This window comes from Mytilus californianus, unplaced genomic scaffold (assembly GCF_021869535.1).
Source record: "Mytilus californianus isolate M0D057914Y unplaced genomic scaffold, xbMytCali1.0.p SCAF_6, whole genome shotgun sequence".
Classification (NCBI taxonomy): Eukaryota; Metazoa; Mollusca; class Bivalvia; order Mytilida; family Mytilidae; genus Mytilus; species Mytilus californianus.
Window position 1 is genome coordinate 105,153,734 of NW_026262712.1, and position 72,089 is coordinate 105,225,822.

At 32.0% G+C, this 72,089-nt stretch overlaps 2 protein-coding genes and 2 long non-coding RNA genes across 12 annotated transcripts; all 4 read right to left on the reverse strand.

The window, feature by feature from the left end:
- Nucleotides 1-3,406: 3,406 nt before the first annotated feature.
- Nucleotides 3,407-5,733, reverse strand: LOC127705352 (uncharacterized). Of its 4 annotated transcripts, none has more exons than XR_007983850.1 (4): nucleotides 4,978-5,733; nucleotides 4,763-4,805; nucleotides 4,549-4,634; nucleotides 3,407-4,333 (listed from the first exon to the last, which is right to left on the reverse strand). It is a non-coding gene; the product is annotated as an uncharacterized LOC127705352 (long non-coding RNA). The 4 variants fall into 4 exon arrangements; XR_007983848.1 differs by lacking the exon at nucleotides 4,978-5,733 and adding an exon at nucleotides 4,849-4,919; XR_007983849.1 differs by lacking the exons at nucleotides 4,763-4,805; nucleotides 4,978-5,733 and adding an exon at nucleotides 4,386-4,419 and having other exon boundaries at nucleotides 3,407-4,342; nucleotides 4,549-4,749.
- A 682-nt stretch (nucleotides 5,734-6,415) lies between these two features.
- Nucleotides 6,416-26,791, reverse strand: LOC127706709 (uncharacterized). Its single transcript, XM_052211365.1, has 3 exons — nucleotides 26,673-26,791; nucleotides 9,133-9,801; nucleotides 6,416-6,443 (listed from the first exon to the last, which is right to left on the reverse strand). The coding sequence occupies exons 1-3, from the start codon at nucleotides 26,732-26,734 to the stop codon at nucleotides 6,416-6,418; spliced, it is 759 nt and encodes a 252-aa protein (XP_052067325.1). The 5' UTR covers nucleotides 26,735-26,791.
- A 13,177-nt stretch (nucleotides 26,792-39,968) lies between these two features.
- LOC127705103 (uncharacterized) lies at nucleotides 39,969-44,862 on the reverse strand. Of its 6 annotated transcripts, none has more exons than XR_007983651.1 (4): nucleotides 44,817-44,862; nucleotides 43,524-43,626; nucleotides 42,389-42,559; nucleotides 39,969-41,461 (listed from the first exon to the last, which is right to left on the reverse strand). It is a non-coding gene; the product is annotated as an uncharacterized LOC127705103 (long non-coding RNA). The 6 variants fall into 6 exon arrangements; XR_007983652.1 differs by lacking the exon at nucleotides 44,817-44,862 and adding an exon at nucleotides 44,689-44,748; XR_007983650.1 differs by lacking the exon at nucleotides 44,817-44,862 and adding an exon at nucleotides 44,625-44,678.
- A 10-nt stretch (nucleotides 44,863-44,872) lies between these two features.
- LOC127706710 (sodium- and chloride-dependent neutral and basic amino acid transporter B(0+)-like) lies at nucleotides 44,873-55,624 on the reverse strand. The gene is made up of 10 exons (XM_052211366.1): nucleotides 55,564-55,624; nucleotides 54,768-54,904; nucleotides 53,401-53,606; nucleotides 52,409-52,548; nucleotides 51,686-51,819; nucleotides 49,490-49,593; nucleotides 48,925-49,053; nucleotides 47,860-47,971; nucleotides 47,000-47,128; nucleotides 44,873-44,980 (listed from the first exon to the last, which is right to left on the reverse strand). The coding sequence occupies exons 1-10, from the start codon at nucleotides 55,622-55,624 to the stop codon at nucleotides 44,873-44,875; spliced, it is 1,260 nt and encodes a 419-aa protein (XP_052067326.1).
- Between the last annotated feature and the right edge of the window lie 16,465 nt (nucleotides 55,625-72,089).

Genomic DNA, 72,089 nt, shown 5'->3' on the forward strand with positions numbered 1-72,089 from the left:
AAATAAAATAAATATGAATATTTTAAAAAGAATACTTTTCACTACCAATTATAACCTCCTCAATGGTCCTATGCTTGCCTGATGTGTTGGAGGTAAAGGGCTCTATCCCATGTATGGACAAACCAAAGTCTTTAAAAGGGGTATTTGCTGCTTCTCCCTTAAGCAAGTAGTGTTTAAAAGTAAGAGCAAAGTCTAGTTGACTCTAGAGTCAGAATAATGTATCCCGGAAGGGTTGGAGATCTTTCTCAAACATCCTTTACTTTGGGAAATTCCCAAAATTATACTGATAAACCTTGCATTACGAAATTGGTATCTTAAATGTTCTGTTCTGAAAGTTCCTTTAAAAATCTGTAAAATGGTTTAGGAATAGCTGATACATATATGTTCTACGTCTGATTTTTAAGGGCAATTTGATCTAAAATTTGAAAATTTGAAAAATTATTTCACCATTTTTTAACATTATCTTTAACATCAGACATGAATTATGGTTTTATTAAAATTTAAAGGGAATATATCATTATTCCTTTTATTTATAAATTTCCATATTATTATATCTTGAAATTTCCAAATGAAGGACAAAAGGTATTAACATTATTTATCTTTATTTAAAATGTATTAACTAATCTTTTGACGTTTTTTTGTTTGTGTTGTTGGTTGCTGTTCACTTACATATATCAAAACAATCCTCAGAAATCAAAATGTATACTCTTAATTATATTTAATTCCAGTTAAAAGAATGTATCCATTCCGTATCATGATGTAATTAAATCCAAAATTCCAGTTAAAAGAATGTATCAATTCCGTATCATGATATAATTAATCCTCCAAATTCCAGTTAAAAGAATGTATCCATTCCGTATCATGATATAATTAAATCCAAAATTCCAGTTAAAAGAATGTATCCATTCCGTATCATGATATAATTAAATCCTCCAAATTCCAGTTAAAAGAATGTATCCATTCCGTATCATGATATAATTAAATCCAAAATTCAAGTTAAAAGAATGTATCCATTCCGTATCATGGTAAAACAAGTGAAACTGTGAGCTACTGCCCACTGAGGATACCCCCAACATATACTTCAGTACGCAGGAAGTTGTTGAGTTGCGAATCCAAAAACTCCTCACACAGTATAGCTGACTTTTATCAGCCCTGAAACCAAATTTCAGAAATCCTTGTATTGAAGTTCCTGATAAAAAGGTGATGAAAATTTCCACCTTAGCTATCATGTGTAAATGATACAAGTGTTTGGTTAACAGGAAGTTGTTGAGTGATGAATCTGAAAATGCATCGCACAGTATAGCTGCATTTTATCAACACTGAACCAAATTTCAGAAATCCTTGTATTGTTGATGCTGACAGACTAAATGATGGACAGACAGACAGAGGTAAAACAGTATACCCCCACTTTTTTAAAGGGTTTATTTTAATCCCCCAAATTCCAGTTAAAAGAATGTATCCATTCCGTATCATGATATAATTAAATCCCAAATTCAAATAAAAAGAATGTATCCATTCTGTTTCATGATATGATTAAATCCCCCAAATTCAAATTAAAAGAATGTATCCATTCCGTATCATGATATAATTAAATCCCAAATTCTAGTTAAAAGAATGTATCCATTCCGTATCATGATATAATTAAATCCCAAATTCAAGAAAAAAGAATGTATCCATTCTGTTTCATGATATGATTAAATCCCCCAAATTCAAGTTAAAAGAATGTATCCATTCCGTATCATGATATAATTAAATCCAAATTCCAGTTAAAAGAATGTATCCATTCCGTATCATGATATAATTAAATCCCAAATTCAGTTTAAAGAATGTATCCATTCCGTATCATGATAAAATTAGATCCCAAATTCAAGTAAAAAGAATGTATCCATTCCGTATCATGATATAATTAAATCCCAAATTCAGTTTAAAGAATGTATCCATTCCGTATCATGATATAATTAAATCCCAAATTCAGTTTAAAGAATGTATCCATTCCGCATCATGATATAATTAAATCCCAAATTCCAGTTAAAAGAATGTATCCATTCCGTATCATGATATAATTAAATCCCAAATTCAGTTTAAAGAATGTATCCATTCCGTATCATGATATAATTAAATCCCAAATTCCAGTTAAATGAATGTATCCATTCCGTATCATGATATAATTAAATCCCAAATTCAAGTTAAAAGAATGTATCCATTCCGTATCATGATATAATTAAATCCCAAATTCAAGTAAAAAGAATGTATCCATTCTGTTTCATGATATGATTAAATCCCCCAAATTCAAATTAAAAGAATGTATCCATTCTGTATCATGATATAATTAAATCCCAAATTCCAGTTAAAAGAATGTATCCATTCTGTATCATGATATAATTAAATCCAAAATTCCAGTTAGAATGTATCCATTCTGTATCATGATATAATTAAATCCCAAATTCCAGTTAAAAGAATGTCTCCATTCTGTATCATGATATAATTAAATCCCAAATTCTAATTAAAAGAATGTATCCATTCCGTATCATGATATAATTAAATCCCAAATTCCAGTTAGAATGTATCCATTCTGTATCATGATATAATTAAATCCCAAATTCCAGTTAAAAGAATGTCTCCATTCTGTATCATGATATAATTAAATCCCAAATTCTAATTAAAAGAATGTATCCATTCCGTATCATGATATAATTAAATCCCAAATTCCAGTTAAAAGAATGTATCCATTCCGTATCATGATATAATTAAATCCCAAATTCCAGTTAAAAGAATGTCTCCATTCTGTATCATGATATATATAAATCCCAAATTCTAGTTAAAAGAATGTATCCATTCCGTATCATGATATAATTAAATCCCAAATTCAAGTAAAAAGAATGTATCCATTCTGTTTCATATGATTAAATCCCCCAAATTCAAATTAAAAGAATGTATCCATTCCATATCATGATATAATTAAATCCCAAATTCCAGTTAAAAGAATGTATCCATTCTGTATCATGATATAATTAAATCCCAAATTCAAGTAAAAAGAATGTATCCATTCTGTTTCATGATATGATTAAATCCCCCATATTCAAATTAAAAGAATGTATCCATTCCGTATCATGATATAATTAAATCCCAAATTCAAGTTAAAAGAATGTATCCATTCTGTATCATGATATTATTAAATCCCCCAAATTCCAGTTAACAGAATGTATCCATTCCGTATCATGATATAATTAAATCCCAAATTCAAGATAAAATAATGGACCCATTTCTGCATCACGATATAATTAAACCCCAAGCCTTTTTTTTTTCTATTTTTCTTAAAATCATTAAAAACCATCACCCATGCATATTTTTTTTTTTTTTTTTTTTTCTATTTTTCTTAAAATCATTAAAAACCATCACCCATGCATTTTTTTTTTTTTTTTTTTTTTTTTTTTTTACTATTTTTCTTAAAATCATTAAAAACCATCACCCATGCATTTTTTTTTTTTTTTTTTTGTCTATTTTTCTTAAAATCATTAAAAACCATCACCCATGCATTTTTTTGTTTTTTTTTATTTTTCTTAAAACTATATACACATTTGACACTATCCACATTTTTATAAATAATTTTTCTGTTTCCTTCTGAAAATCTTTAACAAAAATATTGAAAAACAGTTTTGAAATGGTCATTCCCCTTTTTACACAAAAATTTGACAACTTAAATATGTTACATTTACAATAAAATTTACAAATTATTTAAAAACAACAAAAGTGTGAAAAGAGATATAGGTACCAAACTTACTTTTCTGAAACATGTGTATCCATTTCTTTGAGTTCAAAGTTCATTGTAAAGCCAATTCTGTCATCAATACAAACTGAACAACTAAATTTGGATTCCAATGGATATCAGATACCAGTAAATTTGGAGCATGCAGTGCACCTATGGATTTGAATTTGATTTTTTGGTGTTTTAACGCCACTTTTAAGCACTACTTTGGCTATTTCATGGCGGCCAGTTTGTATTGGTGGAGGAAGCCAGAGTGCCTGGAGAAAACCACTGACCTTCAATAGGAAAACTGACAACCCTAAGTCAATTAAGATTGGAGTTATGTGCACCCGCACGAGCGGGGTTTGAATTCACAACCTCAGTGTTGACTGGCTAGTGATTACAGTAGTAACTACTTAGACCACTTGGCCACCGAGGCTCCCATGTTCCTATGGATACCTTATTTACATTGGTAAGACACATGGGATGTTACTGTGGATACCTTTATTACTTTGGAGTGGAACATGTGATGTTCCTATGGATACCTTTATTACTTTGGAGAGGAACATGTGATGTTCCTATGGATACCTTCATTACCTTGGAGGGGAACATGTGATGTTCCAATGGATACCTCCATTACTTTGGAGAGGAACATGTGATGTTCCTATGGATACCTTTATTACTTTGGAGGGGAACATGTGATGTTCCTATGGATACCTTCATTACTTTGGAGCAGAACATGTGATGTTCCTATGGATACCTTCATTACTTTGGAGAGGAACGTGTGATGTTCCTATGGATACCTTCATTACTTTGGAGAGGAACATGTGATGTTCCTATGGATACCTTTATTACTTTGGAGAGGAACATGTGATGTTCCTATGGATACCTTCATTACTTTGGAGAGAAACATGTGATGTTCCTATGGATACCTTGATTACTTTGGTGAGGAACATGTGATGTTCCTATGGATACCTTGATTACTTTGGAGAGAACATGTGATGTTCCTATGGATACCTTTATTACTTTGGAGAGGAACATGTGATGTTCCAATGGATACCTTCATTACTTTGGAGGGGAACATGTGATGTTCCTACGGATACCTTCATTACTTTGGAGAGGAACATGTGATGTTCCAATGGATACTTTCATTACTTTTGAGCGGAACATGTGATGTTCCTATGGATACCTTCATTACTTTGGAGAGGAGCATGTGATGTTCCAATGGATACCTTTATTACTTTGGAGAGGAACATGTACCGTAATGTTCCTATGGGTATATTAATTTCTAGTAAAAATGGGACATGTTCCCATGGATACTCTTAATTCAGGGAACATCTAATTTACCAAATTTAAAACTTTAAAAAGAAGTTTAGAAAAGGACGGAGGATCTTTTTATCACTTTTATTTTAATTCTGTATCTTTAGGTTTCCGTCCCCCTTTTTTCTGTTAAAATTTGTTCTATATTTTTTTTTAAGAGGGGAGGCTATTTCAATTAATCTAAATTTTAAATATTTGGCTTCCATTCTCTGTTTCACTTTAAAATTTATCTAAACGAAGGAGATGTGTGAAACATATATTTAATTTGAAGGAAAATTTAACAGTTATTATAAGTTAATATGAAGGATTTGGTTATTCTGGGTTTTTTATAATTTGTCCTTTGTCTATGATTAATTGAAAATGACTTTAGGGATTATGTTATTGAGACAGCAACTAAACAACACAAAAAACCTGGACCCCAGAGGTCAATATAGTCTCCAACAAAAACAAGTTTCTATACTATAGGTCAAGTACTTAATTGTATGTTTTTGTGTTTTTTTACAACACAAAATTGCTTAAATAGAGTGAGATTTTATTTACTCAATTTTAATGAAAGGAATTCAGAAACACGCATAAATGTTTAAACCAAAGGTTTCTAATTAAATGTTCAATTGATATTTTAAAGTTTAAAAGGTACACTTTGGTTCTTGTTTGACAACTTTAAGAAAGACCACTTAAATGGTTAATTTGAACACTGGAATATCTTGATTAAAAACTGAAAGTTTAAACAGGAATATTTTTTTCAATATGATTTTTATCCAAAAGTACTGGGGTATTTGTGCTCCACAAACTTCAAAGCAACAATAAAATCATCACAACAATGTGAATACAACATTAACACATAACTTACTTCATTCAATGGACAGCAACTCTTTCCCCATTCCCTCTTTTATCTCCCCCAGTTCACCAGGCCGTGGATGTAACCGTCTCCCTTTTTTTATCTCCCCAAATACACCAGGCCCTGGGTTTCCCCTCCCCTTTCTTTAAGCCCTAAAATCCCAGGCCAAGGTATTTCCCTTATTCCTCCCTACCTGCCCAAAATCCAAGTCCCAGGTCAATTTTAAATAGATGTTGCTATATTGGGCTAGGGGTTAATTAAATAGAACAATGAAAGAAAACATCAGCAAGCCAGCATAAGCTTTACATGTTAATTTATATATGCAATGCTAATTATCCTATGCAGGTATGCAGGTTTATGCAGATTGTGCAGTGTTAGATACATTGTTATACTTGACTTGCCAGTGTTAACTTTGGATATACTTTATATTTTTGTAAAAAAAGAAATTTTAACCCAGCAAGATATGTAATAATGTTGTACTCAGACACTATAATAATGCAATATCATTCACATCAAGTTGTTGAAAGCCCAAATCTTTTGCTGAATTAAAAACTTTAAACTTATTTAATTGCAAGAAAAAAGAATTTTTAATTATTTTGCTTTATTATTATTTTTAAGATATTTAGCTAATTTTGTCTACTCTTTTCTTTATAGATATTTAGTTAATTTAGCGGACTTTTTTCTTTATAGATATTTAGTAAATTTTGTGGACTTTTTTCTTTAAAGATATTTAGTAAATTTTGTCGTCTTTTTTCTTTATAGATATTTAGTAAATTTTGTGGACTTTTTTCTTTATAGATATTTAGTAAATTTTGTGGACTTTTTTCTTTAAAAATATTTAGTAAATTTTGTGGACTTTTTTCTTTATAGATATTTAGTAAATTTTGTGGACTTTTTTCTTTAAAGATATTTAGTAAATTTTGTCGTCTTTTTTCTTTATAGATATTTAGTAAATTTTGTGGACTTTTTTCTTTATAGATATTTAGTAAATTTTGTGGACTTTTTTCTTTAAAGATATTTAGTAAATTTTGTGGACTTTTTTCTTTATAGATATTTAGTAAATTTTGTGGACTTTTTTCTTTATATTTAGTAAATTTTGTGGACTTTTTTCTTTATAGATATTTAGTAAACTTTGTGGACTTTTTTCTTTATAGATATTTAGTAAAATTTTGTGGACTTTTTTCTTTACAGATATTTAGTAAATTTTGTGGACTTTTTTCTTTAAAGATATTTAGTAAATTTTGTGGACTTTTTTTCTTTAAAGATATTTAGTAAATTTTGTGGACTTTTTTCTTTATAGATATTTAGTAAATTTTGTTGACTTTTTTCTTTATAGATATTTAGTAAAATTTAGTCGACTTTTTCTTTATAGATATTTAGTAAATTTTGTCGACTTTTTTCTTTAAAGATATTTAGTAAATTTTGTCGACTTTTTTCTTTAAAAATATTTAGTAAATTTGTCGACTTTTTTCTTTATAGATATTTAGTAAATTTTGTCGACTAATTTTGAACTATAAACACTAAACATATTGTATAGATGCCTATCTTTGTTGAAGACTATGTTGACCTAAAGACGCCTTGTTTTTGTTGTTTGTTAAGTATCCCTCATTGATGTATACCAAATATATTCTATTATTTATCAGAAGCTGCCAAATTAAGATACAGAAACCTTTTTTAATATTTTTTTAAATTTTAAAAGAGTGGTCAAGGTTAAAATGAACAAATGCGAAATTTTTGGTATGTTTAATAGGAAATTAGTGATATTTTCTTTTTTTGTTTTACTTCTGATCTGCTACTTTCTATAAATGCTCTCAATGAATTATAAAACAGAAGTGGTAATTTTATCTTTTCATCCAGAAGTGAAAATTACTGAAAAAATTCCTTTATTTAAACTATGAAATTTATGTAGGGGACTTTAATGTTCATTTTCTTTCTAAAGGGTGGTGACAATTTAATGTTTTAAATGAGTCAAAGGAAATATTTTGTATTTTTCATCAAAATTTCAAAAGCTAAATGGAATGTTGCACTGTTATGCTGGATTTTTATGCCCCATACATGGACATTATGTTTTCTGGTCTTACCCGGTCGTCTGTTTGTTGGTCCGTTCTTTTGTTTGTCTGTTCGTTCGTCTGTCACACTTCAGGTTAAAAGTTACTCTGGTATCAATCATGCAACTTTTAAATTTTAAATTTTAACAGGATGTGGCTATGTATTAACTTAACGGTGGCTAATCTTTTGCAAGCGTTTTACTGCCGGTCAGAAGAAGACCAAGGGATGACCATATTTTTATACCCCAGTCAACCCTTGGGGAAGGGAGCTATTTTTGTGAAAATAGGTACACATATATTTAAAGCTGTTTAGCAGGAATATGCTTCTTACATGTGCTTGTTGCTTTTAAGCAATTAATCATATCTGTGATCCTGCTAACAGATTTAATCATTCTGTAGAAGTAAACATTGACCTTGACCTGACACTGCATGTCTTTGACCTTACAAATAACCATTCTTACAAATAGTTTGATCTTAAATCTATGAGACCTCTACCCTTTAAAGGAGTAATGAAGATTTTATTCTTGTCAATGTTGACCTGAACTTTTAACCTCTAACCTATGACCAACCTTTAAAAGAAAATGTTGACCTGAAATGATTGGATATCTATACTGATTGACCTTGACCTGACGATAATTATGGAGATCCATTTTGACAGTTGTCCAGCCTGAAAGTTTAACATGTGTTGGATAAAAAGAACAGTGGTTACAAAAAGACAGACACACTCTTTATAAATTTCCAAGTTAAGTAAATTAAACATTAAAAATTCATTTAAATTAAAACAAAATATTTTCATAAAACTTTAATGATTAAATAGCCAAAATTATTAAAACACTCATTTTGAAGTTTTGAAGAAATTGTGTTACTTAGCAAAGAATGAAAATCTTTCAAAAATAAACTGAATGACCATAAATCAAAACAAAAATTTCAAGTTTCAAAAATTAGCTTTTCCAAACATTTTTTTTTAAACTAAAACAAAAATTTATACTTTTCCAAACTTTTTTTTTAAACTAAAGCAAAAGTTTATACTTTTCCAATTTCTTTTTTAAAGAAAATATACAAAATGTATATGTATTTATCAAAAATTAACCAAAAAATTAGACAGCTGAGACAGTTTGGTATGAAGTAACAAGGCAGCCTAGCACTCTAGCACTCTAGCCACCTGTCTCCACCCAGCAAACCTCCCAGCTGCCTCAGGGACAGGAGCAACCTCAACCACTGGAGCAGGGATCACCTCCCAGTCCAAAGGAACACCTACATCATTACCTATAACAACATACGGTGTGACTGGAGTGGCTGGAACCTCAACCTCTTCAGGACCATACCAGACAGTCTCTTCAGCGTGGTTGGTTGTTGCATCCTCATCCACTACCTCCTCGAACACAACAGTCTCCTCCTCTGTTGGCAAGAAAGACACAGTCTCCTCCAGGAACCAGTAGGCTGGGTCCTCCACCGTTGTGTCCATACCACACAGCACAGAGGCCTCCACAGACAGCTCCATGACCTCTTCCTCCTCCAGAGTTGACTCCAGAACCGAGAGCTCCTCGCCAGCTAACTCCACCTCGACCATATCATCCTCGTCAATGATAACTTCAGCAGCAATTTGAATAGCTGCTTCAGGAACCATGACGGAGAATAATCGTGCACGAGGTACGACTGCTTCGAAATGTTCAGGTTGATCATTTCTTGGCAGCTCAAGAGAGGCAACTGGGACAAGTACTGGTTCAGGCTCCAACCCTAAAAGACGACGAGAGCATCGTGGTGCCTCTACTCGTGGAGCCACATAGCCGTATGGCATACCAACTCGTCGGAGACGCCTGTTCATCTGGTTGTCCACGTAGGTCCTCACACTGAAGTATAATAAATTGAATATAATACATATTCTGCTTTCCCACTTTTTTTTAACATAACATTCACATGTCAAACTATACAAACTTTGATTATGAATTTAAATCATTGAGATACTGTAAATTCAGAAATTATTACATCAATTAATAATTGTGATTTTTAAAGAAAGTACTAAATTATTCATTTTAAAAAAATATTAACAATTTCTAAATTTACAGTAACAAAGAAAATAAATAGAAATAATTCACTGTTTCAGCTATTATAGCCAAATAAGAAGCAAGTTAAAAACAGGCTTTTTTCAAGTTTATATGCATGTTTTCTTAAGTGTGGATATTTACAAAACACGCAAAAACAAGAATGTGTCCATAATACACAAGTGCCCCAATCGCACTATCATTTTCAATATTCAGTGGACCTTGAAATTGGAGTAAAAACTCTAATTCAGCATTAAAATTAAAAAGATCATATCATAAGGAACATGTGTACTAAGTTTCTAGTTGATAGGACTTCAACTTCATCAAAAACTACCTTGACCAAAAACTTGAACCTGAAGCGGGACAGACAGAGGAACGGATGAACAGATCAGAAAAAATAAATGGGGCATAAAAATAAGTTGAGAAATCGTCCGGGTTTCCACAAGATTAATACAATTGAAAACAGAGCTTAGGGTTCAACATATACTTAATATCAAAGTCAGAAAGGTCAATTTGATGTTTAAAGTTCTCTATTGTCAACATACAAGTTGTATTGTCTCCTATCTAATATTGACAAGTTTTCAATCAAGTTTGTTGAAAGTCTGAATTTTTGTTATTTGTGATGTCATGAAAACACTTATACATAAAGTTTTACGAAATTGACATATTTCATTAATCTGGTCATTGATTTAGCTATAATTATAAATCATTGAGTGTGATATGATATTTATCCACTCGAGACAGTTAAATTTTCAAATTTAAAATGCAAGGCTTGCCCGAGCGTTTTTAATATTCAAAATTTAACTGTCAAGAGTGGATAAATATCGTATTACACCAGATTTGTTGGTGGAATCAGTTTCTCTAGGGATTTTTATGCTAAAATGAAGCAAACTTATTCCTTTTTCTCGATTTATCTGAAAAAGATGTGTTCTTTCTATACAACGTCATCAGACATGGTCCCCTTTTTTTTCTAGATTTATCTGAAAAAGATGTGTTCTTTCTATACAACGTCATCAGACATGGTCCCCTTTTTTAATGACGTCACAATAAGAGATTCAGAGGAAAGCAAGAAAATGTGACGTCATAATCTAAAATTGACCAATGAATGATCTGAGATCAAATGAACCACACGTTGATTAAATAAAAATAATCAACCGGTTTGGAAAACAATAAATCGGCTTAGAATTAGAGAAATATAAATATATATAATAATTGTGTGCTTCATAGTGACAATATATTGTAGTTTAAAATTTTAGTCGCTTTGAAATCTCATCAAACCTCATGCTTTCCCCTGTCTGTACCCAAAATGAAAATACCTCATATAAGTGATTTAGTTTTCAATTGTTTTAAGCTTTATAAGTAGTCGTAATAAATTAATTTGGTGTAAGCCTTTGAAAATATTACCATGAATGCTTTAGATTCCAGTTTAGAAGGCATGAAATTTTGTAAGTTTAATGGTAATTATTTGACCATCTAAAACTTGAAATTAAAGGATTAAACTGTCAAGTGTTGTTTTTCAACAAAAAAATCAAGGGGAGATAATTGTATTAAAAGGAGAAGGGGCAATAAGGCACATATTTGGCCCAAAAATTACTGCAAATTTAAAAGTTGTCATACATATTCTAAACTTACTGAAAACTTGACTACAGTACAAGGAATTCAGAAAAACAAAATAAGTAAGACATTTAACAAGTTTCCATGGCAACAAATCATGACTCAATTTGCATGTTTTGTAAAATTTCGTGATTTTTCTTATTTTTCATCAAACTAAGCATATTTAAGATTGAAAAAATATGTGCACACCCAAGAAACAACTTTATATTTGGTGAGATTATGTCAATAGTTATAATAAAGCTTCTGTTAATTTTTTTTGTTATTTCTTGGCTGCACACGATTTTTCCACAATGGAAATAAAGATAGAAAACTGCAAAAATTCTGTATTTTTCATTGTTTTTGTGAAAACAGTACATATTATGACGTAATTGTGACGTCATCAGATAAAAATCTTTATGTTTTTCATTTATATTTCTTGACCCTATGCATTTCTAAACATTATGCGCCAATTTGAAATAGTTATCTAACATTTTATTTTCTGCGGCCAAAACCAGGCCTTAATGCACCGCCCACACTCCTTTACAGGACAAATTGAATTCTTCAAAAAAGTAAGGCATGTGACCCCCTTTCGTCTTTTTATTTGATATTTTTCTGTGCAATTTATAAAATAAAATAGTCTCATTGAATCATTACCAATTCTATTGTTTAATGTTTCCTCTTCTTCACTGAGAACACCTAGGTACGCCTGCAGACAGTTGGGGCAAAAATGGAAATAATATTCAAGCATGATACAGGTCTGAATTTAGATTGTAATTGAATATTTGACATATTATAGGTTTCTGAATAAATGTAGTCAAAGAAGTTGAAATTGGTTATATGAATTGAATTTATATTCAATTAAAGATTCCTTGCTGTTGTGCAATACACTGTTGCTCAATACTTAGTAAATCTGTTGTCAGACTCAACAAATAAAGTTAAATTTATTCTCAATATCATATTAGAAATTTATAACTAGAGGCTCTAAAGAGCCTGTGTCGCTCACCTTGGTCTATGTGCATATTAAACAAAGGACACGGATGGATTCATGACAAAATTGTGTTTTGGTGATGGTGATGTGTTTGTAGATCTTACTTTACTGAACATTCTTGCTGCTTACAATTATCTCTATCTATAATGAACTTGGCCCAGTACCCTTGCAGAAATAAATCCTGACAAATTTTATAATCAGGATATCCTGAAAATATCCTGTTAGGCATTAAGCCCTGTTTTAAGGAAAAAACTTAATGGGAGAATTCCAGGAAATGTCAGGACTTTCAAATCAAGCAGCTTAAAACGGGGAATTCTCAGGATATCTCAAGACTTTTAAAAATCATATTATATAAACCAGGATATATCAGGACTTTTCCATCAACATTCATCCTACTTTCAGGACTTTTACAAATTCTATCTGAATGAAAAAAAAACCCAATAAAGTCCTGGATGATTCCTGGTATTGGGATTTAAGAAAAAATATAATCTGTATTACAAATTCAACCAAATAAAAAAGAAAATCTTTGGGACTGACATTAACTATTGTTATATATATATATATATATTTACATTCACATGAATATACACTGTTCTAGTCAGGATTTGAAAAGGGAAGGGTGCTTTAGTCAGAAAAAGGACAATGTTATGTGTAAATGTCGTTGAAAAAAGGGCAATTATTTAAGCCTCATGAAATATTAGCATATATAACTCAGGCACTAAGGTAAAATCAAGTTTCAGTTAAAGAGGAGTAGTAAAATTCAATACTTATGACACAATTTTTTATGTTTAACTATAAAAATCTCGGGTCATTAGAAGTAACCAATTACATATAAACACTGCAGCTGATTTGATAACCTTAGTGGCTAATGAGTTACATGTGAGTTTAACAGTTGGTTCCATCACTTGTTATAATATTACTATGTTATCTAAATTGTGTTAATTTTTTTAAATTGAATTATTATTTGAATGCACTTGATAGATCAATTAATGGAGGTAAAGATGAAAAAAAAAAGTTTCAAAATATTTATATTTTAAGTGTTTTCAGGTGAAAATTAATTAAAAGTAATATTCTAATATGCATTTTCATTCAATTTGTTATACTATTATTTTTGTTTACAGAAAAAAAAACATATATTAACGGAATATATTGTGAAAAGGTGATAAAAAAGGGGAAGTAACTTATTATTTTTGTCAAACATTTTTATTTAATGACATAAAGCAAAGATTATTGGTGTTAATTAACATTGTGTTTGACACCAAAGCTGTCAGGTGAAGCCATGCACTTAATTTGACATTTTACACAGCTAGCTGAACTTCCTTTTCATGGAAGATTTACGAATTTCAGTTTGACAGTATTTCAAAGTCAGAAAAATGCCGAGATTTTCGCGATATAAATGGCAGGGAACCAGAGAAACGCCAAAGGCTGTTTTGCCAGACAAGCTGGTCCGTTTCTGATTTTCTGCAAGATCACATAAGAGCGTCTATCACGGCACTTAGAAAATTATCAGATCAATTATAGGCCATTGATCGACATTGGAAAACGTTGGTTTCTCAACTTATGTAAAATGTAAACCAGTCATGACCACGTGTTTTTTTTGGGTAATTGTACTGAACAGTCCGACCCTAGAAAATACCGTCCTAGATAATGCGGCCACTAGTTCATCCGCACGCACCCTGTGCCGATTAAATTAAAAGTTGTTCTTTCTTGTATTTAAAAACTGGCCAGTAATAAATATTTTTATGCGACACCCTTGATCTATTTTTATAATACTGTTACGGGGACGGATCAACTTCTGGCCGATATAATATTGGGCGAGATTGTCACTGCGACGTTAGCGCACTTGAGAAATACCTCATCAAAATGTGATTACGCTGACATGGAGGATCAAACTAGAAAATCCGATGCAGATGTTTTCAGATAAGTGCATTAAAAATTTAATTTCACATGTGAATATTATGATTAAATATAATTTATTGAGGAACTGTGATTTTTTTATGGTTTTTATTTGAGCAAATCAACATCAGAAAGCCTGAAATCATAAACTGAAAATATATTATTTTTAAGACTTTTAACTGAACAATGAATAATCTTTTTGTTGCATAACAGGCATAACTGGTAGATATGTAAACAATTATTGAGTTGTGTGAATGGTTTATATTTGGTGAAAATAATAAGTCACTGGGTTTTTTTATCTTCAGGGGATAAAAAAGGGGGAGGGTAATTAATTTGATTCTAAATGGCTTTCAATGTACTGTATAAACATGCAATAATATTTCTAAAGAATTTATAATTCTATTGCTTCAAAATGTCTTGAACAATTGATTCTTTGTGGACTTTTTTTTTATACTTTTAGGGAATTTAATGATTAAATGGAGCTGCCAATTTTGATAGTAAACAGATTACATGCAGATTCCAGTTACCTTTACTCAGCATTCAGCAATACAAGTTTGAAGTACAGAGACAGCCATTTCAATTACAGAAAGGAGGAGAACATGTATCCTTTATATCTGACACACAATTTTAATATTATACTGAATATTATAATATTTGAAACTGAACAGCTAGCATCATAAGCCATTGTGAACAATGCGTATCTAAATACAATTAAGACAATGAAATGCTTTACAGCTTAAAGGTATTAGTGAACATGGGGAGGAGGGGGTGGGGTGGGGTGGGGTGGGAACCATTTTAATTGCTAATTTAACAATATAATCAGCCATTAAAAATGGCCAACAAGTTTGCTTGTAGTACATTGTGTACTAGTATCTAATTTTGATGGAAGTTTAACATTGTTTAAGGATCTGACATTAAAATAAATATGAGTCATTTTTTTTTAATGGGAACTTGACAGCCATTGGCATTGAAATAAGCTATTTAACATGGCCAATACAAATACTCATTACTTATTAGAGGGTGGTAAAGTGTTATTTTCGTGCTTCATGTTTTGCCATTTTTATTTCACGTGCAGCTGTGAAAAAGGTTTGTTATTCACAGTGTTTCGTGAAATTGGTAAAAAGATCAACGTGCAAGAAATTTTTAATTGTTCTTTCATCGTGAAATGGCAATTTTATTTCGCGTTCTTCCCTGCAGATACCCCCCCTTTTACGCCCCTCTTATTACAATACATCTTGCTGTAATAAAATAATTAGTCAATGTAATTCATACCGCAATGTTTATATATACTTCACAGATTTGATACAAAGGCAACCATCTACCTTATGAGGAATATGGATTTAAACTAATAAAAGAAAATATTTGCAAAAGAACAAATTTGTGCATTAAAAATAGATTTTACTCAAATTTTGTAATTCCTTATAGAATACATACAAGGCATTATTGGTCCTGAACTAAGGACATTCTCATGATATTCACAGGATATACCAGGATTATCCCAGGGCCAACTTAATGCAAGCAAATCTGTAAATCCTGACATCTGGATAATTTCCTGAGACCAGGACCTGATGAATCCTGAGCACAGGATTATCACAGGATTCTTTACTATGGTATTTATGGTCTGGATGTCTCTGGATATCCCTGGAATATCCTTGTTCCAATACCGTCCCATGTTTAACCCTATCTCAGGATAAGGATATCTCAAGATTGCCCTGGGATTTTTCACAAGATTATCCTGAGATATCGTGGGGATATCTTGATATCCTGACCCATTTTCGCAAGGGGAGATACAGTGGAAAATATTTTGTAAAAATTTACAAAAATTATGAAAATTGTAAAAAATTGACTATAAAGGGCAATAACTCCTTAAGGGGTCAATTGACAATTTTGGTCATGTTGACTTATTTGTAGATCTTACTTTGCAGTACATTATTGCTGTTTACAGTTTATCTCTATCTATAATAATATTCAAGATAATAACCAAAAGCTGCAAAATTTTCTTAAAATTACCAATTCAAGGGCAGCAACCCAACAACGTGTTGCCTGATTGGACTGAAAGGCAGGGCAGACAGATCTTGACCTAATGAACAATTTTATTCTCGTCAGATTTGCTCTAAATGCTTTGGTTTTAGAGATATGAGCCAAAAACTGCATTTTACCCATGTCGGCCATCTTGGTGCACGGGTGGGGTCATCAGACACATTTTTTAAACTAGATACCCTAATGATGATTGTGGACATGTCTGGTTAAATTTGTCTTAGTAGTTTCAGAGGAGAAGATTTTTGTAAAAGATTACAAAAATTTACGAAAAATGGTTAAAAATTGACTATAAAGGGCAATAACTCCTTAAGGGGTCAACTGACCATTTTGGTTAAGTTGATTTATTTGTAGATCTTACTTTGTTGAACATTATTGCTGATTACAGTTTATCTCTATCTATAATATTCAAGATAATAACCAAAAATGGCAAAATTTCCTTAAAATTACCAATTCAGGGGCAGCAACCCAACAACGGATTGTCCGATTCATCTGAAAATTTCAGGGCAGATAGGTCTTGACCTGATAAACAATTTTATTCCTGTCAGATTTGCTCTAAATGCTTTGGTTTCAGAGATATAAGCCAAAATCTACATTTTACCCCTATGTTCTATTTTTAACCATGGCGGCCATCTCGGTTGGTTGGCTAGGTCACCGGACATTTTTTTTTAAACTAGATACCCAAATAATGATTGTGGCCAAGTTTGGTCAAATTTGGCCCAGTAGTTTCAGAGGAGAAGGTTTTGTAAAAGTTAACAATGACGAAGATGACTGACGCCAAGTGATGAGAAAAGCCCACTTGGCCCTTTGGGCCAGGTGAGCTAAAAATCAAAAGAGAGCTTACATGAATAGATGTAAATAATTCACTTAAGTTTCATAAGAATTGCTGAAAGCATTTTTGAGTTTTTGTGCGAAAACTGAAAAAATACCCCTTTTTTATGAATAAAACCCTGTAATCAGAAACTTAAAAAATAAAATTTATAAAAATCGAAAGGGAGCTCACGTCAATAGATATAAACAATTCACCACAATTTCTTGCAAGTTGGTGAAAGCATTCTTGAGTTATTGTATGAAAACTAGAAAATCCCCCTTTTTATAATTTATAAAACCCCATAACTCTTAAACATATAATCTAAAATTTATAAAAATATATTATATCATGTCAATAGAAATTAACAACTCACCAAAGTTTTATGCAAATTGGTTCAAGCGTATTTGAGTTAATGTCCAGCATGTTGATGAATGACGGACAGACTGACGGACAATGGTATACCATAATACGTCCTTTAAACCAGAGTTCGCGAAAACTTATTTTGACCCGTCGGTCATGGGACCGACAAAGCATGATTATTTGTCAGTCCTACAAAATTTTAGCCAGTCCTACAAAATCTGTCAATTTTATCCTGAAATAAAATTAGTAACATATTTTATCGAAAAATAACTTTATTAATATTAGTTTTATTCTTCGCACCCACAGGCAAATTAACAATGAAGGACCAGTTCAGGTCTTCTGATTGTTCTTATTTAAAGTCATCTTCACTATCCATTTCATCATCTGAATCACTTTCTCAGCTGTTACAGTATTTGTTTGCTCCATTGTAGGGTTCAATCGCCGATTGTTTGCCAGGGATGGCTCTATGAACAAATTTAGTAGGCCACGTGTAGATCGCCGCTTTGGTTTGTTTATGATAAATCCGTAAACCAGTACCGGAAATTGGCAGCGGGTACATCTGATAACCGATGTAAACACTTATTGGAAACAGTTGCGGTACATCTAATAACCGATGTAAAAAAGTGCCAAAATAAGCACTACAACGGCCGTTTTTACATCGGTCATCAGGACCGGCACTAGCCTTCAAAATACTGGTCCCAGCCTCATTTTGACTGACAGGACCGACCATTTTAGCGAACTCTGCTGTAAACGTACATATAAAAATTAAGTTTCCCCCCTATATAAATAAAATAATTGATTTCGTTAATTTCAATGTATCTTGGGGAACACTGGTCTATCTTCAGCATATCAATAAAAAAAATTCAAAGGGTGAACAACAATGAAAGTGCAGCAACCCAACAAAACAAATAAAAACAGATAAGTGTCTTTACTTTACTTGTTATTTTTGACATTCTGTTGATCCCCATGTCTGCTTACACAAGATATTTGAACACAAAAATTCTACATTAGAATGCCTAAGTAAAGTCACCTTAAGCTTGTACCCAAGACCTTGACTAAAATTAATTTGGCTCGTTTAATTTTTATAAAATTTTGACACAATATTTGATTTGATCCTTTGAAAGAAATATAAAAATTTCAAAAATCTTCAACAAATCACTTTATCGGAAAATTTCATTGGATACATAGCAGTTTGGCAAACTAATTTTGATCATTGAGAAGCTTAATATTTTCTTTAAAACAATACAATGCGATTAACGGTTTAGCTGATTTTACAGAGTTATCTCCCTGCAGTGTTGGGTATCACCTTAATGTCAGATATTTATTCAGTCTCTCTACAGGTCCCAAGTTTATCATCTTATCATAGAATGATAAAGAGGCAAATTGTTGCTGTGCTTTTTTTATTCAATTATTTTATGGGAAGGTTAGTGCATTCAAAAGACTACTTGTAAATCTTGAACTTGATGAATGCTAGAATTATTGGGCATACATTTTCTGATAGGTAAATTAAAATAAACAAAACATTTCGTCTGTATCCTGAACATGATGAAAAAGTCTTTTTGGTTGCTCATTATATTGCATTTAGAAAGAAAACAAATTTATAATAATGATATCTATATATGAATACATAAATGTTTAAGACTTTTCTCTGCCCTTCAGGAATATATCTATTTGCAACTTTGAAAACATCTAGTCTGGTTTTTTGGAGACAAAATTTATTCATTTGCATCAATCCATCTCATCTCATCTTAGTTGGTTGACAGTCAGAAACAATGCAAAAAAAACTTTATAAAATATTTTAAAGGGTTCCATGAACCCTGTGTTTTGCCTGTTATGTTTCTCTTGCTTCTTGTTAAGATTTAAAGATAATTCTTAAAAGCAAATTTGAGTTTTCCTACAATTTGTGATGACAGACAGATGCACAAACCATGCTGAACAGGTTATTTTTGTTATTTTACTTTTTATCATAGAAAAGCTTCTAAGGGCTGTTCAAAATTTGTATATATAATAATTGCACAAGTTTTGACAAAGTTATTGATGTCTTAATGAACTATTACCACAGACCGAGTCTTAAAGTTATAATATAGGGATACAGATGGATTATGTAGGATTTCTACATCTATCTTTCACAACAAAATGTTAAAGACTCAACAAAAATTACAGAAAAAATAATTTCCTTATAAATGTTCCCCAAATCATGCATGAAGTATGAAAGCTTCTGTCAACATTTTATAAAATTCTATGATGGTTATTGATGTCTAATTAATTTTAATCCAAGACTTTACCTAAATGTGAACTACAAATAAATGAAGAATGTGTCCATGAGACATAGATGATGTAACGTTATAAAGGGACATAACTCACTAATGATAAAAGTGATAAATTTGATCAGAGTTTTGTGGTTATAAGCATTGTGTATAAGTTTTATACAAATTGGTTGAGGCAAACTTAAGAGAACGGCAACCAATTTCAGGAAGTACGAACAGACTCGCAAGAATAACACTTAATGCCTACTCCATTGCAGTATTTTTATTTAAAAGCTATTATATTCCTCTAGATACACACACACAAATTCATAATGGGTTTGGCAACTGTAAGTGTAATGCTGATCACACAAGCAAATCCATTTACCACTAAAATACTTAATGTTTTCTTTGACAAATTGGATGCTTATAGATCTTGAATAACAGACTTGTTATCTCTTAATCATAAAAAAGCTGCCAAAGTTTTATAAATTTCTATGAAGGTTTGACAAAGTAATTAATGTGCAACAAACTTTAACTCCAGACTGTATCTACTTGTAAAGTGTAAAAAATAAACAAGTCCATTTATCATGATTTAATTATCAGTTAAATAAGGAAAAAAATATATTTAGAAAAGTTTGCTCTGATTACTGTATTTTGGTCATAACTAAGCTTCTGTCCTTATTTCCTTGAAGATTTGACAAAATTATTGATGATTGAAAATCTTAACCTCAGACTGTATCTACATGTTAGTTTTTAAACTAAGTCCATTTATCAGTAAATTATGGGAAAATGAAAATTATTATTTTCAAAATTTTAATTGCTCTGGATTACTGTTTTTTGGTCATAAACAAACTTCTGTCCAAATATCCTAAAATTCGATGAAGGTTTACATAGTTATTGATGAATGAAAAACTTTAACCTCAAGACTAAATCTGAATGTTAACTGTAAAAATAACTAGTCAATTTATCAGTAAAATACGAAAAAAAATCGTAAGGGTTCCGCGGAACCCAGTGTCTCGCCTACTTTTGCTGTTAATCGCACACTCAACAAAAAAGAGGAAAACAATCAATAAAAATATTCATCTGGATACTATCTTTTGATTGTAAAAAGCTTCTGTCCAAGTTTGGTAAAAATCCAGATTAGTTTATGAATCTTATCAATGTTTTAAAAACTTTAACTGCATACTGTATGTAATGTTTCCTGGCAGAAAAACTAAGTCCATTTATAAGTAAAATACGGAAAAAATGGAATTTTATTTTTACAAAATTTACTTCTGGATACTATCTTATGATCATAAACAAGCTTCTGTCCCAGTTTGGTAGAAATCCAGGATAGTTTAAGAAAGTTATTAAAATTTCAAAAGCTTTAACCACAGAGTGAATATTTGTGGACGCCACCACTAACAAAATGTAAGATCGCTATGTCTCGCTTTTTCGACTAAAGTCGAAGGCTCAACAAAAATGAACTAGAGGCTCTCAAGAGCCTGTGTCGCTCACCTGACTCTAATTGGGTTTTTGAAATCATATAAAAAAAGATAAAAATCATAACAGATACTTAAACAATGATTGAGGCCAAATTTGTTTCAATATTGCATTCCATTCAGTGGTTCTCTAGAAGAAGACTTTTGTATACATTTCCAATAGGGTCTTATGTTAAACTAAGTCCCATGCTAGCAGCCATCTTTGAAGATGGATTGGCTACAAAGTTACAACACTTGGAGAACACCTCATAAGGAACATTCATGCTATGTTTGGTTTCATTCCATTCAGTGGTTCTCTAGAAGAAGACTTTTGTATGCATTTCCCACAGACCTATGTTAAACTAAGTCCCCTGCTGGTGGCCATCTTGGATGATGGATCGGCTACAAAGTAACATCACTTGCTCAAAACCTCATAAGGAACATTCATAATATGTTTGGTTTTATTCCATTCTGTGGTTCTCTAAAAGAAGACATTTGTATGTATTTGCCATAGGGTCCTATGTTAAACTAAGTCCCCTGCTGGCGGCCATCTTGGATGATGGATCGGCTACAAAGTAACAACACTTGGTCAGCACTTCATAAGGAACATTCATGCCATGTTTGGTTCCATTCCATTCAGTGGTTCTCTTGAAGAAGTTCAGAATGTAAAAAGCGAATGACGACGACGACGGACAAAGTACGTCAAGTGATGAGAATAGCTCACTTTGCCCTTCGGGCCAGGTGAGCTAAAAAGAAATCTTTTTTAAATTTTGTTCTAGATACTTTATTTTTGGTCAATAATAAGCATCTGTCCATATTTCTAAAATTGCATGAAGCAATGAGTTATTGATGTTGAAAAAAACTTTTAACCACAGGCTGATCGAAACCTAAGTGTTGACCCTTCTCACAAAAGAATCTATGGATGCTCTCATGACATAAAAGTTGCAGGCTTGACAAAAAGTGTCAAGTTAAAGATTTGTTGTAAAGTCAATTCATGTTTCAATAAAAGAGGCTAATGTACATCACTTATGACAACAAAAAAATCTTTCGAATAAACAAGGACCTGAACAATTTGAAATTAAAATATGAACATTTTTTTTTCTCACCATTAAGTTTTTATCATTGTGAGTGTTTATAAATTGTTGCATTAGAAAGTGAATGAAAATTGTCTCCACAGGCGGATACCCAGTTGAAATTAAACAAGAATAAGTCGATAGTACACAGATGCCCCACTTGCACGATCATTAAATTCTATGTTCAGAGGACTGTGAAATTTGGGTAAAAACTTTAATTTGGCATTACAATAAGAAAGATCATATTTTAGAGAACATGTGTACTACGTTTCAAGTTGATTGGACTTCAACTTCATCAAAAACTACCTTGACCAAAAACATTAAGCAAGACAGACAGATGGGTGAAGAGAGGAATGAACGGACAGTCACAAACATTATGGACACACAGACCAGAAAACATAATGCTCCTAAATAGGGCAAAAATAGAAATGGAACTCTTTGTAAGAAAGATTAATAAACAATCTTATGTGTAAAGTTTTATTCAATAATCATAAATAATTTCTGAGATACTGCAAGACATGTGAAAACCCCCCTTTTTTACAAAAAACTCAATAACTCTAAAATAAAATTTTGAATCATCACAAAAAAGTATACAAATCTTAAGAATAATATAACTAAGAAGTGTGTAAAGTTTTAAGCAATAATCATGAATCGTTTTTGAGATACGGCACGACATGTGAACCCCCCCTCCCCCACCCTTTTATAACAAAACATTCAACAACTCTAAAATAAAATTTTGAATCATCATAAGAAACAACAATGTTTCATGAAATTTGGATAAGTGGTTATCAAGTTAGGGTGCTGCCATATGTCCACCCTGGACAGACCGACGCCGGACATTTATTTATATACCATAATACATCCTGTCAAAATTTTGACAGGTGTATAAAAAAAAAACTTGGTATATTTGAATTGTTTACATCTGTTTCTATGGGCTTTAAAAGTTTAATAAGGGTGCATAATTTAGGAGGTTAGGATGTTCTGAATTGCATATACATGTTTTTACTTAAATCATAGTATGGAGCTTCCAGATATATTGTAACCTTTTATATTATATAAAATTTTCATAAAACAGTCAATTGTTGTGGGTGCAAATACAAATCTTTTTTTGTGCAGAAACATAAATTCCACCAAAAACAATTTCACAGATGACAAACATTACAATTGGATCTTAAAAATACATAACATCAAAAACACTTCTATTTCTTGTGTGTTATCTAGGAATATTAGTGTTCAACCTCTGAAATTATACAGTCTGCCTTTTTACCAAATATTTCAAAAAAAAAATTAATGATTCTGAACTTTCTAAAATTCCACCTAACAATGGCTAAGACAAGTGTTTATTGACTAATTGCAGAAGAGTACATTAAATGATGCTAATAGATACATTTGTCTTTTGATGCCTCGTTCACACGTACATTTAATTTGAATTGATTTCAAATCGAATGCGAATATAATTCGCTAATCTGGTTCACACTCTTTTTCTTTAATTCGAATTGATTCGAATTGGCTAAATTACATTATCCAATTCGCAGTAGAAATGCGGTTTTGTTCATAAAAATTAAAAGTTAACGTCATTCGGACAGTAAAGCGAGTTTGATATCCATTGCAATTTGAATTAGAATTTTCGTTTGGAAGTAAAACATTTCGAATGCGAATTTATACTAATTCAAATTAGTTACAGCGAATCGAATTTGAATTACGTGTGATTATGCAGCATAAAATATTACTGGCATATATTAGGATCATAATGGTGCTATGTGGATAAATTTATGGGTTTTCAGGAGCTAAATTAGCTTTCCGTTTTGTCGATTGTAAAAATTAGCTGGCATAATGGGGAGATAATTTTGACTAAGTAGAATACTGACTGTCCATTTTTGTATATTTTCAGATTCCTTTTTAGAAGACAAAAGTCGTCACAATTTTATGCAGTTCTTCAACTTTTTATATACCATACAATTGGATCATGAAGTCAGCCAATTTTGGAAACTAATTATTGACTGGATTAAGTCAACATTTCCATGTCAAATATTTTTTGTTCAACATTAATTGACAAGTTATTAGGAAGACAACCCATGAAACATTCAAACTTTTATATTGGTTCACAAGTCATCAAATTAGCCAATGCTGCTAAATTATCGACTTGAATAAGTCCATACTGGCAACTTTTTTTATTTAGGTCAAATATATTTTGTTTAAAATTAAATGACTAGTTAAAGCAATATTTTGTTTAAAGGGGAGACAACAAATGAAACTTACAAATTAAGTCCCCTTATTTTCTAGTCCTAGCAAAATAACATATTTATGTCTGAAATTCCTTTAAATCTTTTAAAACATTTTGTTAAACATTTGATTTTTTTTCAACTTTTACTGTCGAATTGTAACCTATATTGCTTCTTAAACTAAATATCTACATCAAAGAAAAAGTTTGATAGTGAAAACATGTCAAAACTTTTTTCTCTCACTCAATACTGCCTACACATTAGTAATAAATGCTTTTTTTGGTGAGGCTGGGTGGATTTGTCAAATAAGTTCAGAAGTCTTAACGGTGGTAAAATAGATTTGTAAATTTTGTCTCTGTTTTGAGGTGGGGTTTTTTCATGAATGCCTAATCATGAACATATTTAAAAAACATCCAAGAGTGTCTACCTTAATTTAAAAGTGTTGGTTATAACAGTTTTTAGAAATCCAATTCAGTAGAGATTAAACCACAGGACATGCCAGTCAAGACTCAAAGTGAACAAAACGAAATATTTTTGGATTAGGTTATCTAATGTTCTTTTTTTGTGTTATTTTAAAAGGTGCTCTTTTCTAAGTTTAGTTTAAACATATTTAATTAGAGTGGATTGGGAAACAAGTTGTTGCAACTTATATTAATCCCTTTTCACTTTGCGGATGCGAGTGCTGCCATGTAGTGGCATTTCTTTTTGTAAAAAGGGGGCTGAATTAAGGATAGTAGCTTTTTAAGGGATTTTTTGAATTTGAAGCAAAATAGAAGGTCAAATAAAAAGTGTGGGCACTGCCAAGACATATAACACTGTATTACAAAGTTCACATGATTTATTTTTTTTTCATCTCAGTTTTACCAATATATTAATAAGGAGAAGTGGTATGAGTGCTCATCAGATAACTATTCACCAGAGTTTAAATGAAGTGGATATGTAAATCAATTATAGGCCATCATATGCTTTCCACAGCTAGGCTCACACCAAAAATATTGATTATTCTTTTGTTTATCAAATTATGACAAAGTTGACAATTTGAAATAGCTTCAATTCACTTTTTGGACCTCAGGCCCCACTGACTTAGGTTGGGGCCACATAGAGTTATCCTCATCTGTCATACTGTTATTCCCCAAATGAACAATTAGACATTTTTTTTTATTCTTAATGCTTTCACATATTGATCTGATTTTTAGTATGCGAGTCTACTATGAAAAGTTACAGATCATGAATTTGCTATAGAAATTACTGATGTCACATTACACATGACAACATTTTTTGGAAGATCCGGCATCTTAAAAGTGGACATGCTTTGGTAGAAAACAATTATTAGACTGGTTTGGGCAAAGAAAAAATCTGACAAAGTTGAGTGAAGATAATTGTAGGACACATTTGGGGAAAAGAAATTGTACATGTTTGGTCTAGATACCATTTTGTGGACACATTGCAGGGAAATGAACAAGTTTGAGACTGTTACATGTATATATGGATAACTTTTAATCCAGGAACATGTGAAGCTATTTTTTTTCTGGCAAAATACAACAATAAACCAAATACAAAGGTCTCCTTTTCTTGTAGAACTTAACCTGAGAATGACCATGGTCCAAACTTCCAGTACAGGGTAACCTGTGTTTATCTGACAAACTGGGGGACCAGAAAAAAATGTCAGATTAAGTAGTGTGTTGGAATACTCCGGTTTTTTCTGCTAGGATCGGACCAAGACAATATGTCAGTTAAAGGCAGGATGTAGTAATACTCAGGTGTGGGATGTCTGGTTACACTGTATATATTTTGTGTGTTCCTCTAAGGAGGTTATTTTGCACCCTTGAACTATGTATCAAGAGACCTTACATACAATGTAGCACTCATTTCAGCTTGTCATAATAAATGTGCAATAATCTATTGGTCAGTACCACTTTTTACTTGTTTACTAATTCATTGAGACATTTTTCTATGTTTCTATGAAAAGAGATTGTAAAATAATATAACTTACCGTGGAGCAACTGGAGGTAGGCGGTTTCCTACTGCTACTACGTCTAATGCGTTGATTGCCATGTCTTTATGTTATTTGCTTTGTATTCTCTATGTGGGCTGAAAACAAAAATTGAAACCAATGGTGAAAATTTGTTTACGAAAAAATACAATCTTAAAAAAAATATGAAACAATCCTTAAATGTTACCACTTATTGTTAAGTTTTTACTTTTTTATAACCAATTTATTGACTGTTCACCCCAACTAAAAAATAATTTTCCCACCATTCACCATGCATGCACCCTTAAAAATTGATAAAAATACTAATTTTCTCAAACCCAAAAAGATAATTAATTAATCTTCCCAACCAAAATAAAATATTAAAAAAATGAATGTGACAAGAGCAAAACTGAAAAGAAACAAAAAATGATTTAGATTCAAGGATTGTTTCTTAAGATTTGACCACCTGACCACTGCATTCAACCAATCATATGGCAGTCCATCCTGTTTTGTTACCCAAAACCATAGTAACTGAAGAATTAAGGAGGAGAGGAATTCTGTTTACACAAAAAAAAAAAAAAATTTCCTCAAAAAAAAGATACCAATAAAAATATGTCTTCCAATAATTCTATTGACCAAAGTCTACATATTTACTGAAACAATTGTTAAATAAAATTTAGAAACTATTTTATTACCAATTCAATGACCACAAAATTAGAAAATTAAGAATTCATTGTTTTTGAAAACAATTGCAGATTGTTATAAATATCAAAATTATCAATTTTCCTATAGATTTAATTTTTACAATTTCTGTTTTTATTTTCAAGCATAAAATAAAGGATTTAAATGATACCAAATGATTTATAAAAGAAGTTTTTAAATGAGATATTCCTCCTCCTAAAACTGATGAATATGTAGGCCATGGACAGCAACTACCATTCACATAGCTTGTCAGTGGCCTCCAAACTTTCTACAACAGCTGGAAACATCTCCAGCCAGTGGTAGTTGTACATGTACATGTTATTCTGCTAATATGCATTATACAAAAAATTATAAAGACAGCGAAAAATAAATATATTAAACACAGTAAAATAGAATTATTTTGCTTGTGTGTATATTTCATTTAACTGTGTGTTTTAAAGACTGAGGTTTCTTTTGCATAGATTTAAGTTTGTTATGTATTGATTTAATATTTCTGTGAATTTGCCATTATTTTGTCTGCCCATCTTCGACTTGTGGTCAGTGATTTAATCATTTTGCATATAATTTGTCAAGTCTCTCTTGGCTAGTGGTTGGTGATTTTGACATTATTTTGTCCGTTCCTCTTTGACTTGTTGAGTTTTAATTCTCCCTTTATCTTCAACCTTTTTTGTTTTACCATAACAGTTATCTCATATATATCTCTCAACAACATTACACATGTATATTTCATTTTTTTTATGAATTTTGTGTACAAAATCTGAATATGCTCAATATTTGATCAGTCTTAAAGAAAAACTTATCAAATAATATATTTTTAATCATTGTTGAGGGTTGTGAAGCCAGAAATTAAAGAAAAATATTTATGTCCAAATTGCACAAAACAAATTAAAAGTAAACTAACTGTTCATTAAAATTTGAAAATTAATAATAAAAAATTGCATAAAAATAAGTTTCACAACTCTCAATGAAATTTTAAATACCACAGAGAAGGGAAACAAAAAGACGGGTCTTAAAGAGTAAAATAATTTCCGTTATTACTGACAAAGAACTGTTCTGTGTTTATAATTAAAATATTTCTTTAATTAAGCAACAATAATATGAAAAAGTGTTGCTTGAGATAAAATTTTTGCAAATTTGTGCCAAGTATTATTAAGCATCAGAAATATTAAAACTGCATAATTTGCTTTTCCATGTCACCCCCCCCCCCCCCAAATAAAAAAAATATATACACATCCCCAATTAAATTATTTTTTATATACAATGTACTTTCAAATAAATGTGTATACTAAAATATTTTAATTTACAGATACAGAAATAAGGAGATTACAGTGGTAAAAATATGATTGCCAATGAGACAACTATCCACCAAAGTTAATATAAAAAAGATGTGGTATGCAATGAGACAACTCCCCACATAAGACCAAATAAGATAGATTTGATATTTTTTTTATTTTCAAGTGTATTATATTTTTCCATTTATTTTAATTTTAACACACAAAAAAAACCCTCCTCTGTATGGCATTTAAAACAATATAGAGCTATACTCATGAAATGGATCAAGTAGTCAGCAGTCTAAAATCATGAAGATGTCCACATCTTTGTAGTTTCATCTCTTTACAACACATGTACACATCAACCATATTAATGTTCATTTTTGCATCTACATCAGTTTTACGAAATCGCAAGCATAAAATCAACAACAAAAAAAAAGAACATCTGACCACTTCAACTAACCTATTTTAATTTGCAATAATTTCCGGGCGCGAAATCTCTTTTATACCATGAGATCACATGACCAAAACATTCAGTTTTGGACCGTAAAGTGTATACTTAACAATATACGCAATTAACAGAGTTCAAATTCCACTAAAAAAATCAACAAACAATCATGATAAATAGAAATACTAATCAAAATGTTAATTTCAACCTGTTTGCAAACAACTTAAAAGAAATGGGTTGCCTCAATCGCAATTGACCTTGAACTTTGTTTGATAACTCAGAAACTGCATATACTCCGATTTTCTAGTTCCCTGCTTTAAAAGGATCGGTGTAACCATAAGAAATTGACTGACTCTTATTTCTTTTTTCTTTTTTTTAAATGCTTGAAAGATGCAAGAACGATAATCATAATCTAATCAGTATAGTAAAGAGCAGAACATCAGGAAGACCCCCCCTACCCCCCCCCCAAAAAAAACAACAACAACAAAACTACTTTAGTTTTGACAGGAAAGAGAATACCAGTGAGGTCTGTCTATAGAACTCATTTTTCAAGTTAGCGGTTTCGTTTGTTATAATGGTAAAATTGAGAATGGAAATAGGGAATGTGTCAAAGAGACAACAACCCGACCATAGAACAGACAACAGCAGAAGGTCACCAACAGGTCTTCAATGCAGCGAGAAATTCCCGCACCCGGAGGCGCCCTTCAGCTGTCCCCTAAACAAATATATATACTAGTTCAGTGATAATGAACGCCATACTAAACTCCAAATTGTACACAAGAAACTAAAATTAAAAATAATACAAGACTAACAAAGGCTAGAGGCTCCTGACTTGGGACAGGCCCAAAAATGCGGCGGGGTTAAACATGTTTATGAGATCTCAACCCTCCCCCTTTAACTCTAGCCAATGTAGAAAAGTAAACGCATAACAATACGCACATTAAAATTCAGTTCAAGAGAAGTCCGAGTCTGATGTCAGAAGATGTAACCAAAGAAAATAAACAAAATGACAATAATACATAAATAACAACAGACTACTAGCAGTTAACTGACATGCCAGCTCCAGACTTCAATTAAACTGATTGAAAGATTATGTCTTCATCATATGAATATCAGGCACAATCCTTCCCGTTAGGGGTTTAGTATCATACCATCATAACATATATGAGAAGAACATAACCCGTGTCATGCCAACAACTGGTTTTTAAATAAATGTGTTTAGTGCCGATGCAAAGACCCTATAAGTGAATCAATATTAACGCCAAAATATGCAATCTTTAATGACCTGACAACAGTATCGTAACTATATCCTTTCTTAATAAGTCTATTTATAGGTTTTGTTAGCTTCAGAGGTGAATACTGACATTTTTGTGCTTTATAAAGAATATTTCCATGTGAAATACCTGAACGTATAAGAAGTCTGCATGTTGAGCTATATTTACGAATGATGTCCTTATACCGATGATAAAATTTAGTAAATGTTTTGACTAGTTTGTGATATCGAAAACCCTGGTGTAATAATTTTTCAGTAATACATAAATTTCTCTCGTTAAAATCTAAAACATTGTTACATACACGAGCGAATCGTACAAGTTGAGATATATAAACACCGTAAGATGGTGACAAGGGAACGTACCATCTAAAAATGGATAATTAACGATAGGAAATGAAAAATCATCTCTTTTATCATATTTTTTAGTATTAAGCTTTCCGTTAATGATATAGATATCAAGATCGAGGAAAGGGCAGTGGTCATTGTTAGTATTAGCATTATTTAAAGTAAGTTCAACAGGATAAGTGCACATTTTTGTTTTGTTTGGAATTTCTTTTGGTGTTTTGAGGGGGGCTTGGTAATGTTGCTGTCTCTTTCAATTTTGTAAGTTAAGTATGTCTGGCATTTTGTGCGCGGAGGTATCCATCTTGCAACAAGAGAATCGAAGTTTCAAACAAAAGATGAAATCGCCATTGCAAATAGGAAAAACGACCAAAAGTCAAACAACAGCCCAAAAAAAACAAGACACTGAGCAACATGAACCATACAAAAACACTCGAGGAGATCTCAGGTGATACTTAATTTGAATTATATGAACACAAACTGCAAGTACAATTGGACTATGTTATCTAGTCGGTTGATGCAGAGACATACAAATTGTGTTATATATCTCTGGTTGATGTAACCGGCAGTAGTGTCCTTATCAAAAAGCCTTAATTATCATCTAGTTATATTAAAAATATTTGAACTTCAACATCATCGTCATGTTAGGTCAAAGTGTATTGTTATTTTGAATGGACTTTCTCAGGCACACAAAGTGACAAATAACACTTTCAAGAATTACTCTCGTGTTCCGTTTAACGATTCCACTTGTTTTACATCAGTATCATACAAATTAAAATCAAGCAATTAAGATCAGAATCATATGTTTTGTCTTTACTCTTGGCTAAAACCGCTGGATTTGATTTTCCCCTTAATTTTATAGACGTGTATTTAAACAGATGAGATTGAAGTGGTACTGATTGCTTCGGTATATACAGATCTGGCTCAATATTGTTTGTTATAGTTTAATCTGTCTTTTCAAGCGGCGAAGGCATTTCAGGAGATTATCATCTAGTTTTGTCTTTTCAATGATCTGTTATCCCTAAATGTGGGAATCTTTTGCATACAGTTAGCAATCCTGGAATGCGCGTAAAGTATATAGGATTTCTTAAGGTATGGGCATCACTAAGGTTGCGAGTTCGAAATCAGCAGTGCCAGGTGCGCTCGACTCTAATAATCAGTGGCGTAAAGGGCGTATACCCCCTCTTCGATCACCGAAAAGTTATTTCATAATGTTTTTTACGATTTATATGATGTTTTAGCTTAAATCGTCCAATATTTTTCGTATCGATTCGATCGGCGGTAAATAATCTGTTTTATGGAATTACGAACTCTTTCAAAAATCCTTGATTCGCCCCTGATGTCTGTTGTAGGCTATTCTAGGAATATGTCGTTATCACGAACATCCGTATCCGACGTTTTTATCGTTGAGTCGGAATTTACTCTCCTCCACCAGACACAACCTGGGAGTAGAAGCTCTCTATTTGGGTTTAACCAGGAACTGAATTTTAAAGGTGAAACCAGTCCTTTTTTTTTTATCGTTATCTATCTATCTATCTATCTATCTATCTATCTATCTATCTATCTATCTATACTTCTGCGTCAGTATCAAATAAATTGTTAATATAATAAAATCAATTCCACCGCAGTGGAGTGATACTTGTTTACACCATAAGAATAAAAGAATGTTGACCATAGATTTAAATGATTGGCGATATCAAACGATTCCATGTCACCACAAAAGGATCAGTTCGGTAAAACCGAAGGACGTTACTCCTACAGAGGCATACATGAAGACTAAAAGGTGTGTGGAGTAGGAGGCAAAATTCTGAAAGTGTCAAGCAAAACTAATGTTTCCCAAAGTCTTGTAGTGACATTTTAGATTTTGAATACTAGTTTAACAGATACAAGTAAGGGATTTTTCTTGTCCCAAATCACTTTAATAGTTACAAAGATGTAGGAAGTGTGGCTGTACTTGTGGAAATCTGATAAAAGATAGAATAACATATAATTTTGGATTATGTCGGTAAACACTAAAAAGCAGTGTTGAATTATATAGCACTGGTCAGGAGAGTTTATTTTCTCTATACTATCTATTTTGTGAAAGTCATCTTCGCTGGCCAAGGATTATGAGGAAGGGACTGTTGGCTAGCGAATATGCTGAAAGTTAAAGATCTTTGTTTTTTTCTTCATCAGTTTTAGGGTTTTTATAGTTACAACTACACAATGTAATTATGTTTTGTATCTAGTCATACATCTTGTTTATACATAGCTTTGGCATTGCACAAGCTAATGGCTTTCCTGTCATTTCAAGTTAAATATATCCGATTGGTTTTTACCAAATTTACGAATAGACTTTTTAGTCTGGGTGAACATGTTGATTGCAGAGTCTGTTGTTCGTGCTGTATGAATGCCGTAGAATGTGTCCTCATGCTTATAGTGTATGGACTTATATTTAACATATGAGTTTTATACGGTATGGGTTTTTCTCATTGTTGAAGGCTTTACGGTTGCCTGTAATTACTTACATCCCCTTATGAATAGTTGTCTCATTGACAATCATATCACATCTTCTTGTTCTTACAATCTAATTAAAATTAAATCTCGCCACTCTCGGCGCTTATTTTTTATGCTTGGTCGCTCCCACGCAGCGACCAAGCATAACAAATTAGCGAGTGAGGAGATTTAATTTTGATGAGATTGTTATTCTTATATATATGGTGTATCTATTACTAGTAGTTGAAATTTGGCTTTGAGCTACTTCTTAGTAACCAAGTACCGTGACAGTTCAGTTGGCCAAAGCTTTGAATCTTGTATTTTTGTGATCTGCTTGTTGGCTTAGTAAGTTAGCACAAATCTAATGAAAAAGCAAGCTCTGTCAAACAGATATTTACAGTTTGTACTTGTGTTGATACACCATTGCCCTAGTAGGCTAAGGGAGGGTTGAGTGCTCATCAACATGAACCCCGTAACATTCTATACGTGCCTGTCCCAACTCAGAAACCTGCAATCCAGTGGTTGTGTTTCGTGGCTATCAGACGTATTTGTTTGGTGTACATTGTTGTAATATAATCAGGCAGGTGGTTTAGTTTTGGAACAATTGATATTTTGCATACCTGAGCCTTTTATAACTCGCATACGGTGTGGTTTTGGTGGAGATGGTAAATTGACCTGTATTTGTTCACATCTTTCTTCTTTGACCATTTTGGATAGTTGTCTCATTGGTAATCATCTCTCTTCTTTGACCATTTTGGATAGTTGTCTCATTGGTAATCATCTCTCTTCTTTGACTTTTTTTGGATAGTTGTCTCATTGGTAATCACGCCTCATCTCCTTATTTTCATACTTAATATTTACTAGTGGATCAAGGTCAGATGAACCCTATAAGACGGACTAGTATACCGTATCATAATTCTATAAACCAAATATAGATGATCAATTATCTACAGTTTTTGAAAAACTGGCCTCATAAAAAGATTAAGCCATGAAACTGAAGTCAAGGTAAGATCCTAGTTAAAAATGTACAATGTACAAGGAAAAATGAACCCAGTATATAGGAAGTGAGCCCTGTTTGGCAGAGATATATCAGGCATCATTTTGCTAACAGAAAAAAGTGCGGACTTAGTCAAACCAAAAGTCAAATTACTAGAACAAAATACAGTATGAAGTATTAATTAAGTCTAGATTTATTCATCCGCTATTGTTGAAAAGTACAAACAAGATCATGCCTACCTGGAGAAAAATGGAAATAAAACCTCTAATTACTGTGTAACACATATTACATGTACTTATCTTTTGCTGTTCACACTCAACCTAGTTCCTTAAGTTTACGAGATAACCACAAAAAACTGTTAAAATTTACATTTCAGGGGCTGCAACTCCAAAACAGTATTCAGCTTTTTACTCGTTTAAATGAGCCCTAATCCTTTCTAGAAAAAAAGCACACAAAATTGGAAAATTGGTATTTCAGGGATAATAATTTCAACAGGTTAACTGATTTTTCTGAAACTCTCAAACCAAATCCTTAAGTTTACGAGATAACCACAAAAAAAACTGTTAAAATTTACATCTTAGGGGCAGCAACTCCAAAACAGTTGGACAAATTTATGCAATTTTTAAAGAAGATAAATTCAGTTTTTTACTCGTTTAAATGAGCCCCTAGTTTAAATGAGCCCCTATCCTGAGCACACAAAAAAATAAAAATTAGAAAATTGGTATTTCAGGGACAATAACTTCAACAGGTTAACTAATTTTTCAACAGTCTGAAACTCTCAAATTAGATAAATATTGTTTTCCTAAAACAAACTTTTACTATTAAGTCCTACAACATTGATTCATGACAACTTTCAAAACTGGGGTGTGTCGATCAAAATAGATTTTTCAGGGGCAATAACTCCAAAACAAGTTGATTATTTTTTTCCCTGTTTCTGAGTAGATATATCTGGTCATGTGGATCATTAATGCAATCTTCACTTTTAATCTATGTTGCTTTGGTTTTAATAAAGATAAGTTAATACATTGTTGCTTTAACAAGGAAACTATGCAAACCAGTCAAGGCTCATGTACTATAACTAAAGTTGTAGGGCAAAATTACTTCGGGAAATAACACATGGCAATGTTACCTTTAAATATACCTGAACACAAACTATGTGAAAGTTTAAATGAACAATAACGTGGAGGCTGAACCATATACCTGTAACCGCCATGGAAGTGGGATGTGCATATTGAAATTTGATGCGACTGTCGTACAAGTGAGAGCTTTAGCTAGCTATAAAATCAGGTTCAATCCACTATTTTCTACATAAGAAAATGCCTGTACTAAGTCAGGAATATGACAGTTGTTGTCCATTCGTTTGATGTGATTGAGCTTTTGATTTTGCCATTTGATAGGGGACTTTCCGTTTTGAATTTTCCTCGGAGTTCAGTATTTTTGTGATTTTTACCTTTTACTACTGTAAATTCAGAAATTATTGCGATGTTTTTATTATTGCGAAAAATGTGACAGGGTTATAACAAGGATTTGTATAGTAAGAAATCAGATGATCCCGTTCTTATACAATTACATATTAACAAGCATTCTGTGAGTATTGCCCGCCCTGAAAACACATAGTCCCTTACCCGTTAAAAAATCATTGTACAAGAGCAAAGTGCTATACCTTGTCATGGTGTAAACTATATAACAAGTATCCATTCAGTATCTTCAAGCATGATGATTAAAAATGTCGAAAATTGATTAATGGGGTAAATTTTTTAAGTCATAGGAGCATAACTATGCACTAAATCATTATACTGGACTAAAATTCGAACTTGATTTGTAACTTGTCCTAACAAGAGTGCACACGCTGAAATGTCTCGCCTTCTTTACTTACCATTGATATTATGTTGATAGTCCTAAATAGAAAGCTTTACTACAACTATTACATAGACTTAAAGGGGCACTAGCTACGAGATATATTAAAAATCTAATATATTATTGTGTTTGCTCAATCATTAATGAAATGCAAATTGTGAAATCATATTTCGCTTTTACTTTTAGCAGCCAGTATGGTTTAATTTTGTCAAAATAAGCTAAAATACATTGATTATGAATTATTCACTTGCAAGTGAATTATTCGACCTCATTGAATCCGTATTCATGTGAACTTCAATTTAACCCCTTAGCTTGAGATGGATAACACGTGAATTGTATGTGTAAAGTTATTTAAAGGAAAAGAATGTCAACATTGAAAGTTAAACAAAGGTAAATCATTAAGATTTGATTGACTGATTCAATCCACAGAAAATCATTCTTAAATGTACACAGGTAAAAACGATGATAAACACTTATTTTTCATCTATAATATGAAATTAAATAGACCTAGAATAATCCAAGAGCACGAGTTTGCTTAATCTATTTATATCTATATTTATGTTTACATCGCTTATATGGTCATCGGATGACTTTAGAGGTCAACTCGATAATTAATAAGATGGCGGTCTAGACTAAAACACACGAAACGAAGCTACGTATTTTCATACCTGTGCCCTGTTAATCGTTTATTTTAGACTTTTAATAGTTTGGATAAATGTTTTACATTGTTATAAATCAAATATTAGAATTTGATTAAAATCGGTGAATATGAATTTGACAGCTAGTACCCCTTTAATATGACCCAAGAAAATGAGGTCAAGGTCATATATACCAAGCATGAAATACATTTACAACTTACAATCATTCAATACACTAAATATAGCTAACTTATTGCTTAAAGTTTTTTAGAAACAAACTTAACCAGGAAAACTAAAAATTGACTAATGAACCATGAAAATGAGGTCAAGGTCAGATGATATATGCCAGACAGACACAAACACGTTAAAATCCTTCAATCTAACAAATATAGGTGATCTATTGCTTATAGTTAAAGAAAAACAGACCAAAACACAAAAAACTCAACACTGAGAAATGAACCGTGAAAATGAGGTCAAGGTTAAATAAAACATTTGAGACTGACATGTACATCATAAAATATTTCTTTACAACAAATATAGTTGACCAAACTCAAAAACTGAACTTTGACCACTGAACCATGAAAATGAGTTCAAGGTCGGATGACCCTTACCAGTTAGTCGTGTACACCTTACCACTTACAATCATTCCATATACCAAATATAGTAAACCTACTGCTTATAGTATCTGATATATGGACTTGACCAATATCTTCAAGCACAAAGAAAAAAAAGTGTGGGAAATTGATTTGTGGACTGACAGATGAACAGACAGACGGAGTGCAAACCTAAAGACTCACTGAAGGGAATGTGGCCAAAGAACCTCCATGGAAATGAGATGTGCCATAGTTCATACCTATAACGCAGGTTCTTCATCAAGTAAGCTAATCACAAAAATAACATTGTTGATGCCACTGCTCCCGCCAACTCTGGAAACAGCATGCCCTTGTCTTGGTTCCCCCCCCCTCCCAAGTTAATTTCAGGGGCAATAATTCCAAACAAATCAACATGTTTTTCTAATGTATCCAGGTTTGAACAGTTTGTGTAATGAACAGTTTTACCTTGTTAATTTTTTCTCTCCTTGCTCTATTTATCTATATTTCATTTTCACCATTATATTCTATTTTAAGCCATATTGGCCATGTTTGTTGATGAGTCTAAAAACTTCAAAGACATCCTATAAATGAAGCAGAAAACTTTACTTCTATCCACATACTAGTGTCAGGCATTAGGTTTTAAACAAAATTTCAAAGACAACAAACAACAAGAAATGATTGTAACAGGATGCTGTTACGAAGTCTCCCAAACGAAGCTCCCATAATTTGTAATTCCCAGGGTCGCCTGACATTGGGCAAAGTCCAGTGAAAATTGGTTTGGTCCAGCAAAGTTATATGCATTAGTGATGCCTGGGGACTAACCCTGTATATCATTCAAATCATCTTGGCATGACAAACCAGAATATATATGGTTTAGGGGTGGGGATCTCGACCACATACAAGATACTAGAACATTGGGGGTGGGGGGAACCCCTGGGGACTGACCCTATATGTCATTCAAATGTTAGAAACATGACGAACAGGAATATATATGGTTTAGGGGTGGGGATCTCGACCATGTACAAGATATTGGGATTTTCTCAAATGGCAGGGGGTCGGGATGACCCCTGAGGACTAACCCTGTATATCATTCAAACCATCTTGGCATGACAAACCAGAATATATATGGTTTAGGGGTGGGGATCTTGACCACTTACAAGATATTAGAACTTTCTTAAATGGCAGGGGGTGGGGGTGACCCCTGGGGACTAACCCTGTATTTCATTTGATGTGCTTTCTCATGACAAACCAGAATATATATGGTTTAGGGGTGGGGATCTCGACCATTTACAAGATATTAGAATTTTCTCAAATGGCAGGGGGTCGGGATGACCCCTGGGGACTAACCCTGTATATCATTCAAACAATCTTAGCATGACAAACCAGAATATATATGGTTTAGGGGTGGGGATCTTGACCACTTACAAGATATTAGAACTTTCTTAAATGGCATGGGGTGGGGGTGACCCCTGGGGACTAACCCTGTATTTCATTTAATGTGCTTTATCATGACAAACCAGAATATATATGGTTTAGGGGTGGGGATCTCGACCATTTACAAGCTATTAGAACTTTCTCAAATGGCAGGGAGTCGGGATGACCCCTGGGGACTAACCCTGTATATCATTCAAACCATCTTAGCATGACAAACCAGAATATATATGGTTTAGGGGTGGGGATCTTGACCACTTACAAGATATTAGAACTTTCTTAAATGGCATGGGGTGGGGGTGACCCCTGGGGACTAACCCTGTATTTCATTTAATGGGCTTTATCATTTAGAACATTTTCAGTTAAAAAGATTGTGTCTATCACAAAAGGTTTTCAATTTCTAATCATTTGAAAATTTTAAAATATAAAATCCCATAGGGTTCTATAGTAAAACCCTCTTTTCTTTTTGCCCCTCAAAGTACCCCTTTATAAACCCCATTGCACAAACAAAACCCTGATTGCACCACTAGACATGTTAGTCTAACATATTGTGAAACCCTAAGTTAATCTGACAAGTGGTTTTGGAGAATGGGTGCGGACAAGTTCAAATTTAAAAGCGGCAGAAGAAGAAGAAGAAGAATAAGAACTGAGCAAAAACAATAAGTCTTCCCAAACTTCGTTTGGGAGACTTAATAACCTGTTGGTCAGACAATGGAGGCAAAGTGGTGGCATTGAAGGCTCACAAGGCCTTTTGGCCAGGCGATGTTAAAATCATGTCCAATTTATACATTGCAATGATTCTATACTCCAAATAAAGTTAATATGTTCTAATAATTTGAAAAATTACAAAATTAAAAAAATTGTCATTTTTATGCAGGTATTGTTTTATGATAATGATGTAAAACTATCTATGCCACATGGAAATTTCAAACCTTTAAGCATCTTATGTCCGACATTCTACCAAATCAGATGCAGGCGATACTTAAAGGACAATAATTACGTCTAGTTTGTATACAATTGAATAGAGATAATGGGTGTATATATCTATGAAACAGCAAACTCAAACAAAAAATGTACAAATGTTTGTATCTTTTTATTTTTAATGAGATAACTGTACAAACAATCGATTCATGGATTTCAACAATATCAATAACAATAAAATATCACCAACAAATCACATGTCGATGATAATAAAAATACGGAAACTATCTTAAAAATATTTCTGTTTAAAAAATACAACAATTTCTGTCTCAAGTAAAAATTAAATACTTTATCAATTAAATTCTGCTTTGTTACATGTTTTTTAAGTTACTTGTTTAGTGTAATTACTATGGACAGTTATCAGTAACAGAATGATTTTGTAACATGTAAAGTCATACCAAACAAAGTTAAATATATAGACTAATAGGAATTTTAGTTTCAATCTACTTTTAATAGTTAATGTAATATTTGGAAACATGGATACAAGAAAATTACCACATGAATCCGTTGCCCAATCTATATAATAAAACTAGACAAATTCAGACCTAATATGTATTAATCAGCAAAACATAGATCTTTCCTTGTTATGAAATGATATACATGATATGTACAAATGTAGATATATATAATTTGTAAAAAAATCTTGTTTGATATGTTTAACAACTATAAAATTGTAGAAGGGAAATTATATACATATAAAAAGGTCATAATTTAAAGGAATGTCATGAAAGTGTGAACATCTTTATATCAAACTAATGCAGACATGATTATTAAATACTCCCTTGTTTCTGGTATAAATCTCATTAATTTTGTAAAAAAATCTTTTTGATGATTCAAACTAAAAAAGAAAATATTGTTTCGTTGCTTCCAAAATTTAAAATTTCTCAATTAAGGTAAATCTGGATGATTAATAATTTGTGTAACTAAAGTTTGAGATGCAAAGTTAACCTGCATTGAAAACACAGTTCATTCTGTATTGAAAATGCAGTACAATCAAGAGAAGACAAAACTTTAATTACAACATTTCAATGAATTGGTTCCTAAAAATAAATAACACAAATCAGGTATCTATTGTATGCAACATTTGAAATATTAGCAAAATGATTATTTTACTTTATAACTTCATTCTACTTTCAGAAAGGCAGATTTTTGTATTTAGTTTTATAACAATTCTATCTTTAATATTCATCTTTAAAAACAAGCAGTCTTTAACCAAAACAAAATTTAAAATCATAAAATTTCTCAATTCATCCCTTTTAAAAAAATCACTTATAAAAAATGAAGGAGTTTTAAGTTAAAAAATAATGTCATATAGAATTAAAGAAATGTAATTTTTCAAACTGAATCCATAAATTCACTTTAAAAACATTTTATAAATCTTGCATTTATATAGTAAAAAGATGTAAAACTATGTACATTTCAAAATTCAGCACTAAAATTATGTAGGAATTGATTAAAATACTGAAAAAAGTCAGGGAGAAAACCTATTTACAATATATTTGTGATGGTTTTCTGTCATATTCACAAAATTCTCCACTATTGAGTAAAAATTAAAAATAGCTCTGCATTTCTTTGTTATACAAGTACCCTGAAACTATGTGTGATAAATTCATTTTGAAATATACTTCAAAGAGAAACAATCTTTATGATTGTAATATTGCTATAGTTTATAATTGTGAAGCTGGATTGTCATAAGCGTAAGCTGCTTTTCCAATGTCTGTTAACTGTGAGTCAGCATTGTATAATTTTTCCTTGGTATTAGGTCCCCAGTCAGCTGTTGGCGTTGTTACTATTCTAAGTCTCTGTAAATATAAATAATATGTGGTTAAGTTGATGTTTGATGCAATAATATGTGGTTAAGTTGACGTTTGGTGCAATAATATGTGGTTAAGTTGATGTTTGGTGCAATAATATATGGTTAAGTTGACATTTGGTGCAATAATATGTGGTTAAGTTGACGTTTGGTGCAATATGTGGTTAAGTTGACGTTTGTTTGGTGCAATAATATGTGGTTAAGTCGACGTTTGTTTGGTGCAATAATATGTGATCAAGTTGACGTTTGGTGCAATAATATGTGATCAAGTTGACGTTTGGTGCAATAATATGTGGTCAAGTTGACGTTTGGTGCAACATTATGTGGTTAAGTTGACGTTTGGTGCAATAATATGTGTTTAAGTTGATGTTTGGGGTGCAATAATATGTGGTTAAGTTGATGTTTGCTGCAATAATATGTGGTCCAGTTGACGTTTGGTGCAATAATATGTGGTCAAGTTGACGTTTGGTGCAATATGTGGTCAAGTTGACGTTTGGGGTGCAATAATATGTGATTAAGTTGATGTTTGGTGCAATAATATGTGGTCAAGTTGATGTTTGGTGCAATAATATGTGGTCAAGTTGACGTTTGGTGTAATAATATGTGGTTAAGTTGACGTTTGGTGCATTGTTATCTACAGTGGTTATCAAAAATGTAGATTACTGTGAATCAATTATAATTCATGGAGTACTAATTTTCATGAGTTTTGTATGGATAATTGAACCAAAAATTCTTTGAAAACAGTAATGCATTTCACAGTGAGCAACTCTCACAAAGAAGACCTTTTTGGTCTCTGTCTCTGTCCTGTTTCATTGAATAAAATTCTTAATTTTTAAATCCAACATTGTGCTATTTATGAAGCAACACTGCCAAAAAACAATTAATTAAATAATTGAATATTTCAGTGTATACTCACTTCAGTGACTTTCCCAGGAGTGATGATGAATTTATAAACAAAGTACAAAGGTATAGGACATGACACTACGGCAGTCACTATCCATCCAATAATCTGGGCGAATTCTGGGAAAAATACTCCATCTTTTACTTTAGGTGGTACATACTCGATTAGACGGTATGCAAACAGACCCTGTAATGTAAAGTCAACATGATACATAAGCAATGGTTAAAATATTACTTTAATTTAGGTACATAGTCAATCTCATGGTATACAAACAGACCATGTAGTTTTTCCCAACAACATAAATTGTCAAAAATCTGTAAAATTTATTCAGTATGAGCAGTGAAAACAAGTAATGAATGAAATATAGAATAGTCTTAAAATATTATTTTACACTATATAAGACCTCCTCTTTTCTTTTATTCCTAGATGCATGGTGTTTAATTTAGTAATAGTTAACTATACGTTTTTGTTTACTTTTGCTTGAACCTTTCTTTTTTTCCAGAGAAGTGGGATGTTGTTGGTTGTTGTGGTATTTTGTACTGTTCACAGCATGTTGTGGAATTTTGTGCTGATTTTTATCACAATATAGGCCCTTAGACAATTGAGCATTTTGATCTCTGTTGTGCACTACCTATAGCTATGCACAATACAATTAAATAGGAAGTATAAAAATGTTAAGAAGAGTATATTTGAAAAGATTTCATATACTCATAAAAACATTTTTGAATTGTTTTACATTGATATTTTCGGGGCTTTTTATAGCTGACTATGCAGTCTGGGCTTTGCGCATTGTTGAAGGTCGTACAGTGACTTATAGTTGTTAATTTCTGTGTCATTTTTGTCTCTTGTGAAGAGTTGTCTCATTGGCAATCATACCACATCTTTTTTATATTTCCTGATATACAGATTATTTTAAAAATATCTAAAAGTTTTATACATAGAGTAAAGATGATTAAACCTGAAATTCTGTATATTCATAAATTTTTGCATACATTTATTATTGCGATTTTTTAAAAGTGGATAAAAATTTGAAATTTATTGTTATTAAGTCTAATCTGCATAAATATATATGCATCAGGTGTCATAATGCATGTAATTATTGCAATCGCATCCAGTCCTCGCAATAATTTCTGAACAGTATATTACTTACTTAAGAAGTTGTGAAGCTGACACCCAACAAAACAACCAATATGTTGTTGGTGCTGGGGTTTTACCCAACATAAATTCAATATCTTTTATAAATCTTGTCACTCCTGTGAAAAAAAGTAAAAAGAACAATTTTTTTTGGTATGAAAAATAATTAATTTAAAGTATCTGATGAAAAAGTTGGTTCATAAGGATAAAGGGAAGATAACTCAAACTGAAATTTTAAAACAAATAATATACGTTAGGGAAGAATTTTTGAGTTAAAACCGGATAGCTTTGTATACATCAAGTGTGTTGTCATGTAACAGCATGGCATTCTCTAAATTGTGCCATGGACTGAACATTCCTACTTCGACTAGACAATCATGTCTGAATGGTTTTGCACTGCTCATTTATAGCTTGCTGTTCGGTGTGAGCCAAGACTCTGTGCTGAAGGCTGTACTTTGGCCTATAATGGTTTACAAATTGTGACTTGGATGGAGAGTTGTCTCATTGGCACTCATACCAAATCTTATTTCTTGATCTTCATGTTTAGCTGCTTGATTTATGATAAATCATGAAAATTGTTAAAAAAAAAAATCATCTTAAATTCATTTGGCCATGAATATTTTTGTTGATTTAAAGTTGATGGTTCATTCATATGTTCATAAAGAAACATGATGTTCATCTTCACTTAAAACCCTTTTAACTTCCTTGTTCACAGAAAATACGACTGACTTACCATAAACCCATAGTAAGGATACACATTCACAAGTGGCTACACACAATACAGAGAAATCACTCACCATAAACCCATAGTACGGATACACTTTCACAAGTGGCTACACACAATACAGAGAAATCACTCACCATAAACCCATTGTACGGATACACATTCACATGTGGCTACACACAATACAGAGAAATCACTCACCATAAACCCATAGTACGGATACATTTTCACAAGTGGCTACACACAATACAGAGAAATCACTCACTATAAACCCATAGTATGGATACACTTTCACAAGTGGCTACACACAATACAGAGAAATCACTCACCATAAACCCATAGTACGGATACACATTCACATGTGGCTACACACAATACAGAGAAATCACTCACCATAAACCCATAGTACGGATACACTTTCACAAGTGGCTACACACAATACAGAGAAATCACTCACCATAAACCCATAGTACGGATACACTTTCACATGTGGCTACACACAATACAGAGAAATCACTCACCATTAACCCATAGTACGGATACATATTCACAAGTGGCTACACACAATACAGAGAAATCACTCACCATAAACCCATAGTACGGATACACTTTCACAAGTGGCTACACACAATACAGAGAAATTACTCACCATAAACCCATAGTACGAATACACATTCACATGTGGCTACACACAATACAGAGAAATCAGCGCCATAACTGTCCATCAATCCTGCTATATAATCTCCTGTCTGTAAAAATAATAAAACATCATTTACAAACAAGACGGAGTTCAATGCATGCAAACCACTTCATCTAATTAGACTACAGTAATTTCTTTAGAGATAATCTCAAGTCAATTTACATCAGTCTCCAATTTTGGAACTAAACAATATCTTAATATCTAAAACTCTGCACAAATACTTCAATATATTTTAACAACTATATAAAAATATTACAAAGACTTTATACTTTGTCAAATTCTTTGTTATTTTACCTCATACTATGCACTCTTAGCCATTTAAGTATTCTTATTAAACTAAAATAGTGATTGTCATTTTGGTGTTCTCTGTATCTTTTTAAATTTTATCAAGAAACATTTTGTACTCCTCTACCCTTTGCCACAGTAAAAAACATCTTGCATTGTCCTTCAAAACCATATCAATTTCGTTACAATTTGTTTAAATATTCTTTACATTATTTTATTCACAATTGCTTATAAAAGTAGAGTCTGTTTTGTATAAAATAAATAAAAAAGTACCAGAGTTATTTCCCTTATATTGTAACTATTTTTTTTAGAATTTTCAATGATACATTTAATATCAATTTAGATAAAATAGACATTTTGTTAAAGAGCAGAAAATAAAATAATTACTGTTCAAGAAGAATAAAATACACATGAGACTTTAAAGCTACTGGTGTGACATGTCAAGGCCAAGAAGAAACCCACCATGTGCACCAAAACATACATATGAGCATAGTTGCCAACTGACATGATATTCGCGTGTAATACACGCTTTTTCAACGGTTTACACGCGAGGATTTTGTCACATGGCGTGTACACGCTTTTCACCACTTTACACGCAATTACACGCTTTTTCGTTGTTTTGAATTTTTGGTCGTTAGTGATATCGCGATTCTCGGGTTTTTTTCATAATTAGACGATAAATACCAAAAATTTCGAAGAAATTGTTTGGTCACCATTGTTTATTTTTCTATATGGACGAACAGCAAAAGTAAGTAGTTTGTGATTAGTTTTTAGGATTTTGTGACTTTCTTTCTTTCAAACTCATGTAGGGGAAATGTCCACAGAAAGAGGTCGCTTTCAGGACCTGTACCGTCGTCTAAAGAGCCGATTGTTAAGTGAAAACGATGTGTACGTCTAAGATTCAAGATTTATAAATTATATTTGGGAGTTCGAGTTTAAATGATCGAGGGACGAGTAACGCATTGTGCACCCTATGTGCAATCATAACAATACATGTGAGAGGTGAACTACAATGTAGCTATTTGATTAAGCATTTAACGTGTTTAATGGTAATCAAATAATAAAATATTTTTCTTTTTCAGTTTCAAATCTAGCCAACAGATTTCCACAGGCCATAGGGGATGGAAATATCACGGAACTGTTGGAATAGTTCTCATAGTACCAGCTGTCTTCTGATGAACTACCTAGTTTTGACCAGGCAATAGCAACATATATAGTTTGTTGGGAGCAATGGCAGAGATAATAGAAGACATTTTAGATGGCAAAAAAAAAAAACGTTATGACACTTGTTCAAAGCTTGATAAAGCTATTTTAGTTCAGCCAATATAAATTCTGACTGTGAGAGAGCATTTTCAATTATAAAGAAATTCACAATGAATTCTGATCAGAACTTGACAATGATATATTGTGTGCCTTGTTATCAAGTAAATGTAACCAAACTGGCAGTTGTTTTGAATTTGTACCTAGTGGTGTTGCTTTAAAAGCAGCAAAACAGACCACTGTTGATACAATAAAAGTTTATAGTAGAATATTGTTTTTTATATTAACAAATTTGTATAATCAATATGTGAAATTATGAACATTGTTCATATTAAAAAGTCCGCATCTATGTCGCGCGTTTTCACACGCTTTTTGACATGTCATGTCATGTCATGACATGATTTCACATTGTCAGAGGTTGGCAAGTATGCATATGAGCACGAATATAATACTCACTTGCATAACACACCTCAAAGCCAAGAAACACACAATTCAACAATACACATATGACTTTTATACTTACTGGTGTTATACATGGTAAAGCCATAAAGAAACATATCACTCCCAATCCAATACACATGTGACTCTTATATTTTCTAAGTTTTGGGAACTCATCCTGTATACATGTCAAAACTGTCTCCAATAAAGCAAACTGCAAAATAAAAATAGGCATTACATATCACAAAACTCAAAGAATTACAGCCGATTTCAATGAGTGTGTAAGCAAAGGTAATAGTATTGGTTAGCTTGCATGCTAGCTGAACCGTGAAGACTAGGTTAGGTAAACTATCCTCCTTTTAAGAGTAGACTAGTCCAATAGATTATCTGTTTGTAGGACTAAGCTACTTTGAAAGGAGGGTAGTATACCTTACCTTACAATGACTTCATGGTTCAACTAGCAAGCAAGCTAACCAAAGATATTACCTTTGCCTACACACTCAATGGAATCGGCTGTAACAGTTGATTCTGTTTCATACTAATCTATGACTATCTTACAAACTGGACTTGTTGGTATTTCATAGGGAACCAATGCTTTATAAAATAAAACTTGCCTATAGGTTTGCATAGAAATAGTCCACAACAATATAATTATTCCTAAATCCATAAAAAATAAAAGAATCCACAGTATTATTATCATTGCACAAATTAAAAAAAAAATGTGGGGAATAATATTCAAGTTTTGTTAAGAGTATAAGACGAAATTATCATACTAATGTAATAGATGGGTTATTTCCAGTCAAAAATTTGAAAAAAATCCTGGTCTTTTACAAAATTTATTAGAAAAGAACTCCTGTAGTTTATATTACCATTAAACACGATTTATAGGTGCAAAGGGGAGATAATCCTTTTCCTTTAAATAAAATGTACAACTATCTGTCTTACCTCACTGTCAAGTCCAAGTGTAAACAACATGAAGAAAAACAAAACAGACCATAATTGAGGTAGAGGTAGGTTAGACAATGCCTCAGGGTAGGCTACAAAGGCTAATCCATAAATTGTAACAGAAAAAAATATAATTAATGAATTGTATTTTCTACTAGAGATTTTTTTGTTTGTTTTAACAGATTCTGAACAGAGTATCATTTCTGGATTGTTGTGATAGTCTCAGTGGTATCAAATTCAATATCAAATATCATCTTTGATTAAAATCCTAAAGGAAAATATGAATTAAGAAATAATTCATGGCAGCTGTAGATTTGTGGCTGCCATGAATTATTTGGATTCTAATGGGACAAATTCAGTAATTTTGTTAACTGTGATAGCCCTATACGCAAGATACTGTTTTGGCTGTTCCATTTTACCCCCATATGATAATATTATATAATTTTATAAAACAAAAAAATTTAAATCGTATTTTTCACCTACATATGTTCTTCTAATGTAATTTTATTGCATTCTGAGATGTATAGAAGCTTTAAAACACTGAGTGTTTACATTTGATTTTTTGATTACGAAAACATACATATGATGTCACCTTGTTTCATTGCCATGCAAAGACGATAATATTTCATGAAATTTTCCTTTGATGAAATTTCAGCACGAAAAAAATAAATTGAAATGGACTGATATGTTTATTTTGCTTTAGAATAGATATAACTAAATGGTATCTGAATCTTGGACTATATTCTGTGGGTTTTAATGTCAAAATTTGAGAATACCTGGTAGTATAATTAAGTTGGGCGTAACACAGAACAGCTAGTTTTATGTAGTTATGTGCTTGCGCTAAAAGTAGATATACTATGATTATGCTGGTTGACGATAACAGGTTGTCATATTAGAATTTAAATTTTAAAATAGCTTTACAAATAAAGACCTAAGGCATGCTACAAGAAAATTACAAAGTAATTTATGGTATGGCAAACTATTTCTTCATCTAAATCTATTCCATAATCTCTACAATGTATTGAAAAGTAACGTTTGATTAAAAATGGAAAACATCCTTGCTTACCTCCCCTGGCAACTTCTGAGACTTGAAGTCGTCCTGTTTTCTTAGCTAATCCTCCAAATGTTGTAAAGATGACAAAACCTGCTATTATACTGGTAACCAGATCCATTACAGCGATTAACAAGGCATCACTATAAATATAAACCAGTGTTTAAATAATAAAACATGACTATTAAAACATACTATAAAGGCCCTACAGATGAAGCTAGAAATAAAAGAATTTGTCACACAAATGCCATGCTCAAGCTTTGCAATTTTCGAGTTAAAAGGGATCTATTTCTAGAACGGTAAATGAATCACTACCCAAATTCAAACTGTCTGTAAGCATTGCGTATGAATTTCATTAGTTTGTAGCACTGTGTATGAGTTTCATTAAAATTGGATGAGGCAAGCTTTAGAGTTAAGAGTGCAGAAACAAAATTGGACAGACAGAAGGTAATAGTTAACTATAATAAAAATAATTACCAAAAAATAACTGACCATGTTAATTACATTACATCCCATCATATTTGATCATATAAATATAAATAAAGACTTAAATTTTCTGTCAAGGAAAATTAATCTTACCCGTATACATTGTTGCTGAATTTGTTGTAACTTCCAAACATTATAATTCCACCAAACGATACACTGAGAGAGAAAAACATCTGTCCTGCTGCAGCAACCCATACCTATAATAAATAAATTATATATATGTTAGACTCAGATTGACGTCCGGTCTCTAATCGACGTCCTTTCCTCAAATCGACATCCAATTCGGACGTCACATTCTCAAATCGACGTCCAATTGTTTGATCCTCTAATCGACGTCCAATGTGCCGTCATGTATTGCCAAAACGATGTCTGATTTATTGTAGTCTTCTCTTATCGATGTTCAATATCAAAGAATAATACAAAAAAGAAATTGCTGCACTTACACTTATACATGTACATGCATATTAATAAATGGCATATGCGTATACTTAAATAAGAACCCAACGACAAAGAAAACAAAACAACATATATATAGGGCAACACTCAGTTTTCAACAATGGACAAAATAAAGAAGTAAATGCCAACTGTTAGAGTATTATAATTTGGACTCTGTAAGAATTTTTTCAACAAATTCATTTGTTTTACACCTGGAGTGAAAAATATACAAAATAAATTGGCATTATGTTTTTATGTTGTGCTGTTACACCACTGTTTCAGGTTAGGGGAGGCTTAAGCGCTCACAAACATGTTAAACCCTGCCAAATATTTTATGTGCCTGTAGTCTAGTGGTTGTCCTTGGTTTATGTCTTGAATATTTGTTGTTCAGAATTTTTTTTGTTTTTTGTTTTATATGTTTCATGTCGTGACCTTTAATTGCCGACTTTATCATTCCATGATTCATTGTTGAAGGACGTACGGTATAGATATAAGAAGATGTGGTATGAGTGCCAAAAAGACAACTCTCCATCCAAGTCCCAGTTTATAAAAGAAAAACATTATAGGTCAAAATACAGTCTTAAACACAGAGCCTTGGCTCACACCGAACAGCAAGCTATAAAGGTAAAGGGCTATATAATTGCTTACATTCACTTCATTTGAACTCTGGTGTAAAGTTGTCCAATTAGCAATCTCACCACATCTCATTGTTTTTAATAGGCTCTTAAATTACATAAAAATTGATATCACAACCTGTAAACATTGGTAATACATTTAAAAAAAAGATTTTTAAATATATTTTATTTGTCACATAACCTATGTTTTGGTTGTAAAAATATTGACCTAGAACTGTCTTTACTACTTTTTTTATATTTATTTTTCTCGGACAATCCACGTTTCAGTTCTGTTATAAACTTTGCTTGTCCCCATTTCCGCAGTTTTGTTCATTTGTTTTAGATATATTTCCGTATAATACGGCATGTTGGCCAAAAATGTCTCTGCGTTTGCATCTTTCCATAGGTCCATTAAAACGGACAGCGATTAGAGAAGCTTAAATTTGAACGTCGATTAGAGGAGCCAAACATTGGACCTCGGTTAGAGGGGGATATAATTTGCCGCTGATTTGGAATCTTATTTTATTGTGACGTCAGCTTTGGACATCGATTTGAGGAACGGACGTCGATCTGAGTCTTACATATATATATGTTGTAATACATAATTTTAAAGATAAAATAAATATGTCCTTCAAATTAAAGTAAAACTTTTTCCTTTATAATTTTTTCAGGGCTATTAAAGCAATGGAAGGCCCTAAAACATATTGTGGTACTAGACAGACATGGGTAAAGGAACTTTTAACAATATATCTCATAGTAAATAGTCTGCAGTCAGGAATATCAACCTCCTTAGTTTCCCCTCATAAGGTATCATTGAAACTCACAAGCTGAAATACAAATTGCCCCCAGCATAGAAGTGAATTTTAATTTAAAAATATTTACAAATTAATCTTAAGGTGGTACCAAACACCTTGATTAAAAAATTTCATTGGATATATAGCAGTTAGACAAACACTAATTCTGATCATTGAGAACCTAATACTTCCTTAACATAATACAACATTATTAAAACACTCAGCTGATTTTTAGAGTTATCTCCCTGTAGTGTTAGGTACCAACTTGAAAGAGTTACAAATCAAAGACTTCTCAAATTTTAGGTACCCATGGTATAAAAAAAACACTATAATTAATTGACAAACACAGGGAATTGAATTTAAAACAAAATTCAGTACAATTGTCTATGATGATAATGACCACTATTTCTGTAAGTATATCTTACAATCATGACTCATATATATACCTTTAGATCTGCTAGTTTGGACCATTCAGGTATCAAAAAATATTTTACTCCATCAATAGCACCATCAAGTGTAGCTCCTCGGATCAACAAAATCAACAAGATAACATATGGGAATGTGGCTGTGAAATATACAACTTGAAAAGATAAAAAGTAAAAGTTCCAGTCCAGCAAAAAATAAAAAAAGATTTATGGGTTGAAAACCTACAAATAAATTCATATATTAAAATGCTAAGTTATATCAAAGCCACCTAAGTTCATCGAAAACAATCCCCCTTTACAGAATGCATCCAAATTGAATATTTGTAAAATGAACTTAATGGCATCCTGCACAAACTTTGAAAATGCGTCAATAGCTTCTAACAGAACTTTTATCTCCAAATGTTACAATTTCAAAGGCTATATTGACAGTATCAATGGTAATAACAGAACAATTACTCAATCTGTCTTGGTAAAGTAAAACATAGTTTGTCTGGCAAAAATAAACAAATCTTGTCAGCTTAGGAATGAGCAAATCACTGTCGATTAAAAATCTATTCATTTCAAAACATATGATGTATAAATTTGCAAGGCAAACTATGGTTAATCAAACAAATATAAATAAGATCACACACACTTCCATTTCAAAGGTGCTCTATCAAATTATATTGTCTTAAACACACAAAATATAAATGAATGTGCTCTATATTATTAGACATTGACTTGCATACATCTATATCATAACACTTACTTTTCCAGATGACTTAATTCCCCTTACTAAACAGAGAACAACAACAATCCACGACAACAGCAGACAGAGTGCTAACTTCCATTGTGGATTTCCTGTGTCTGGGTAGAAATCATCAGCCTTGTTCATTACAGTTTTACTGAAAAAGAAATTGTTCTAAGAATAGGGGTGGTATTAATCTTACAGATAACATCCATTTCATATTTAAACTATTTGGATTGTTGTAGTTGTACAAAAGACAACTGTTACTGTAGATTCCTTTTTATTTGTTAGATATTAATTTTCTGGGTTTTGTTGGAATAGGTGAACCAGGAAATTAAATGCTTAACGATTACATGTACAAATGTTCTATTGCCTTGAACACAAACATTGGTAAAATCATGAAATAAAATACCCACGTAAATAGGCTACTTGCCAATTCCCGTAATTGACCCTGTAATTAAAGATCCCTTTTTTAGTTGTCTCCCTTATGAGGGACATTAATTTTTATTTACAATGGAGAGCCAGCAGAAAGAGCAAATTTACCTGTGCGTAATGTGAGTAATCTTTAAGGTTTTTAAATCTTATGATTACATTAATTTGTTGTTCAGCTAAATACTTTTGACATCAGAAATTTTTTTTAATGAAAAATTAGTTAAACCGACGATACATCACTTTCAATTCATCATGCTTTGCATTGGTAAATGCCAATTTTGTTCGGTATGGAACCAGTCGACGATTGACAAAGGGAAGTAATTTGTTTGAAAAGTGTGTAATAACAGAATCAAATTGGTAATTGGCAAATGGACTATTGGTACCCACGAAAATTAAAGAATCCAAAGTATATAATTATATCTTTCTTTACAAAAATAAAGTTTCAGGCCGAAAGACGTGTCAATTTTTTAACCTGATTTCAGTTTTAAAAAGCAGATTTTATATATACTACTGTAAAATTTATAAACTTAACAAACATCCTTCCATAAAATTTATGACCTTGAATACTATGACCTACTCAAAATACAGCTGTGCTACAGGTACTGGGACATCTCCTTGGTATGTGACATTAGTACCGTTAAATCCCTGGTCAGACAATATAGAATCTGTACCGTTCAAAAAACATCTACACGCTTTGTTATCAGTCAATAATTGTGTAATGTTCATAGAGCAATAGTCTAATCTCTGTGTCGACTGCTCCACACATCCTAATGGTAACCATTCCTACAATACAAACATTGGAAGGTTAACTACATCTAGGTCTTGTTACAAGAATGGCTATATATTAAAAGACAATTGTGATATTAATTAAACATCCAGTGGCAAATATTACATGAATAACTTTTATTTAGAAGACACCAATGTATATGAATTGATATCTATAAACCCAGTTTTAGTTCTCATTTAATTGTTTTATAAAATGTTTCATGGTGATTTCATAGTCGACTATAAAGTATTTTTTTCTCATTTTTTAAGACTGTCGGGTGACCTTTAATTGCATATATCCACATTATACTTATTCATATGGTGGATAGTTGTCTCATTGGCAATCATACTCCATCTACTTATTTTTATATGAGTACTTGGCTGAAACTCTTTGAGCCAAGTGGTTTAACAATCCCTTTCAAAATTTATGGTGGACTTATCATGGCAGTTTAGAACATATATGGTTCTGGCAATGGGATCTGAACAGTTTTTTTAAATATATCTCAGAAAAAATAACTAAATAAGGTTTTGACATTTTAGCGCAAAACATGCCTGCTATATACAGTTACACAATATTGCAAATTCACATGTTGTAATATTTTTAATACCATCAATAATCAAAATGAATTGATTAGTATGTCCCTAGTAAGTAGTGTTTTGTATAAATGCTCAAAATGGCAGCTTTAGGTCAGCTTCAGGCATTCATTTTAGTCAAGTGTTCAGAAAAAGGCCATTATGTTTTATGAGACTCGAGTGCATATACTTGAAACTAACTGAATTTTAGTCAAGTTTAGTTACTTCTCGAAAATTCCCATAATGAGAAAAAAGCTTTTATGTCTCATTGGCAATCATCATACCTCAATTCATTTCAATCTGTGGATTCATTTATTTTCTTGGGTATCAATTAGGGTGGATTGAGGAAAACTTGCATTTTTGTTGATATTTGATTTCGTGATTTTGCAAACCTCTGCTTACAAAGCCTATAGAAAATGTGTAATTCGTTGTACATTTATATTCATGGTTCACCTGTACCCACAAAACCGACGAAAATTGGTATCCAACAATAATGAATCCACAGTATATGGAAAATTGAGCAAAATTTTGAATAATAACTGTTTCCTCATTTTTATAATGTCCATCTTGAAACTGTTCCAAATCCCTAGTCTAGACCATACTTACATCTTCACAAACAGTCCAGGGTAGAGTTTTCTGCATGGAGGAGAAGAAGTAGATCAGTGTATAGGCCATGATCACATTATAGTAGATTGCAACTACTAAGGATATTAGAGCCATAGATATACATGATATACCAATACCTGCAAAGTTAATACATTTGTATAAGATTTATATTCAGTGTATACATGTAGGCCATGATCACATTATAGTAGATTGCGACTAATAACGATATTAGAGCCATAGACATACCAATACCTGCAAAGTTAATACATTTGTGTTATTTATATTAAATACGAAATAAATTATTTTATAACATGAAGAAATTGAAAATATTTTGTATTATGTAATAAATCTTTGTACAAAATTCATCATTTACAATACATTAAACCTGCATAAAATTATTTTGTATAAAATTCTACACCTATAGATTCCACATTTACAAATGAAAATTGTAAATGTATTTTAGATATACTTCAATATTACATGTACCAGCAAACTTTTCTCATCAGATGTGGAAAAACAATATAAGTGTTTAATACCATTAGGCAAAATAAGATCAAAATAAAAAAAAATAATTCTAGGTTGCCAAATTCCACAATGAAACGTTTTTTGTAGGTGAATTAAAACCCTATTTTTATTTCTTTCAAACATCACATATCTTAAAAATGTCTCTCCATCATCATCTCAAACTTCAAAGATTGAAACACTAATTATAAATTAAACAAATAATAAACCAATGATTTTTTTCTTCAAACCATGAAATATCAATTAACAAATACTACTACAAAAACACTATTACCTTTAGCACTTGGGTTCATTTTCCAAACCCCTGTTGGTCCTAAACTAGAGAATTGACCCATTACTAACTCCATGAAGTACATGGGCTTTCCTATCAGGAACTGTAGGACTAAATAAGCAATCAGGAAGGCAGCTGAAATTAAGAAAAAAAATGTGAATAAAATTCTCAAATATTAAGATATATGATTGTTTGTTGGTTTATTTGACTGAAAATTTGTATGCAAGTAACCCATCTTGCTGCCACAGTTGTGGACCCTGCTGCCACAGTTGTGGACCCTTTGTACACAGATCAAATATTGAAAAGATTGTCATCTGCAACAGTTAAAGCAGTTGGAAGATTTTTTCATTGACTTATTGAGTTCTTCCACCAAAATCTTTTTACTTATAAAACAATAAAACAATTTACAATATAGTTTTATCTATGATATGAAATCCAAAACTAGAACTTGTCTCTATTTATATTTGTGTCACATTCTCATTAGAAATATTTAGGTGTGATGCGACTTGTGATGATGGTTAATTAGACATTTAATATGTGAATGGCATACAATACCATGATGAACAGGAGATGCTGATACTTTATAATGATTCCATGCATTATGCATTGTTGCCTATAGAAAAAACTTAAAATACTCAATAAATATAAATTTTAAAGTATAAATCTCTATTTTTCTAGCATGAATCTGGCAGCTAATGACACTTTAATCATTTAACATGTTTAGTTTCCTTACAGACTAACAGACTTGGGGCAATTGTAATTGTAATCGTTAATCAGCTGTAATTGATTACAATTTTTCAAGTAATCATTGTAATCATTAATCAGCCAAAAATCTGATTACATGTAATTTAATTTAATCAATTACTTTTCAAAATACCCTGTAATCCTGATTACTTTTTGATTACATTCTGATTACAATGAAAAAAATCTTAAACTGTGTTTATGGTCAATAAATGAACCTTTTAGTTATTCTTATTTTTAAATAAATATTTAATACGTTTAAATAGTTTGGTTTACTTTATAAATCATGTTAATTGATTATTAGACTTCAGTAAAAAATAAACTGTTACAGTATTGAAAAGTCATCATAAGCCTAAGAACAGACATATAATACAATTATATGTCTCTGGCCTTAGTAAAAGATATTGTACATATATTCACAATTTAAAGATGTACATATATATATTTGATAATAACTGTTATATTTAAGTATACTTTTCTTTAACCCTGAATTATAATCTTTTGTTAATATTGTGATTTTTGTCAACTTTGAATTGACAGGTAGGAAACCAATTAAGGTTTGTTTTTATTGCAATTACCAATTGAGTATAGCTATAGGACAATATATATGATAAGAGATTAATCAGACATGTGGACATGGTGGAAATTTATCTAATTAGCACAAACTAAATTAAAAGTTGGACAAATATTTTGCTTAAAATAAGCAAATTTTTGTATGTATTTGGACTGGACATGTAAAATTCAATGATTTTAGTACTTGTTTATGTTTACAATTTGATTTAACAATTCTATTAACATTTTACATATTCAGATTTTTTTTTTAAAATTCATTGTAATCAGATGTAATCATGATTACTATGCCAATGTAATCATTAATTTAATCAGACACTTTCAGAAATGATGTAATCATTAATTTAATTTAATCGTACAAATGACAAAGTAATTGTAATTTAATCAATTACATTGAAAACAATCGACCCATCTCTGCAGACTAACAGTAAATCTTTTCTTCTATAAATTTTGGCTTTGTGAAAGGGTTAAAAAGAGTTATGTCAGACAATGTAAATTTGCAATTTACTAATTCAGAACAATAAAAACTTTTAAGTCAGACTTTTGGTTAGAATAACTTGATTCTGTCTATGTATCTATTACAAGCTAGAAATTTAATGAAAAATCTGCAGTGTGAAGGTGTTAACCATAATTTACATACATGTATCTAGTCTACATGTTCTTACTGTTTTCTTGTCAAATCATTTAATATTATGCTAAATTTCAGACTAAAATTAATCTTTACATTATAACATATGAAATAATTTTAATACATGTTTAAATTCAATCAGTTTTCACATTGGTAACACATGAAAGACATGTCATTAAGTTGTCTACATTTCAATTTACAAATCATTTCCAAAGATTTCTTTCAGTGAGTCATAACTATACAATGTACAAATATACACCTAGTTAAGAAGCAGTAAAGATCGATCAGATTTTAAATATTTGGGTAAAACATGATTGTCTTTTAAAAAACAACGCCATAAAAACCAATCAACTTAAATGATTTAGTCAAACAAAACCTGTTGTACCAGTTATTGTCAGTACATTTATTCTTTAAAATATTAACTCCTTTAATTTGTCCTTACATGTATATGAGATACATGCAGTGATAAACTATTATTGCATTCATTAATTGTTCCCATACATTTCAGCTGTTAAAATGATTGTAATTAATAGGTAAGAGTAGATTCTTCAAATTGACAATGACAATTTACCCTGATTGACCTTCAGTCAACTGTGGTAACTTGTTCGTAAAAATGAACATTGGGCTAGTCAGCCTAGTGGCCATGCAATATCTTACTATCTAGATCATTGATTATCAACTAGTATTGTAAAATAAGCGCTCCGATATATTTCACTTAACTATGTTAATTTAAATCGCGCATTAATGTGTCATTCAATGGTATAGTTCTATTTATCATTTAATTAACGTAAGCTTTAACAGCTATAAACATGAATAACAGTAATACCTCCTCCATTTTCATAGGCCAGGTAAGGGAAACGCCATACATTTCCTAATCCTACAGAAAGTCTAATGCATGACAGAATAAACTCCCATTTGGAGCCCCATTGTCCTCTATCTTCAGTATCTTCGTCAACATTTACATCAACATCTCCATTCCGTTCTTTTGAGCCATTATTTACATTGTAGCTATCTTTTGTGTCTATCTGCAATTAAAACTGTAGAAAATAGCTTTAATAAATAAATCAGATTCATCTAGTCTTGAGTTATTACAAGTCATAGAAGATATACATTTTGCATTTCTGGTTAAAATCCTGATAAGGCCTGAACAAAATATAGTTATATTATCTGCCTCGCTATCCCTTCCCTTAATTTTTATGCTGACCCTAACAGATATTATGAACATTCTATTGTTTGAGCACAATTTACAATGATTAAGTCCCAAAATTCTCCATGAATTGTACATGTTATATAGTGTTAAAAAATAAAACGATTTTACCTGCCATTACCTCTTGTTTCTGCCAGGAGATAGGAACCATTAAAATCATGTGTGTATGTTTGTTTATTGGTAGCAATTTTATTTTCTTTCATTGATCATTTACAGTAGATTCATTTATTTTCGTGAATATCAATTTTTTCGTGAATTAAGCTAAAATTGTATTTTTGTGGATATTTGTTTTCATGGTTTCGACAAAGTCTGTATAAATGCCAATTTAAAATTTCTTCTTCATTGATCAGTTAATTTCGTGGTTTACCTGCAGTATATACCAATTGTTGTCCAATGAATAATAATGAATCCAGTTTTTATAAAAAAATCAGTGATTTTCCTAGTATTTAGGGGAAAGGGCCCATATCCCGGCCAGGGCCCATGCAATTGGGAATAAAAGTTCGTGAAATGTTGGATTTGGGGAAAATATATTAGTTCATTTATCATGTTTATACCGATGGCTCAAGGGGATATTTTAATTATTGACTGGCAATAAAATGAGACAATTTAAATCATGTTACAAATGTACAATAGTTAGGCAAAGTGAAAATATATGTGTGGTTCCAGTTACATACTTTTAAGAAAAAGGGTCGGTAGGGCGGCAATTTTTTTTTTTTTTTTTTAATTTTTATTTTGGATTTCCAAATTTCGGAAAAAAATTGTGTGTTTACCGAAATTGATTGTAGTATTATACACGCCCCTACTGGAAGTTCGCCATTTTAACATGTGTTTGGTTGTAAAACAAGTAATAGCTTTTCTAAAAAGCTTGCCGTATTTTAGCTGCTTATACATGTATTGAGATCGGTGGTTTGTGGGTATAGGGTTTTTTATTGGAATCTTGCGCTCCAAGCATTAGAATATATAGTGTCTTTTTTCTCCTGGTTTTTTATTTTAGTTGTAGTATTGGTGAATCAGGGTTATCATTGAAGGAGGCTTGATAGTCACATATGATAATATATATATATGGTTTGTAATAGCTAGAGTAACGATACAAACACTTTTTTGTTTGTTTTGTGGAATATGATTGTTTACTCTTTATGACAATGCAAGTAGTTTTAACATGCATACTGTGTCTTGACAGTTATGTAATAGTTAGCAAGGTTATAATCAAGTTGATAAGAAAAACGTATTATTTACTTTTGAGGATTACTGCTAGACAAAATGGACTACCAGTGGCAGATCTAGAAATTTTCATAAGAGGGGGCCAGCTCCAGTCATGCTTCAGTGATTCACTACATGTATATGATCAACCAAAGTTTCCCCACGAAAGGGGGAGGGTCCCCTGAAAAACTCTCTAAATCCGCCTCTGACTACTATAGTTGGCCGTTCGAATATGAGAATATTACATCTTATATGTATAGAAGACAGTGATCTCTTTAGCCCAAATTAAAAGGGCGCCGCACCCTGGGTGCCCTTAGCCACGCCCTGGGTGCCTTCAATTGCGCCCCTCCCTGACGCCTTTTTCCAAGGGGGGGGGAGAGAATAGTAAGTTTATTTCGCTTCTTTTGGTTAATAGTAATCTGATGTATGAATGTGTATTGCCATGTTTTATGAAGATGTAGTATGAATGACTTTTCTAATGCAAATTTTATAGAGTAAATAATCAAAACAACAACTTATGCATCTTTATTAACAACATATACAGTAAAAAAAAAAGTGAACTTGTGATACACACAGAAACGTAGACAAAAGAAATGAGAAGTGCCTTTTCCTATCATAAAAAAGTGCCCTGCCCTTCACTGACACCCTGCCCCTTTCCATTTCTAGCTGGAGCACTTCAAGTGATGAATATCTCATCTGGCTTTTGTCTTAGAAGAAGCAATTAGTTTTTAAGGTACAGGTTAAGTGTTGTTAATGTTATTACTAATTTCCAGATGTAGTATAACTGTAAGAAGAAGTTTTGTGGTAATGGATTTGGAATGAAATATTAATTGCAAATAATTTTCTAGAACATGTTGTCAGCTGGCTTCTTATATTTTTATTATTTTGATGGGGTTTGTAATCTTGACATTTTTTTTTGTAAGTTCTATACATGTAGATGAGAGCTTCATATTGGTATTATCATTTAGTGCTTTATATTTGGTTGCATGTGTAAGCATATGCTTTTGTTAGTTGGAATATTTATATTTTCATTTCTGATGGCAACAAGTTCATGTAATACATATAGTCAGGATTATTAGTAAGCGATAGTTGTTTTGTTTGTTTATGTTTATTGTCATGATTGATATGGACTATATAACTTGCTGTTTGGTGTGAACCAAGGCTTCATGCTGAAGACCGTACTTCAACCTATAATGGTTTACTTTTACAAATTGTGACTTGGATGGAGAGTTGTCTTTGGTACTGATATGACATTCTGTTATATCTATTGACAAGATTGAGAACACATTTTTTTGTAAAAAACATATCTAATTCTATGATATCATATTTAACAATTTATCGGTAATTTGTGCATTTTTCCTTTGATGTGTACTCTCTGATAATGTCAGTATCAGTTGACTGGTCGTGATATATAAATTATTGGGTCATTTCGAAATTGACATGCTCAGGTGCGCTGTGTCAGGATCTTCTTTCCCCTTTCATTCACAAAATCATTCATGATTTTTTTTTGCAGAATCGCAAGAGTGTTTTGGTGAATGAAACTCTTCTCATATTGTTTGAAAGTTTCAGAAAAGTTAGTTTTGCCTTTTGACAGATTGTGTGAAAATGCGAACAGACTATGAATAAAAATCCCAATAAACTTTTAAAAAATGCACTATTATTAATAGCTTTCCTTGCTTATTCACAATGATGTACAAAATGTATAAATATATCATCCAGGCTATTCCAATCTGAGTTTTTATTCATACATAGTCTGGTGCTGTTCCAAGTAGTCTTCTTTTTCTGTTTCTTGAGAAGTATTTGTTTTACCTGTTCAGTCACTTTAAAGTGTTACAATTAATATTTAGATGCAACACAGAATAGTGACCAAAAAGGTACTGCTATCATATGAGAAGAGCTAGAAAAAAAAATGAAATGTACACATTATCAACATTTTTGTGGGACCATCAAGATGTGGTTTCATTTTCAATAACTTGACAAGGTTTGGTTTGGAACAAGTAATATGTCTGCATTAACATTAAATGTAGGTTTTAAAAGGGGGACCCAGATCGCCTTTCCCTAAATCCTTTTCTGAAATTAAAGGTAACCGCATATTTCTGGGCGCAGTTGAAAAATAAATGAACATGACTTTGAAAAAGCAAGAATATTAAGCTAAAAGAAGTAGACCAAATTTGGATGACATCTATTAAAATGTTTGAAATAATTATGAAGTTGACAAGAAATGAACTTGTTCAGATAATAAACAGTCAGCCTACAGACTTGTTGCTTCCTGAAATGTCTGCTTACACAGTGCTTTCCTAAAATGATTTGTAATGTGATCGTTTTCATGATGAATGCTGAGCAAACATAGATTATGCCCTTGGTTTTCTCGTTTGAATTGTTTTACATTGTTATTTCGGGGCCTTTTATAGCTGACTATGCAGTATGGGCTTTGCTCATTGTTGAAGGCCATAAGGTGACCTATAGTTGTTTATTTCTGTGTCATTTTGGTCTTTTTTGGAGAGTTGTCTCATTGGCAATCATACCCACATCTTCTTTTTTTATATTATAATGAAAAGATAAATGTTATGTTATCTACCCAACTAAGTAAATAATGAAAAGATAAATGTTATGTTATCTACCCAACTAAGTAAAATATATAACTTCTCGTTGAACTTCTAAAACAACAATAAATCTGCTGATTCATATTGTATCATTCAATGCTGTCAGATGCTATGTGAAAAATAAAGAAATTTACCTTAATGTATGCTTCCATTATATTCGGCATTGTTATTCAGTTATGTCCAAAGCAGAACTTATGAAAGGCATGCAATAATTTATTTTCAATAGATGCATTTGAAAAATTTATTTTCGGCACTAGTAAAACGACGTCTATGTTCATGATGTCATGTGATCATCTATATATATAAGAATATTTCATTAGAGTTGATTTATTAAAGATTGCTTTGAATCCTACTTATTGCTATTTGTCTGCAATTACTGGCCATCACAAAGGTTCACGTAAAATTTTGACGTCATAATACAAAATATCTGACACCACAATGGAAAAGTGATTGTAGTATGATGTCAATGGTTGAAGCGGGACAGATTCTCAGGTCAGCTGGGACAGAATTCCATAAAGCGATTAGGTGTATGGTTATTATAAATGGGTACTATGTTCAGGAGGATGAATTCTAATATATATACGTAAAATACCTGCAGGTTTTGGATTAACATCCTGGATCTGGATTTCCTTATCAACCACCATCATTGTTAATGCATCCAAGTCATAAACTAGAGCCTTTACATAGTCAGTTCGATCTGCCAATATCACATATTACAAATACTTATACAAATACAGCCGATAGATTAAACTCAGCACCATTGTATATTGATGATTATACATATAGTATCAGCTCATTCAGATTTGAAAAGGTTAGCAAAATAGCAGCACCATCTGAAAATGGGAAACCTAGATTATCTCAAGCATGTGAATCAAAGCAAATAGTAATTATCATCACGACGAAATATACTGTAAGACCTGCATGCATGATACATTGTAATGTGAACAAATTAGAATTGGATTTATCTATATCAAACATTTGTCAAATGCAGTTCTCAGTGCTGTTGATATATCAATTAACAATGACTGCTAAGCGCCACTGTGTACAGTGGCAGATCCAGAACTTTTCAAAAAGGGGGGGGGGGGGCTATGTAATCAACCAAGATGAGGGGCGGCCCCCCCCCCCTCCTTTTGGATCCGCCTGGGGTGTACAACGACTCCAAAGAATAAATCATCATGTACGAAGACATTAAACTGTCTACCCCACATGCGAACATCATTTGGGACCTCGCTGTGTTGCAAGTATCTTGGGTTTTCAGGCATATTAATTCAAATTGCTCATTTTTAATTTCATCTATCTATAGTCGTAGTCATTAAACAAACTATAGTGCACTGTCACTGAAACCCTTGCCCATAACTAAACCGTGATGCTGGGTGTTTGCTTTCTTGCACACACGCAACCATATTACTCACCTTGTTTGTTTTCTATTCTTCTAATCAGCTGTTTATCGGCAATTGTCTGTTTTGTTTACATCAGAAATCAACGAAGCGGTGAATGCGCGGGGAAACGAAAGGACATGTATCAATACGGTATCGATAAATTCCGTGATTTGAATATTTTCTAATCAATATGTTCAAGCAATGAAAAATATGAGGATAACATTTTTAATCATAGAGCACACGTTTTGTGTATTTACTATTTAAAATTATAGTTTATGAAGAAATATAGCAAAATATGTTTCAATACGCACTATAAAGTGAAGATTATATGTATTATTGTTTTGTTTTTTAAAGAACATACACCTTATCGCTATTTAGTCCAATCCGGAAAAAACAGTCATTTAGACAACTTCCTGTTTGGGTCAACAGGCCGCAAACAAAGGTCATCAGTAACGAGCTGAGGGAGGGAAAAATTTAGAAAGCGATCAATAGGAAACTTTGATAGATTATGATCCACTTTTTCCAAACTCAAATTAAAGTCAAAAAAATATTGTGTTTGAAGTATTTACGATGTTTTAAACAGGTCTCATTAAAAAGTATCATGCATGGTGCATTGTTTAAACAGGGTCCCAGATAGCGTCAACTGGATGAACAAGTTGTGTAATTTTAGAACTTATCCGGAATGGAATAAATAGCGATTAGGTGTATTGATAATCCATAAATACACACCTTTGTACCAAAATTGCAACAAAATTCCAAGATAACATAAATTTCATCATCACAGAATGATATTATTTGCTCAAATTGACGTCTTCGTAAACTAAATTTGGCTAAAACTATGATAGCAATTGAACACTTCATTATAGTTTCTACCGATGATCTACTATCATGATTTTTATCCGACTCCACTTACGGACGCGTTGACATATAATGCATACAACTCAATAATAGCCAATCAGACGTTAAGATATCCTTCACTTCCCCCAGAAGCAGTCCGGAAGCAGCTGAGAGGCAGCCATTTAATGTTATTTATAACCAATGAGATACCGTTAACAGATTTACCACATTCCAGACGTCCAGCCTCTGACTAATCAGACCGTATCACCATGGTGATACGGTAATAAACAGTCATGTCATGTTTTAGTTGATTTTGTTGCATTCTGGATGACAGAAATCTATGAATTTAATTATATATATTCACAATCCTCAAAATTTGATCGTTTTGAAAATTTATTTTTTAGAAATGAAAAAAAAAGGTTCTAGGGTCGGGGGGTTTAGACTAGGGTCGGTCGGGTAACTGGAACCACACATATATTTTTATTTGGCCTTATCAAAGGTACCAGGATTATAATTTAATACGACAGACGCGCGTTTCGTCTACATACATGTAAGACTCATCAGTGACGCTCAGATCAAAATAGTTATAAAGCCAAACAAGTACAAAGTTGATCATCAATATACGGCAGCCGGTACGAGCACAGAACCGTACAAATGCAGCACCGGAAAACGTCTCCAGAACCATTCAAAAGTCATGCACAGCAGTTGTTAGCTAATTACCGACAAACAATTGTGACCTGAATGTACACCAATAATCACGACATATATATTGATCTAATCAGAGACATATATTATATCTGAGACTACTATAACACAGTAGTCTTAGATTATATACACTTTTAGTTTGTACAATGTCTCTGATTTAATGATAAAATATAGAAATTAAAGACTTCATTAATTGCATGTTAGCCGGTGTTTTGGGTTCAGTATGTAAAATTTAATGTTTCGAGATGCGTCCTTAATTAGATAACTTTATATTTTATTATCTTTGTCAGTTATATATTAGAAACATCTGTTATTTACACTTCATGATCTATTGGTCCCAAGAGACATATTTCAATTTGGTTTTATGTGCTAGATAGTGTATCCTACAATAAAATATGAATATTATACAATTCGTTTCTTAATCTTTGGTTTATTTTCTTTCTAAATATTTTTGTCCGAATTTACACGTACAATTTTTCTTCGAATACACTTGTTTTCTTAAATATGGAATAGGGAGTCGGTAAGATAAACAAATTAAAACATTTATGTCACATTATACAGCTGTTATAAGGGAAAACAGTTGCTTCTCGATAAATTTGTACGTCTATCCATTTTTGCTTAATTTTAGCTGTATATTTAACAATTAAGATATTTTTTCATTAACTCATTACATAACTTGAAAAATGAGTATGTGAAAACTGACAATATAGAGCATCGCAACCGCTGAATTTTCACTTCAAAAATAAGTAAAAAAATGGTTGGTTATAAGGAGGTAACAATTTTTGATAATGAAGACAATTTGGTTCTGAGAAGGTTTTGTTGAATTACCAGAAATATTAGTTGGTTCTAAGGAGGTTTCGTCCTACATTTTAAATACAGAAGTAGGTTCTTAAAGGGTGTATAATTTACTGTAAATAATGATTGGATTTGACTTATATTATTAGTGAGCTACCGTTTGATTTGTAAGGGGGGGGGGGGGGGGGGGGGGATAGGATGAAATTTGAAGAAAGAAGGCAGGACAAGAGTTTTGAGTAAAAAAAATAGGCAGGGTGAGAAACTTGGCAAAAAAAGGCAGGATGACAATTTATGTAAAAAATGTCAGGATAAACTAATAAAAAATCCCCCCCCCCCCATAAAAATCAAATAGTAGCTCTCTAACTTTAGTTTGCCCCCAACCAAATGTTATGAAACTTATACACAATGCTTATTACCACAAAACACATTTCAAGATTGAATTTGGGTGGCGTCACTTTTACCTTTCAAGAGTTATGCCCTTTACAAATGGAAATTGTTAAAATTTTCGTTTCCGTTCTCCAACTTAAGTTTGCCTCAACCAAATGTTATGAAACTTATACATAATGCTTATTACCACAAAACTCTGATCAAGTACGAAATTGGGTAGCGTCACTTTGACTGTTTTTGAGATCTATATACAAGCGGGCCGGGGGCATCATCTGTGTCCCATAGACACATTCCCCATTCATTTTCATTGAGATCCTAAAAAAGTACAAAAGTTGGTTCTTGCAAGGTATATACTGTTGAATTTAATGTATATAATGGTTGGTACTGAGCATGGTACGTTTCGTGTCTCAAATAAACAAAATGGTTCTGAGGAGGTAACGACCTAAAGTCGATAAAAAAATCGGTTCTGACAAAGTTTTGTTGTTTTTACTGTAAATAACGATTGGTTGTGAGGAGGAATCGACCTAGAGTCTACATAGATAATTAAGTTCTGACAAGGTATTGGTGTTTGTACTGTAAATAACGGTTGGTTCTGAGAATGTACCGGCCTAAAGTTTACCTAGGAAATTTAGTTCGGATAATTTATTGTTGTTTTACTGTATATAACGGTTGGTTCTGAGGAGGTACCGTCCTAAAGTCGGTACCAACATTCAGTTTACTCAGAAAATTTAGTTCTGACCAGGTATGGTTGTTTTTACTGTAAATAAAGGTTGGTTCTGAGGAGATACCGATATAAAGTTTAGTTATATAAATTCGGTTCTGACAAGGTATTGTTGTTTTTACTGTAAATAACGGTTGGTTCTGAGAAAGTATCGACATAAAGTTTACCGAGAACATTTGTTCTGAGAAGGGATTGTTGTTTCAACTGTATGATATAACGGCTGGTTCTGAGAATGTACAGTCCGACATAAAATTTACATTCAAAATTGAGTTCTGACAAGGTATGGTTGTTTTTACTCTATATAACGGCTGGTTCTGAGAATGTACAGTCAGAAAAGTTACATTTAAAATTTAGTTCTGACAAGGTCATGAAGGCATGATTGTTTTTACTGTAAATAAAGTTGTTTCTGAGGAGGTACCGATATAAAGTTTAATTTCGGTTCTGACAAGGTATTGTTGCTTTACTGCAAATAACGGTTGGTTCTGAGAAAGTATCGACATAAAGTTTACCGAGAATATTTGTTCTGAGAAGGGATTGTTGTTTCAACTGTATGATATAAAGGCTGGTTCTGAGAATGTACAGTCATAAAATTTACATTCAAAATTGAGTTCTGACAAGGTATGGTTGTTTTTACTGTATATAACGGCTGGTTCTGAGAATGTCGAGTCATAAAATTTACATTCAAAATTGAGTTCTGACAAGGTATGGTTGTTTTACTGTATATAACGGCTGGTTCTGAGAATGTACAGTCATAAAAGCTACATTTAAAATTTAGTTCTGACAAGGGCATGAAGGTATGATTGTTTTTACTAAAAATAAAGGTTGGTTCTGAGGAGGTACCGACATAAAGTTTAGTTATATAAATTCGGTTCTGACAAGGTATTGTAGCTTTACTGCAAATAACGGTTGGTTCTGAGAAAGTATCGACATAAAGTTTACCGAGAACATTTGTTCAGATAAGGGATTGTTGTTTCAACTGTATGATATAACGGCTGGTTCCGAGAATGTACAGTCATAAAATTTACATTCAAAATTGAGTTCTGACAAGATATGGTTGTTTTTACTATAAATAAAGGTTGGTTCTGAGGAGGTACTATAACATAAAGTATGCACATACAATTTAGTTATGACCAGGTATTGTTGTTTTTACTGTAAATTTTTATTAATAACGGTTGGTTCTGAGGAGGTACCGACAAAAAAATTTAGTTTAAAAATTTGGTTCTGACAAGGTATTTTATTTTTTACTGTAAATAAAGGTTGGTTCTGATGAGGTACCAACATAAGGTTTACATAAAAAATTTAGTTCTGACCAGGTATTGTTGTTTTTACTGTGAAAAAAGGTTGGTTCTGAAGAGGTGCCGACATAAAGTTTAATGAGAAAATTTAGTTCTGACCAGGTATTGTTGTTTTTACTGTAAAAAAACTGTTGGTTCTGTGGAGGTACCGACATTCAGTTTCCTTTAAAAATTTGGATCTGGTAAGGTATTGTTGTGTTAACTGTTAATAACGGTTAATTCTGAGGAGGTACATCCATTCAGTTTACTTTGAAAATTTGTTCTAAGAAGGGATTTTTGTTTCAACTGTATATAATGGCTGGTTCTGAGAATGTACAGCCATAAAAGTTACATTTAAAATTTGGTTCTGACAAGGTATTGATGTTTTTACTGTAAAAAAAAAGGTTGGTTCTGAGGAGGTACCGACATTCACTTTACTGACAAAATTTGGTTCTGATAAGGTATTGAAGTTCTTACTGTAAATAAAGGTTGGTTCTGAGGAGGTACCGACATTCAGTTTACTTAGAAAGTTTAGTTCTGACAAGGCATGGTTGTTTTTATTGTAAAAAAAGGTTGGTTCTGGGGAGGTACCAACATAAAATTTACTTAGAAAATTTAGTTCTGACAAGGTATTGTTGTTTTTACTGTAAATAACGAATGGTTGTCTGGAGGTACAGACATAAAAATTACTTAAAAAATTTGGTTCTGACAAGGTATTGTTGTTTTTATTGTAAATAAGATTGGTTCTGAGGAGGTACCAACATAAAGTTTACTTAGAAAATTTAGTTCTGACAAAGTATTGTTGTTTTTACTGTAAATAACGGATGGTTCTGAGGAGGTACCGACATTTAAATTACTTAGAAAAAATTTAGTTCTGACAAGGTATTGTATTTTTTTACTGTAAATAAAGGTTGGTTCTGAGGAGGTACCGACATGAAGTTTAACGAGAAAATTTGGTTCTGACAAGGTATTGTTGTTTTTACTGTAAATAACGGTTGGTTCTGAGGAGGTACCGAGATAAATTTTACTTGTAAAATTTGTTCTGAGGAGGGATTGTTGTTTCAACTGTATATAACGGCTGGTTCTGAGAATGTACAGTTATAAAAGTTACATTCAAAATTTAGTTCTGACAAGGTATGGTTGTTTTTACTGTAAATAAAGGTTGGTTCTGAGGAAGTTCCAACATAAGTTTACTTAGAAAATTGAGTTCTGACCAGGTGTTGTTGTTTTAACTATAAATAACGGATTGTTCTGAGGAGGTACCGATAAAAAATTTACTGAAAAAATTTGATTCTGACAAGGTATTGTTGTTTTTACTGTAAATAAACGTTGGTTCTGAGGAGGTACCGAAATAAAGTTTACTGAGAAAATTTTGTTCTGACGAAAAGGTATTGTTGTTTTCACTGTAAAAAAAGGTTGATTCTGAGGAGGTACCGACTTTCAGTTTACTTTGAAAAATTTAGTTCTGGCAAGGTATTGTTGTTTTACTGTATATAAAGGTTGGTTCTGAGGAGTATCGACATAAGGTTTCCTTATAATTTTTTCTGAGAAGGGATTGTTGTTTCAACTGTATATAACGGCTGGTTCTGAGAATGTACAGTCATAAAATTTGCATTTAAAAATTTAGTTCTGACAAGGTATGGTTTTTTATCTTGAAAAAAAGGGTGGTTATGAGGAGGTAGCGACATAAAATTTACTGAAAAAAATTTGTTCTGACAAGGAATTGTTGTTTTTACTGTAAATAACGGTTGGGTCTGAGGATGCACCGACATTCAGTTTACTTTGAAAATATGGTTCTGGCAAGTTATTATTGTTTTTACTGTAAATAACGGTTGGTTCTGAGGATGTTCCGACACTTAGTTTACTTAGAACATCAGATCTGATTAGGTATTGATGTTTTTACTGTAAAAAAAGGTTGGCTCTGAGGAGGTACCGACATAAAGTTTACTTAAACAAAGGTTCTGACAAGGTATTAATGTTTTTACTGTAAATAAAGGTTGGTTCTGAGGAGGTACCAACATAAAATTTACTTAAGAAAATTTAGTTCTGACAAGGTATTGTTGTTTCAACTCTATATATCGGCTGGTTCTGAGAATGCACAGTCATAAAAGTTACATTTAAAATTTGGTTTTGACAAGGCATTAATGATTTCACTGTAAATTAAGGATGGTTCTGAGGAGGTACCGACATAAACTTTACCGAGAAATATTGGTATTGACAAGGTTGTTTTCAATGAAAATAAAGGTTGGTTCTGAGGATGGACTGACATAAAGTTTACTTAGAAAATTTGATTCTGACAAGGTATCATGTTTTTTTTTACTGTAAATGAAGGTTGGTTCTGAGGAGGTACCGACATAAAGTTTACTTAGGAAATTTAGTTCTGACAAGGTATGTTTGTTTTTACTATAAATAAAGGTTGGTTCTGAGGAGGTACCGACATTTAGTTTACTTAAAATTTAGTTCTGACAAAATTTGGTTGTTTTTACTGTAAATAAGATTAGTTCTGAGGAGGTACCAACATAAAATTTACCTAGAAAATTTAGTTCTGACCAGGTATTGTTTTTGTTTTTTCTGTAAATAACGATTAGTTCTGAGGAGTAACCGACATAAAATTAACTTAAGAAATTTGTATCTGACAATGTATTGTTGTTTTTAGTGTAAATAATGGTTGGTTCTGAGGCGGTACCAATATAAAGCTTACTTATAAAACTTAGTTTTGACCAGGTATTGTTGTTTTTACTGTAAATAACGGTTGGTTCTGAGTAGGTACCGACATTCAATTTACTTTGAAAATTTTGTTCTGGCAAGGTATTGTTGTTTTTACCGTAAATTAAGGTTGGTTCTGAGGAGGTTCCGACATTCAGTTTACAGAACAAAGGAAAGCATGTAGAACAAAGAAACTCAAGCTAGGGTGATCTGGCAGGGGTGATCCGGCTCAGAACCAAGGAGCTAGGATGTAATAAATAATGACGAACGGACAGACGTACTATGTTATACTATAATATGTATTGACGGGTGTAAAAAAAAAACTAGCAGAAGAAAAACACTTATCATATAATATAAGGTCCAGTATTAAAGTTCATTCTACCATTCAATTTCAATCTCCTTCTTATGCGTTTTTAGCACTTTAAGATTCTTTTGTAAGCATAATTTATCGAACAGTTTCTTGATAAGTTCACATAAATTTGAGTGATGATACTAAATGTCGACGAACGGACGGACGTACTATGTTATACCATAATATGTATTTGACGGGTGTAAAAACAAAACCTAGCAGAAGAAAAGCACTTATCTTATAATATTTGGTCCAGTATTAAAGTTCATTCTACCATTCAATTTCAATCTCCTTCATATGCGTTCTCCCCTAGCACTTCAGGATTCTTTTATAAGCATAATTTATCGAACAGTTTCTTGATCAACGGTTAAACCTTTGATCAAGGCATTTTAAATGCTTCCACTTATTTCAGAAGCTTGTAAATCAG

Coding starts and splice junctions, on each gene's coding strand:
- LOC127706709 (XM_052211365.1), bottom strand. CDS start 26,734: ATGGCAATCAACGCATTAGACGTAGTAGCAGTAGGAAACCGCCTACCT. Junction 9,802..26,672: donor CTACCTCCAGTTGCTCCACG/GTAAGTTATATT, acceptor ATTATACTTCAG/TGTGAGGACCTACGTGGACA. Junction 6,444..9,132: donor GTCCCTGAGGCAGCTGGGAG/GTTTGCTGGGTG, acceptor TTTTTAATTCAG/CAAAAGATTTGGGCTTTCAA.
- LOC127706710 (XM_052211366.1), bottom strand. CDS start 55,624: ATGGGTCAATTCTCTAGTTTAGGACCAACAGGGGTTTGGAAAATGAAC. Junction 53,607..54,767: donor CCTGGACTGTTTGTGAAGAT/GTAAGTATGGTC, acceptor TTTGTATTGTAG/GAATGGTTACCATTAGGATG. Junction 51,820..52,408: donor TAAGTCATCTGGAAAAGTAA/GTGTTATGATAT, acceptor TATCTTTTCAAG/TTGTATATTTCACAGCCACA.